General features: G+C 40.1%; 1 protein-coding gene across 2 annotated transcripts; it reads right to left on the minus strand.

The window, feature by feature from the left end:
• Positions 1–543: 543 nt before the first annotated feature.
• Positions 544–47,496, minus strand: TAPT1 (transmembrane anterior posterior transformation 1). Of its 2 annotated transcripts, XM_088131319.1 has the most exons (15): positions 47,115–47,496; positions 40,135–40,265; positions 32,976–33,094; positions 26,010–26,039; positions 22,142–22,304; positions 19,309–19,444; positions 14,859–14,956; positions 14,651–14,720; positions 12,862–12,942; positions 10,934–11,043; positions 8,724–8,783; positions 7,921–7,989; positions 7,476–7,552; positions 4,322–4,482; positions 544–2,308 (listed from the first exon to the last, which is right to left on the minus strand). In XM_088131319.1, the coding sequence occupies exons 1-15, from the start codon at positions 47,494–47,496 to the stop codon at positions 2,079–2,081; spliced, it is 1,917 nt and encodes a 638-aa protein (XP_087987445.1). In that variant the 3' UTR covers positions 544–2,078. The 2 variants fall into 2 exon arrangements, with proteins under 2 accessions (XP_087987445.1, XP_087987446.1); XM_088131320.1 differs by lacking the exon at positions 26,010–26,039.
• Between the last annotated feature and the right edge of the window lie 4,703 nt (positions 47,497–52,199).

Consider the following 52,199-nt stretch of genomic DNA (forward strand, 5'->3'; position numbering starts at 1 on the left):
GTGGTGGTAATGGAACAATCCCAGTGTGATTTAAATACTATCACAAAAAAACCCAGGATATTCTTATGGATTGGGTTTTTTTTATTTTAAAGTTTTTTCCCATTGAAATTATGTCCAGTTCTGCAGTACATTCAGGTCAGTTTTTGCTTTCTTACAGCAAAGGAAGCTCCCATGAAGATGATGAAAACAGCTTATTTTCTTAATGTAGGCTGATGCCGATGGGATTTCAGCAAACGATAAAACCAAGTTTGCTTAAAGAGGGTCCTAGCCAGGATCCCAGCCAACAAAGACAGTGCTTCAGCAACACTTATAGGTCCTCTTCCCAGCCACAGACACATGACCCCACCAAAAGCATCTTCCACACAAACATGGACACCCCACCAATCTCTAGGGCTACTACCAGAAGAGCAATCTCTCCTATGTGTATGTAGAATACTTGAGGACAGATGGATTTGGATCTATTTGGTTCCACATCCTTCAAATTCCTTCTAGCAATAAAGCTGGGCGTCTTGAATGTTGTTGTTTTCTTTTGCAAACAAAGGCTACAAAATTGAGTTTTTATTTTGACACACAAGATGCACTTATAAAATCCATACATAATTATTTTACAAGGAAAAGATCATTCCAAGCTTCCTTTCAGCGACATTTAAATAAAATAAAATTACAACAGATTTATCCAATGGTCTGAATTGAATTTTAATGAATCAAATTTGCCAAAAGCAACACGTCTATGAAATAATCATCTTGTAAACTTCAATGTTAAGTTTTATACTTCTCCCACAACGTTCTCTTAAGTTGAGAGAAGCTGGTCAAAGAAGGTTGGCAGCGTGGGGAGAAAATGACTGGAAACACCTGGCCATCCATACTGCCTTCTTTCTTGAAGCCTGCTTGTCAGGATACCATTCTCACGTATTAATCCTCTCAACTCTGGGGGAATAATAATGTATTCTGGACTTCAAACATTAGCATTTTAAAATAGTTGTTTTGGCCACTCTGCAAGAGCTAAGAAGTAAATTGCCGAAGATCTGCTATTATTCAACACACACAATTCTGCTTTTTGTTTTTTGTTTTAAAAAGACACTCGATATTGCATTGTGTTCCTTAGGCATTGTGGATAGATAAGAATGGAGCACCTTGAATATAGCTTTGCTCTTTTATTATGATGAGCTAAAAAGAACACTTATTCCTGTCTTAATCTTCCTTGCGATCCTCTCCCCAAACTCACACGCACTGAGTGAAGCTGCTTTGTATTTCAAAACCCAAGCATGTCATAAAGCTAGTTTTCAGAAAAACCTATTTCAGTCTGTCATTTTGGCGACATGCAGCTTTCCCAGCAAAGCAAAGAAATACTCTTCACCTGCTTGACACGCAACGCAGAGAGATTCTTGCACAGTGAACGGGCTTGCAGCTGGAACTGAAACACACCAATTTCTGCATGGATGCTTAAAATGCTGAAGAGGAAAGGTAAGTTCCTGACCTCTTGTTCCTTCAAACATTCAACTCTTCTTGTTATGATCAATTTCTGATTTAAAAGCTTAAGATTGATGACAAAAAACAATGTGTGGTAAATCTTTAAGGATGCCACGTTTTGGTTAGCTGAAATGCATTTTGAGCCAAGAATATCCTGATTGTTTATTTTCCTGTAAATCTGGGAAAGAATGGCAAGAGTGGAATTCTTAATTTGGGGGGGCATCTGCTCATGAAAGCAAGTGGAGAGAGGTGCTTCTTGTGAACTTTTCAAAATTCTCCACTGCAGGGCAAAAAAGAATATGTTCAGGAAGCAGGGATTCATACAGGAAAAGGGATTTAAACATAGGTCACACATTCTTCCCAGAAAAGCAACGCTGCAGCTCTGTCCAGCTGTCGGTGGTTTTTTTTTTTTTAACTCATTTCATTTTTTAAAATACCAAGGTTACAAAGCTGAGGCTTGATCAATTTTTCAAGCCAACTTACTCCCTGTAAATAGATTTGCTGTTAATAATTTAAGGTTTAAATAAATATTGGTGTGCCTATTTGGCATCTGTCCGTCACTGACAGCCCTTCCTGTTCCAACTGCTCAGTCTCCCACTCACAGACCTCTAGTCAATTCGATTTCCACAAATGGTAAACCTGTCTATCTCCAACAAATCTTTCTTTGTAGATCTGGATTTGGATTCTGCATTGTCCTGGCATATATCTTTCTCATCTCCGTCAGGAGTTGTCAGAAACTGGTCAGAGGGACTCGTCACTAGTTGGGGGGATACGTTTTCCTTTGGACGCACAGGCTGACTGGCTACTGAAGCAGAGAAGCCTTCCTCCGTAGAAAGTCCTGCGTGAGACAAACACAAAGACATTTTGTTCTTCTGAGATTATTATAGCCACCCACCCCAAAAGACTCTGGTGCCACATCTACCAACAAAATATATTTCAAAGGTGAGGAACGAGGGTTCCAAAGAACAACAAAGGCCTTTATGGCATTTTAAAAGCTAACAAATGAACTGCAGTCCTCTTCATCAGATATAAAAGGTGCCTTCACAGTTTTCACTGGATTTGCTGCAACAGTGTGATATAATACCTTGTCTGGGAGAAAACATAAGACAACTCAAACTACAACATGGTTCTCTGGCTTGTTAATGATAGCGTTCCACACTAAATCTGATGTTTTGGGTTCTTTTTCAGTTATATGGTACCATTTTCACAGAGGCCCTTTCTGCCGATAAATAAGAAAGCTTGAAGGAGTACAGATGCTCATCACGTGAAGTTCTGAAGGGGGAATATCCTTAGCAGTTTGGTTACAGCAGGTAGAACAACTCATTACACAAAAATGTAAGGTGAAGCTTTGTCTTCCATTATCCAACAGGAACTCTTATGATCAATTCAATTAATTGGTAGAGGACAGCATAAAGCACGTCTTCATTCAACGAGAGACCTACAGAACTTATTATAGCATGTAATTATGACCACTAGCTTGGAAAAGCTTTAAAGACCACATTAAAGAATTACTTCTTCTTGAGGCTAGCACCCTTTAATCAAATAGGGAACTCCCTAATCAGAGATGGGGCAGATGGGAGGAAAGGGCTGTTTCTTTTCCCAAAACTAGTTGAGGCACCAGTTTTACCGCAATCTTGGGACAAACGAGATTATTTAAGTAACCCTGTTCTTGCAGCTTGTTTTTTGTTTGCTTCTTAGATACTTTATTTACATTCTTCCAGCAGTGAAAACTGGAAGAGCAAATTAGCAAATCAAATAGCAGGCACAATTCCCATTGACCGGAGCCCCTTGAAGAGAGGAAGGAGAGAGAAATTATGTACAATTACTTATGTTTGAGACAGAACACCTTTTTGGGGTTCAGAAAATGATTGCTGTTTCTTTGGCAGGTAAGCTTTACTCCCATGTTAAATTCGGCCCTACAGGGAAGTTAGAATTCTGGATTGCATCCTCCTGGGTATGCCTGACAGAATCACTGGAGCTTTCAGAACGCTAAAGGCAAAAGCTTTCTCTTTCCCTGAGCTTTGAAAATGCAAAAGTCTGCCTCAGGAACAAACCTTAATGCAACCATCAGCGAAGCGCATTTTATATTGGCTGCTGTTACGCTGTTCATGGGCTGTTTTGAAGAGAATCCATTGCTGCAGCTTGTTTCTTTAGTGGGCTCTGTTCTAGGGCTGATTGTATAAAGCAGGCTGCAAAAAGCAGGCATAGAGTGTGCTTTCATTATTTTTACTATGGGACTTTTGTTTTTTTAATCTTGTCTTCAAAATTTTTTTTTGTTTAGATTTTTTATCCCACCTTTATTATTTTTATATAATTCAAGGCGGCGAACATACCTAATACTCCTTCCTCTTTTTCCTATTTTCCCCACAACTACCACCCTGTGAGGTGAGCTGGACTGAGAGAGAGTGACTGGGCCCAAGTTACCCAGCCAGCTTTCCTGCCTCAGGTGGGACTAGAACTCACCGTCTCCTGCTTTCTAGCCTGGCGCCTTCACCGCTACACCAAATTCCCTTGGCCAATGCAAAGGGATGCAAAGCTTTAGGATACCCCGTTTGTCCTTAAGACCCTCTCAATCCCTGCAACGCATGTGTGTGCACATCCAGGCATAGGCCATAAACATAGGCTCTACCCACTGGAGGGGTGGTCTGAGGACTCTGAGGAAGTAAAAGAGGTGCTGTGGGTTCACATGTGCTTCACACTCCTCTGCAAAATTCTTCCTAAGGGGGAAAAGAATCCAAAGCCTGTTTGTTCAGAACTGAAGATTAAGGGCCTCTTCAAATGCTACCAGACACTTTATACTGAGTCGAATAAGATACCTTTGCTTAATACTGGAGTTAGCAGTTTCACTGACCTTGAGGAGACTTGTATTTGCTCTGTGGTTTGCCAAGAGGTTTTCCTGGGGTGCTGGAAGGAGGTGGGTTGAACAACTTCTCCTCCATGTTCGCTTCTTTGACATAGTGGCAGGACTTTCCCAACAATACAATGCTGTTGAGTACTTTGAGCGATATTAAACTAAAAACAATAATACATAGGATTAGATTTCACGGCCTGAGCAAGATGGCCACCTCTAGGGTTTCAGGCTGTCTGTTAGGACAACAGATATGTACTGTTTTATTCTGATCAGCCCTGCTATGCATCAATTAGAAATAAAGGACAAAAATACTAGGTTCGTGCGAGGCAGCCTGGATTCACTTTGGTAAAGAACTCGGTGCCCCAAGGGATGACTCCCTTTCCTCCAAGAAGGGGCTGCTTTGCCTGCCTTGGCCAGGACTGTGTGACACCTTGCCCAGTTTTTGCAAAGGCTGGCTGAGGCAGATGCGTTGCTCTTAGGAGCGGGGGGGGGGGCAGGATGCTACCAGATCCAACTTCAAGGAGGCTTCCCAAATAACTGTCCTGCAGAATATTACTATCATACTCTAAAACCATGGTGGGTGGCTTTTATCTCTCTAACATCAACACCCGGTGATGCACATTGTGTCAGGGGCAGCAGAGCAGGCTCACACATCTCCCCTTCTTTCCACACCCAGGAAAGGCACTGTTTGGGCCTCCCATGTACAACCAGCTGGACAAGAGTGCACTAGCCAAATGATAAAATATTTTATATTTTATGATTTTCCATTATTACTCAGTATGAAATTTCCTACTGTAATAATTTGCCAGTACCTGGAAATCTGAACTCAATCATGAATTGGGCATTATAGTAAAGTTATAATGCCAAGTGTACTTACTGGAAAATTAACTCAGTTCAAAGTAGCAGGGTTTGCTTCCAAAATAAAGGTTATGGTGGGTAGTAATTTTGTGAAATACACTTTTACCCTCTTCAGAAATTTAACCTTCTGGCAAGAAACATTACATGCATTAACACAATCTGAGACTTATCTCAATCATATGAGAATTGACTTTTGGACAGAGAAAATGAACTTATAATCAAAAGACTTATTGTTCAGCATTGGAAAACAAACATATGGCTCCAATTATTTAGCGGTTTGCGGAATTGATTAATATAGATCAATCATGGATGACTATAATGAATCATAGCATTAATTTATCAATATACAGTACTGTGCAAAAGTTTTAGGCAGATGTGAAAAAATGCTGTAAAGTAAGAATGCTTCAAAAATATATATTGTAATTGTTTATGTTTATCAATTTACAAAATGCAAAGCAAGCGAAAAGAAAAATCTAAATCAAATCGGTATTTGGTGTGACTACCTTTTGGCTTCAAACCAGCATCAATTCTTACACTTGGACATTTTGTACACTTGCACAAAGTCAGGGATCTTGTATGATTAGAGTCAGGTGTATGATTAACCAATTATACCAAGCAGGTGCTAATGATCATCAATTTCATGTGTAGGTTGAAACACGGTCATTAACTGTAACAGAAACAGCTGTGTAGGAGGCTTAAAACTGGGTGAGGAACAGCCAAACTCTGCTGCTAAGGTGAGGCTGTGGAAGACAGTCTCATGTCACAGGTCATACATCATGGCAAGACTGAGCACAGCAACAAGACACAAGGGAGTTATACTGCATCAGCAAGGTCTCTCCCAGGCAAAAATTTCAAAGCAGAGTGGGCTTTCAAGATGTGCTATTCAAGCTTTTTTGAAGAAGCACAAAGAATTGGGCAACGTTGAGGACCGTAGGCGCAGTGGTTGGTCAAGGAAACTTAATGCAGCAGATGAAAGACACATCATGCTTACTTCCCTTTGACATTGGAAGATGTCCAGCAGTGCCATCAGCACAGAACTGGTGGAAACCAGTGGGACCCTGGTATACCCATCTACTGTCTAGAGAAGTCTGGCCAGAAGTGGTCTTCATGTGGCCAAAAAGCCATACATCTGATGTAGAAACAAGGCTAAGCGATTCAACTATGCATGAAAACATAGGAACTGGGGTGCAGAAATATGGCAGCAAGTGCTCTGGACTGATGAGTCAAAACTTGAAATATTTGGCTGTAGCAGGAGGCAGTTTGTTTGGCGAAGGGCTGGAGAGCAGTACAATAATGAGTGTCTGCAGGCAACAGTGAAGCATGGTGGAGGTTCCTTGCAAGTTTGGGGCTGCATTTCTGCAAATGGAGTTGGAGATTTGGTCAGGATCAATGGTGTCCTCAGTGCTGAGAAATACAGGCAGATACTTATCCATCTTGCCATACCATCAGGGAGGCATGTGATTGGCCCCAAATTTATTCTGCAGCAGCACAACAACTCCAAACATACAGCCAATGTCATTAAGAACTATCTTCAGCATAAAGAAGAACAAGGAGTCCTGAAAGTGATGGTTTGGCCCCCACAGAGCCTTGATCTCAACATCATCGAATCTGTCTGGGATTACATGAAGAGACAGAAGGATTTGAGGCAGCCTACATCCACAGGAGATCTGTGGTTAGTTCTCCAAGGTGTTTGGAACAACCTACCTGCTGAGCTCCTTCAAAAACTGTGTGCAAGTGTACCTAGAAGAATTTATGCTGTTTTGAAGGCAAAGGGTGGTCACACCAAATATTGATTTGATTTGGATTTCTCTTCTGTTTGCTCATTTTGCATTTTGTAAATTGATAAACATAAACAATTACAATATATATTTTTGAAAGCATTCTTACTTTACAGCATTTTTTCATACCTGCCTAAAATGTTTGCACAGTACTGTATGTATGTCTGCAAATACACATTTTGTAAGTTTTTGTTTCCTTTTGTTCCTTTTATAATTTTGTGTACTCTTTTTTTCTTCATTTTTTAAAATTTAGTTAATTAAAAATATTTTTTTAAAAAGCTAAATGGAAAAAAAAAATCTGTGGGATTAAGCAGTCACTGTCATGACTAAGAAATGGTCTTTGTTCTTAATATTTTTTTTAGATGCTTTCCATCAGCAGCTATTACCACTTCTGGTGTGCTGATATATTTTTACTAGTAGCAAAATGTGACATTATTATGCGGCTTTTTGCATGTTGATTTTTCGTATTCTGATTTTCCTACAAATAAGCTTTTCACAATGGTTTGATTTGCACTTACCCACAATAGAAAAGAATTACACAGGAATAGGACAAGACCCCTTGGACTTTTACAGAACTTGTAACAACTCTGATGAGCTAGAAAGAGAAATAACAGGATTGAAAAGATTTCTGAAAAGGGAGGAGTGTGTAGTTCTATTATTTAAGTTACTTAAACTATTATGTAATATGTATGATAACCCATGTTAAATTAACTATTTTAACAGATACTGGCTGCATACAATTTTGTTTCAATAACACACACTCCAACCCAGGACAAAAAGTCATCTCAGTTTAACCTGAAAATCTTGTTCATCAACTCCACAACAACAGTACAGAGCTATCCCAATTTTAAAGTAAGAGTTAGTATTATTTTATTTTTATTAATTGACATGCTCAAGAAAATATTATTTCATCCTCTGTTGCAATTTTCACCAGCTATTATGTGAAAAAAAGTTATAACTTACTAAAACAGCCAATGGGAGTGGAATAAAGCCCATTCTCCTGGAAACAGAGTCACTGTAATCTGTATACGCCTGCAGGTAGAGAGCAGAACATGAAAAAAACAACTGGAACCGGCAAAATATTGAAATATTAAGAAGTTTAAGTACGTTTGCATCTTGCAATTGATTTAGCTTAAAATCACGGAGTTTACAAAGGAAATTAAAAGCCAGTTCACAACTGGTCAGCAGACTTTAGTGGTTCACAGGGACAGAACCTAGCTGAAAAAACTAAGCGAATCAGATCTGGTTAGTCCTTAGATGGGAGAGCATCAAGAAATTACCATCCTGCAGGCCATCCTGAGCCTTCCAATACACACTGGAAGAAGGAAAAGGCAAACTATTTCCATAATTGTTGCCACAAAAACAACAGAAACATGTCCATTTTATCACTAGGAGAGTTTATTGTTACTCCTAAATTATCTAACAGAAGGCCCTGGGATCATACAAATAAACAGGTATAGCGATGAATGGTTTTATTCATTGTTCATTATGACATACATAGTGCAAGTGAGAACATTTCCTAGGAATATTGGAAATTAAGTTCTGCACCTGTAGCCATAGGGGTGTTTTTTTTTAGGAAATCCAACTTCACATAGAGATCCAAGTTACATACAGTGATCTCTCCGATTGCAATGCTTTCGAGTTTCTTCTTAATGTAAAATTAAATTGCAAGTAAATCTAATTAAATGTGCACATTTCCCACTGCTTCCTGAATAAAACCAGGGTGTATGAGCTCATATGTATAAAAACTTCATTCTACCGCTTACGTTTTTCTGCCGACTGCTAACAAAGTCGAAGGCAAGGCTGGCTCTGTATTCACTGTATACCTGGGAACAGGATAACATATGCAGATCCCTTTATTAACCATTGGATAGACTAGTAGCAGGCATTTATCATTAGAGAGAAAAGATACGTAAATTTGCACATGAAAAACCCTTTCACTCTGTTTGTTTTTGAGTGTTCATGTAGCCAGGGGACAACATGTGCAGAAATCAAAATCCTAAGACAGATGGCAACAAAACCCATTTGGTTGCTTGTGGGTGGCGTGTGCGTCCTTAAAAGGAGGATACAAGAAGATGAGAAAGTGTGTAGATCATCCATTGAAAGGAACCAAGAGATCTGGAAGAACAAAGTTGGTGGGTTCTGACCAGGGGTCAAAACCTCTTCTTGGGCTTGACATACTCCTAATGACAGCTGAAAGGAACTTTTTTCTGTGGCTGGTATGGGTTTTCTTATTTTCTCTTTCTACATGGAGGACAGTGGGTGACTTGATGAAGAGAGAGTGATAACCATTCTCTCTTCACCTTTCAGTCAGCAGCTAAGAGAGGCCTCTTCCTGCAGCTTCCCAGGTATAGACAGACCCCAACAGTTAGAGGCTTCAACAGACATTATAGCTGGAATTAAAGTATAGAAACCGTATTGTAAGATTATACTAAAATCATTAAAATTTAAAAACTGGATGAAAACTTAGGAAGGCCTATAGTACAAGCTTTTCAATAAGCCTTTAACATAAGACTCTTTTAAAGTGACTAAACCCAATTCAGGTTCAGCATCAAAATCTTGGGGATTTGGAAGAGTAGTACGGCTTTCAAAACTTTTGGGGAAAAAAATTAAGCCATCCACGTTTTAACAAGATGCTTCATGATTCTGATCTCAAAGCAAACCCAGTAAGCAGGAACTATAATTTCTAGTGATAACTGTGCAACTGTGATAACTTTTGCCATTATTAGGTAAACTTATTAAAATGCCTTTAGGGAATTTGCTAGGTACCTTTATTAAATCTTTTAAAGCAACAACAAACTCATCCTCAATGTGAGCCTGCCTTCCACAGGACATAAACACATGATGAAAAAAAATTACAATTTACTTTCCTTCTTGCTTATAACAAGCTACTGCAGTTCAAATATAGTTTTAAAAATAAATATAAGTTGGACTTACTAGAACCTCATCTTATAGTTTAAAGACAGAAGGGCCATGCCCTCCTGCTCTGAAAGTACCGCTGGGAATTCACTGCTGGTCCACTTAATTTGGGAGCATTTTAAAATATATTCCAGTAGGAAAACAACAACAGTACTCTTAAATAAAGGCTCTTTTGCAGAAAGAAACTTTCTGGTCTGTTTTTCATCCTACCTTGCCCCCATAGATGGTATGGGTAAAAAAAAAAGGTAATTTAAAAGATTAGAGGGAAGTCCTGCATCCACAGTTCAGCTTTGGCATATCTGTAATAAAGGCCAAAACTGAGGATTTAATAAATATTACAATATGTGTTGATTGCAGCAAGAATAAACCTAGTGCAACACTGGAAAAGAGACACCTTGCGTATAGTATTACACAGGGAGACTAAAATGGGAGAATAAGCTGCCATGCCAAAACTGACCATACAAGTTTAACTAAATTCAAGCAGGAATGACTCCCTTATATAGAATATATCACAGAGCAAGGCAGATTTAGACATATGGTTTTTAGGACTCAAACAGAAATAACAATTATTGTTTAATGCAAAGTTCAAGTATCTAAACCAGGGTTTTTCAACCTCAGATGCGTGGACTCCAACTCCCAGCATTCCCCAGGCAGAAACACTGATCTAAACTGTGGCTCCTGGTTGGGGGATGCAAGTGGAAGGAAAGAGGTGAACCTCGGGGTGGAAAAGTAATTTTCTTTCTCATTTTCTTTAAAAAATTCAAAAATAGCAGGTGTTTTGGTATCATCTTGCTTTTCTTTTTAACTTCTTTGTACTTCAATATTTGCTTTTTTCTATTTCCTTCGTATTTCAATACTGTAACAATACACATATGGATTTTAAAAAGAAGAGGCTAAATATGAGGACCATCAACCAAAACAGCACTGTACATAAAAATCGGGCGATGGCCTCCTTATGCACGGGTGGGAAAGGCAGGATAACACTTCCCTCATTTCCTCTAGGAAACCTAGAGCGGAGCTGGTCCAATCAATTGGAAATGTTCAGCTATACACTTACATCGGCTGTGATGTCATTGAATTTGGTTATAAAAGCATGTTTCACAATGTCAACGGCAACCTCTGATGCAATCACCATACAGACATCCGGGAACAATACCCACAGATGATCTGTAAAAGAAGGAGGAAATTCACAGAAATAAACTTGGCATGGAACAAAAAGAAGTGACCTAAAAATATATGGAATGTCTATAAAAATCTACATAGGCAGAATACGCCACATCATATTGGCTGCTCTTTTGCATTTCCCCCAACCGCCTAATATATGCAGAGCAGAGTCCTTCACAATATACTTTCAATTCTCGGAAGGAAAATTCTGCAGGTAAAGAGTCATTCAAGGTGTTCAATTTTCTCTTCCCAGACAGCCTCATAAGACCTTGGGCTTTCAGAGTTTTATGAAGATGGTCTCAGCAAGATCAAAGGAGTCACTGATTTCTCAATTAAATAAAAAACTGGCTCTGCAAGTCTCCTTTAGGAAGCCCTCTCTCCTCAACCGGAGAAGATGTTGCCGTTCTTCTAACAAAATGTGCCAAGGAACCTCCAAGCCGTCAATGGCTCCTTGAACAGCATTTTCAGTGAGCATCTTTGAGGCTCCAGGAGTGCAAGGGAAACAAAGCAGACCTTGTTATATCAACTCCACAAAGAGTCATAACAAACTGGAGGTGGAAACAACAAGAGCAAAACCCCAAGGAATGTTTTAAATGATAAGACTAGTGGAAGAGAGCATAATTACCATCCTGATTAATCATATGCAACACAGTTGAAGGCTCCTTTCTTAAGCTGCTAGGCTAAGGCTAGACTGCTTTGTAGAAATCAGAGCCAGGAGATGGTGTTTGTTTCAAAGGTCAGATGCTTTCAAGTCATCATGTAAAAAGTTTTAAGGCTTGTGTTGCCCTTCATCCCACATCATTCCTCTAGCAGGAATAATAGGAAAGAGAAAATGACACAGAGATGCTAGATACATTTCTCATCCATCCAGTCTTTTTCAACTGCGAGTCACTTGAAAGTGTTCTTCCCAAACAGAATGGCGGTATGAAAATCGAATAATGTGATGATTAATAGTTCTTATGACCCTAGGCTTCTCTCCAGCAAGGCATCAGAATAAATCAATATTTGGAGCAACAGAGTATGTAAGCAGCTAACTTTTTTTGGTGAAATAGCTTTGTGCAGATATTTAATCAGCACGCATGGCACAATCAGGGTCTAAAATCTGATCTACACAAGGGTGAAGCTGCATATATCCAAATATACTGAGATGAATTGTGCCCTACTGAAGAAGCATGGAGCACAGCAAAATACAGGGCGCGGTAATTTGTTAATACAGTGGTACCTCGGGTTACGAACGCCTCTGTTAACGGACTTTTCAGGTTACGACCAGCTCTGGCCACAAAAATTTACCTCGGTTTGCGAACTCCGCCTCGGGTTACGAACCAGATCCGCGGCCATTTTCCCTGCTGCCACGCGGTCGCGGCTTCCTGTGGGCGAGATCGCGGTAGCAAGAAGACGTTCGGTGAGGCTTGTGGTGTGTTTTGTGGCGTTTTGGAAGGTTCGGAGGGCGGAACGGATTAACCGTATTTACATTGAACCTTATGGGGAAATTTGCTTCAGGTTGCGACCAATTCGGGTTGCAACCAGAGTCACAGAACGGATTACGTTCGTAACCCAAGGTACCACTGTATGTCACTTAAAGCACTTCAGTAACTTGTAATAGATAGAATTAAAATTGTGCACCAGACAGAACTCAAAATCCAATGGCAATACAAGGACAGGAACTAAAGAATGAAGTGAAAAACAAATACAATAAAATAAATAAAGTGAACAATTTTATTTTATTATAGCCACAGACAGAGAAATAGATGACTGACAATTAATATATATGAACATGTTTAGAATATTTTATTTCAATACTTGTTTCAAAGCAGACATTACCTGGGTTCCATGAAAACTGTTCCATATTTCTTAGGCAAACTATCAGTAACAGCACATAGTTGGTGAATCTCTCTTTGATATCTAAAATAATGATGATAATAACAACAGTGATAATCTCTTAATTCTACAGAAGTTTCCATCTTCCTAAAGCCCTGCTATATTGAAGACCCATGAAGAAGACAAACAGACCACCCAAAATTTCATTTATGTTGGTATTACTAAGAAAAGAGAATAAAATACAGGTAGTTCTCACTTAACAACCATTCATTCAGTGACCAAAGTTTAACAGCACTGAACGAACAGTACTTACGCCTGGTCCTCAAGTTACGGCTGTTGTAGCGTCCCCATGATCATTGTGATCAAAATTTGGGTGCTTGGCAGCCCACCCACATTTACGACTGCAGGGGTGCTTCAACTCCCTCCACCTATCTCCCCATCTCTGCCCTTTTGGCTGCTCTGCGCTCCACTGCCCCTAGCTGACGTTCACTGTCTTATTCCTCTCGCTGCTGAATGGACGTGCCCTGGCCTGGCCCTTTGTGAGGCAGTGGGAGGAAGACGGTGAAGGTCAGCTGGGGGCAGCATGGGCAGCAGAGCACAGGGTGGCTTGTGCGCTCTCCTGTGCCAGCAGCAGTCACCCCCAGTCTGGCTGTGCTCATGTCATGCCACGGCAGCCACTTACCCACCTGCCGGCCTGCTTGTGAGCCGCCCAGGACTCATAATTTCCTGCTGGCTTCTGCACTGACTTCGCTTGTGGGAAGCCAGCAGGAAGTTGCAAGTCAGTCACATGAGGTCCTCGCTTAACAATGGCAATGGGGACTGCAGGGATTGCTGTCAGTAAGCGATGTGGTCACATGACATCACACCTTACGACCGCATTGCTTAGCAATTGAAATTCCAGTCCCAATTACTGTTGCTAACTGAAGACCACGTGTATTTTATTTATTGGCTGGTTTATTAGACTTACTGGGCTGGCTGAGGACCCTGCAGTGCCGTCACTCAGTGATTTAAAATGAAAAGTGCTTGCATGAATGCTCCAACTGAGCCAAATACAAAACAAAGGTAAAACTTTATTAGCCTAAAATTTTATAGAACAATCTCTGTAAGCATAAATCATACATTTAACAGGTGTCTTCCTTCTTGCTTTCCCCAACTTGACCCATTTCTATCTACACATCCAAAATAAGGCCTAGTAATCAAGAACTAGATACAATAAAGGATTGAGAAAGTCCTTAGTCAAATGGAAAAGCACACAAATTCCATTTAGATAGTTCAATGGCCTTCAAAATTTGTGTCACCATGCATGATCTCTAAAATGATAAATGAATTTGCATATTCCAACCTCATGAATAAAACTAGAGCTACCACATTTGGACTACAGAAATTCAAGCTCTCAATTTTGGGCTGCTGTATATGGGTTGTTTGGATTTTGCGGCTGATATGAAAGGTCAAACAAATATAGCTAAATAATAAATGAAACTGTTATGCTTGGCAGATGGTTTTGACAGACAGCTAGATGTGTGGGGTTAGCCATCACTTAGATCTTGCTCCAGCTATTTCCAGATTTTCTTTATAGGAATGAGTTTGAGAGCCTTCTGACTTTGCCTGCACATGCCTTTAAACATTTGTGACCCCTCTCTAAGTTGTTTATGCCCATCTACCCCCAGAACACAGCCCATAATCTGAGAACATGTATGAATCAGTATCACCAAATCCACCACAGATTTCAGACTTTTTACACATAAAAAGTAGCATGAATAAATGAATTGCTATCACATAAAAATATACATACCACTGTTCGACATCTGAAACAAGTTGTTCTTCTCAAATTTCTTGAAAACACTTCCTTTTATTTCCACAAACTGCAATTTAAAGAAAGCAACATTCCCATTTTAGAAAAGTCTGGATTTAAAAGAAAATTTCTACAAAAACAAATTATTACTTCTTAAAAACAGCGATAGTGACAGGTAAGACATATATTAGATCCTTCCAACACTTACATTGTTAGACATCATGATAGTAAGAAGTGATTTATTGTGGGAGTTGAAGGCTACATTGAGTGTTGTTGCTTGAACCATAATAAGGATAGCATGCAAGACTGTAGTCACATACATTAAGGAAAAGAATTTTACAAGAATATATTAGTCTGAACTTCAAGATCTCCCTCAATAATCAGTACAGACTCAGAAATTTCACCAAGCTGAACTAAACAATAATCTCAAAGTTTCCCCTAACTATTGATTCAAGCATGCAGTTGAATTTCCCTTCTTCAATTTCAATTCAATTCAACTTCAAATGGAGTTGCCAAAATAACTATTATTCTTATGCAGCAATTCTAAGGAAGGTGTTGTGTTTGGTAGTGAATATTGGTCACTAAATAGTAATCAAATCCACAACAGACTTCTTTATGTCAGCTGTGGACTTCTCACATTTACACATATTTCCAAACCAGCTTCATTCCTCTTATTTTATCTAATTATGAAGTTTTGTATTTCTCTTCTATTTATCCAAATATTCAAATTTTATACTCTTGAAAAAAAAAATCTGGCTAAAGTATATAAGAATTTGTGTAGTGGGACAGATTAAAAAAACAACAACAACTGGCCTGATAGGCTGTTACTGATTCATGAGCCAATCCAGACCGGGAATGACTACTGTTGGTTGCACAAATATTGATTTCTCCTTTGCATTAGATGATAAAAATACTTGTAAGAAAGCTATGATGATAGCAAATGAAATCAAAGAATCTATGATACTCCTGAAAGCTAACAATACAATAATGTGTGGGGTAGTACTGCCCCCAATAAGACTTCATATTGGTCAAAAGTGTCAAGTAAAAACTTACGTACAGTGCATTTGGAAAGTATTCAGACCGCCTTCACTCAATTGTTCAAATTCATTTTTTTTCTCATTAATCTACACTCAGTACCCCATAATCACAAAGTGAAAACAGAATTTTAGAAATGTCTGTAAATTTATTAAAAAGGAAAAACTGAAATATCACATTGGCATCAGACCCTTTGCAATACCACTTGAAATTTAGCTCAGGTGCCTCTTGATAGTTGCTGAGCTGTTTCTACACCTTGAAGTCCACCTGTGGTAAATTAAATTGATTGGACATGAATTGGAAAGGCACACACCTCTCTATAGAAGGCCTCACAGCTGGCAATGCACACTGTACCAGAGCAAAAGCCATGAGGTCAAGGGAACTGCCTGCAGAGCTCAGAGATAGGATTATTGCAAGGCACAGATCTGGGGAAGGCTACAAAAAAAAGTCTGCTGCACTGAAGGTTCCCAAGAGCACAGTGGCCTCCATAATTCTCAAATGAAAGAAGTTTGGCACAACCAGGACTCTTTCAAGAGCTGGTCACCCGGCCAAACTGAGCAATTGGGGGAGAAGAGCCTTAGTAAGAGAGGTGACCGAGAACCCGATGGTCACTCTGACTGAGCTCCAGAGATCCTGTGTGGAGATGGGACAAAGTTCCAGAAGGACAACCATCACTGCAGCCCTCCACCGATCTGAGCTTCATGGCACAGTGGTCAGACGGAAGCTTCTCCTCAGTACAAAACACATGAAAGCCTGCTTGGAGTTTGCAAAAAAGCACCTGAAGGACTTTCAGCCTGTAAGGAATAAGATTCTCTGGTCTGATGAAACCAAGATTGAACTGTTTGGCCTCAATTCTAAACGTTACGTCTGGAGGAAACCAGGCACCGCTCATCACCTGCCCAATACCATCCCAACAGTGAAGCATGGTGGTGGCAGCATCATGCTGTGGAGGTGTTTTTCAGCAGCAGGGACTGGGAGACCAGTCAGGGTTGAGGGAAAGCTGAATGGAGCAAAGGACAGAGATATCCTCAATGAAAACCTGTTCCACAGCACTCAGGACCTCAGACTGGGCCAAAGATTCACCTTCCGACATGACAACGATCCTAAGCACACAGCCAAGACAACACAGGAATGGCTTAGGGACAACTCTGTGAATGTCCTAGAGTGGCCCAGCCAGAGCCCTGACTTGAACCTTATTGAACATCTCTGGAGAGACCTGAAAATGGCTGTCCACCGATGGTCTCCATCCAACCTGATTGAGAGGATTTGCAAAGAAGAATGGCAGAAAATCCCCCAATCCAGGTGTGCAAAGCTTGTCGTGTCACATCGAAAAAGACTTGAGGCTGTAATTGCTGCCAAAGGTGCTTCAACAAACTACTGAGTAAAGGGTCTGAATATTTATGCCAATGTGATATTTCAGTTTTTCCTTTTTAATAAATTTACAGACGTTTCTAAAATTCTGTTTTCACTTTGTCATTATGGGGTACTGAGTGTAGATTAATGAGAAAAAAAATGAATTTGAATGATTGTAGTATCTGGCTGCAACATAACAAAATTGAAAAAAGTGAAGAGGGTCTGAATACTTTCTGAATGCACTGTATGTATATCCCCTTTTTATCTCCAAATACCCATGTACCATAGAAAAGGCTTAAAAGTTACAATCCTACTGAGCAAGTTACAAGTTTAACAGTACATTTGCTTAAACACAATCAGATTACTAATTCATTCAACACACGAGCAGCTGCAGTCCCTTCCCAGCCACCTACGTCCATACAATTGTGAAGGGCAATAGTGATGTGCAAATCCTTTGAAAGCAACCATGTTTTTTTTTTTAAACTCACACAGCAACTTCTCTATCTGTTCCTGGCTGCATCTGAATATATTGGGCACATCTGGCCACTTTGATTTGCTGGAAAAAGCAAAGCGGCCATGCCTAAACAAATATACCAACGGAGACAGTCAGGAGCAGCTCATGGAGCAACTGCATGAGTCTGGAAAAAGATGCAGCTGTTTTAATGATATCTGTTCATTGTAAAGCATGTCTTTTGAAAGATTTGTGTAGCCCTATCAGATAATTTTACTGTGGCACAAATGTCATGTGAGAGCACTTTTTATCAGCCTTATAATGTATTTTTACAATTTTAATTAAATACAGACGCTGCTTTTCCATAGGGCCCCTCATATGACCTTACAACAAAATAAAATACGATACCAAAGCAAAGGTGCTAATAAAACAATTTAAATAATAAAACAAGTGAAAATGTTACCAACAGAAAAAGGTCAAACAACAAGAATATGCAGCACAATCAAGCCAGCATACCAAAAATACCTCCCCCCCCCAAAAAAAGAGAGAGAAAAGTTGCTAATTTCTTCATGCAAGGGAAGAATGAGAGTACAAGCCAAAGAACTATGCATGCTTATTTTAATATTGCCAAACCTCGGTTTGGGATTACCCATCGTATCAGCTCTGATGATGATGCACATGGCTGAAATGGAGTTGGGTTTGCCTCCTTCAGAAGAAACTGATATATTATACCATAAGTCATTTAATTATTAGGTTGAGTGCCTCTTGATGACATATCACAAAAAGTTTGGAAATTAAGCAAGTAGGGGGTGAAGAAAAGCTTTTATTCATTGGCATTAATCAAGGCAGCATTGAGGAAGAGTCTTTAGTGCTAAATGTTATAATAGCAAGCAACTGATTAGAAGGTCCAAAGACCTGAATCATCACTGAGATGTCTCTAATGCACACCAACATTATTTATCATCCAAGAAAGATCTATAAAATATTTATTTATTTATGTATGGATAAAAGGAGAGCTTTATATAATCTTTAAAGGTCTTATCTTCTAAGAACCAAGTTAAATCAAGAACTGGATTAGCAACATAGATTTAGCCACAGCTGGTGAACAAGCTGGACCTTGAAAAAAGACTTTTAGCCACTGTCAACACGTCTCGGACAGCAATGACACTGGAGGCCCCCAAGTTGAACAGTTAGTCCTTTAAGGGAGTGACAGTTCACCTACATGAGTTTTTCATGCCTGTGCAGGCTTCCCAACACATAGAACCCCTTTATATCTTCAGGGGAAGGTTCAGCTCTCCTTCATAGATCTCAAATCCAGACAACTATTCAACAGTTCCATCAATTCTCTGGGGTCTTTTGATGGAAAAGACAACTGGTAAGTTTTCAAGACTCTCATTCTGAGTTTGAAAGAACAATTCACAGAATCTATTAAAACTAGCTCCTTAAACTTGTGATTACACAGAACCTTCCTTTGTAAAGGTTCAGAATAACTATTCTATTGACTACTGCTGCTCCTTTTAAGGTCATACAGCTACCACATATTTCCAAGGAAAGGAGGATCAGTGATGCCTAGATTTGTTTGTACAGTGGAATGAGGAAATTGCCTCATAAAAGTGCAAATCTGAGGAAAGACAGTACAGAGAAAATAAGCTGCTGTTTAATTTTTTTTTTTTTGCAAACCAAGGTTTTTCAATTTATGACTTTAAAAGAGCTCCTGTTTTCCCTACAAGGAATTTGTTGCCTTCTCTATACAAAATCCAAGATTTTATAGATTCTTGAGACTACATACACACACCCTGAAATGAACACAAAAGGATACAGACATACAGAACTGCCATGAAGAAATGGGGAATGACCCCTATGTGGGCCCTTTTCCTTTCCTTTGGTTCTGTCGCCGTCCAATAGAGAGCATCCAAGATATCTTGTCCAAAAGATGAAAACAAACGGTCGGCTACCTAGAGAGGCATATGCGTGCATTAAAATATATTTTAATTTTGCAGCATGGTTTCTCTTAAGTAAAAGTTATTTGACTTCAGGGCCATAATGCAAATCCATTTGAAAGATAAATTTACAGCAACACTGCATGCAAGAACTTCTGTGTTCAGCATTTTGAATTATTACGTTACTGCATTTTTTACACGTCAGCATTTAAGATAAATGTGCCTAGGATCAGTCAGAACAAAATCAGCACAAAGTTTGTGTCTAGTACCTTAGTACAAAGTTTCTATTGCTTGTGGAAATCCTGTTTTTCATCTTTGATTGTCTTTCTGGCCTAGTTCTGTCATCAAGCTTGCACAATCACTTTCACAACTCATTTCAACTTCGTTATGCTTTGTGTTGATTACAATAATTGTTCCATGAATGTAACTTTAGGAGATGCTCTCTTGTAGTTTTTCTGCTATGTTAGGCTGGATATAATTATACATTAGTTTCTTTCTAGCTTAGAGAAACGTAGCTCTGCTACTTGTTGGCCATAGCATGATGTTCAAAACATAATCCTATTCTTTGGCACTGGTCATAGGTAGCACCAACTAGATCTATTAATCTTAAACAAGTAACCCAGAAAGTATCCTAGAATCCTGTGTGGCTGTGGATTAGAGGGAATATCAGAAGTAGAACAAGCCTGTAATTAACTGGGCAGCCTTAACAGAAACCGTTAATTTAAATCCATATGGAAATATTGGGAGGACACACCTGCTGAAACTGTGTACTGAAGCAAGGGTGTGTGTGTGTGTGTGTGTGTGTGTATGTATGTAAGAAATATTCAAGTCCATCAGTATGACCAGGAGCAGACCAACCAAAAGTTAAAGCAGATCTGGAAAGACAGCCATTCCTGGAACCATTTGCTGGCTGCGCAGTGCTTCGGATATGATTCTATAAAGCTGATTGGAGTGCAACTGTAGCACCTGTCAAAAGAGCCACGCCCTTTCCTAGGATCACACTGGTGTTGTGCGAAAGCTTCTGCTGCAGTCTTGTGATCCTGGAAAAAGGCATGGCACCTTCAATCAGTTGCCAACAGGAGCTGCATTCCTGCTTCAAAGTAACTTTTCAGAATCAAATCCCAAACTCTTTGGGAAATTCTGTTTAGCTCTCTGGTATCCTTCCGTCAGGAAGTTTTTCATAAGCAAAACTGGAAACATGGTGAAATGTTAATTATAATGGTTTAAATGGTTTCATGTTAGCTACCTCAACTGCCACAATCATGGTAGAACAATGGGACAAAATTTTAATAAACAATGTAATGTAAGCAATAAAACCTCTCACCTCTTGTACAAGAGCTCAAGGTAGCATACACAGCACTTCTTCCTCCCATTATTCTCCATAATGACAGCAGTATGTTGGGCAGAGAGAGTACAACTGGTACAAAGTCAGCTACTGAGCTTCCCTGGCTGATGGTGGACTAGAACCCGGGTCTTCCTGGTGCCAGCCCAACACCCACCCTAACCACCACACCATGCTGGCTGTTGCCTTTTTCCTCAATCTGCAGCTCTGCATGATTGTGGTCAAGGATGCATCTAGCTTACAGAGTTGTCCAGAGGTACTACTTTAGCCCTCTCATGCATGTTGAAGCCCCTTTTAACCTTTGACCCTCTGCATAACTCTAAAAAAAGGCATAAAGCAGTATGACCTATTCTTCCTGATTGAAGTAAGAGTAATAATTACTGGCCCCAAGCTGAAGACAGAATTCACTTGTTCACCCAAAGAGTTTGTTTCTCTTGAACATGATTTGGATTAAGATCAAGACTGAGCTCATTTCAACTCACTGTTTGACCCTGAATTGGGTCACTGTCAGAATCATCTATTTCACAAAGGCTCTGTGTTGATAACCCTCTAAATGTTTACAGAAAGGGTAATTATTATTCTTTAATGTATGTAATATTGCTATTACTAATGCCAATAATTCAAATCCTTTGTAAAACTCAAGGAATTAAGAAGCAGTTTGCTATAAGACACCATTCATAGGGAAAAGAAAATCCAGAAACCTGTGGCTAAATGTTTGAGTGCTTCTCAAGTAGTTCTTAAGAACTTATTCACAAGGTTCCTAAATATTGTGCTATGAATTATCTGTTACTCTCTTGATCAATCGATCTGTCTTCAAATAAACTAATTTTTTTTTAAAACAACGTTGTACAGGTAGTCCTTGGTTAATAACCATTTGTTCAGCAACTGAAGTTACAATGGCACTGAACAAAGAGTCTTATGGCTGGTTCTCGAAGTTGCGGCTGTCTCAGCATCCCCACGGTCCCGTGATTGCAATTTGGGCGCTTAGCAACTGGCTTGCAATTATGATGGTCACAGGTCCCGCGGCCATTTGCAATCTTCACTGCCAGGTTTCCACAAACAAAGTCAACGGGAAAGCCAGAAGGAGGTTGCAAATGGCGATCATGTGACCACAGGATGCTGCAACTATGTGGGATTTGCCTAACAATGGCAACCTGGACTGCCAGAACTGCTGTCGTAAGTTGGTGCAATCACATGACCTTGCACTTTACGGCTGTGTTGCTTAGCGAGAAGTTCCCAGTCCCAGTTAGCATTGTTAAGTGAGGACTACCTATATTTCAAACATGGTGGAAAAGCAATTACAACAAGGCTTTGACATGTCAAGAAAGACTTATGTGCTTCCATAATAGTTTTATTCCTCATCTACTTACCTCAAGCATATTATAGATGATGTAGAGTTTAATCACAGACTGCCCTCTTATCAGGTGGTACATCATGGAATAGTCAACGTAGTGCATCATGAAGTAGCAAATTACAAGTATTACCCCTTTGAAAATATCACACACCTGGGCTGGCTGGAGCAGGCGTCTATCGCTGAAATATAAAATTACAGAAATAAAGAGTGCATTTGATACAGATGAAAGCCACCTACTGCTAAACAAATGAGCTTCCTAGGGCCTCCTGAGCAAGATGCTTCTCTCGCTGACTTTTAAAGGTCAGAAATCGAAATATGAAGTTCATTTTACTACAAGGAATTATAGTTTGAAATGTTGTGGCTTTTTTCCTGATGGCTCAGAATCTTTGGTAGTGTTTCCAAGAGCAATTCACTCTACACTCAAGGATACACACGGTGTCCTGGGGCTCTAAGGATATATTAAGAGATTGGCTTAGCTAAGAGAAGAGGTAGACACAACATGGAGCTGCCCCAAATTCCAGGAGAGGAGCGGTTGGGTTTTAACAACAAAATGAATGCAGAAACTTTTCCCCACCTTATCCTGCCATCCCCATCTTATGTGATCTTCAGTATTAGATTTTATTTCAGCTATGCAAAAGTCACAACAGAGATAATGGAAAAGAACAGCAGGCCCTCCTCTTGGTATACTTTTTGTTGTTCTTTTTATGAAATGAGCCTTGCATTTCCTTCTGCTTATTTAAGGTTCAGCCTGTTTTTACACAAACCAGAATTCTGCCATAACATTTGCTGGGCTGCAAGTCTGACCAACCAAAACAAGCTATCCACGCCACAATTAAGGACAGAGGCAATTTGCTGTCAACTGTTGACCTTTACTCTTCCAAACATTTGCTTCTTTAACAAAATTTTAAAATATTATCTATCTAGGTTATATCACATCTGATAAATATAAAAATGCATTCTAGTATTTAACTGTCACAGAATAGATTCCTATGAAAATATGTGTAGAAAAATCTATGGAATTATAGAGCTACTCTGAAATGCACATGAAGATTTTGCCAACACTCACTTCAGGTCATTTCCAACAGCCAAAGCTATCTTAAATAAATTCTACACATAAACTGTGTCAGTTTCAGCTGCTGGTTAAGATTATATCTAGATGCAATGCTGACCGCAAATAAAATTAATATGAGCACAGACATAAATATGTACACGCAGAAATAAATAAAATTCAGCAAGAAAAAAATGTCAAGGTCATGGAACAAGGAGGGTAGCCCCTCCATTTCAACAGATGTTGTGCAGCACCCAAGATCCTGGATGTTCACATCTACCTCCAGCAATGCCACCTCCATCTTGTGAACCTGCTACAAACCATGATTTTTAAAATTTAAACTTTATAGTAAGTTATGGTTTAGAGCAACATCTGAATTCTGCCAAATGAATTAGATCAGGAATGTATTCTACTGAAGAGACTTCTCTGCCAATCTCTTATGTTTCAAAAGCATACTAGAAATTAACTAGAGGTAGTCCTTGTTTAGCAACCACAATTGGGACCGACAACTTGGTTGTTAAGCGAAGTGGTTGCTAAGTAAAACCACAACTGTGCTTATGATCTTACTTCAGCTTTCCTTTGCTTTCTAGACCTGCAAAGGTCGTAAATGCAAGAATTGGTCACAAAGTTACTTTTTCATCACTGTAGTAACTGTGAAATGGTTGCTGTACAAAGCAGTTGCTAAACAAGGACTACCTGTAGTAGCAAAATATAATAATAATAATAAGAATGATACAAAACTGCATGAATTGCACTAGAGCCAATGTAAATCTGAAAATACATCAAAGAAAAAATCCACTTTTATAACTTTTGATTAGACTCCTCTCATTTGCAAGAATGAATATACCTAATACCAACGCAACATTTATTTTAATTTATTAATTTTATGTAATTTAATTTAATCATTTAAGATTAGAACAGTGCAAGTAATGGTATACCCTGTGACGCTCTATAGAAGGAAAAGTTGAACTTTGAAGAAGCAAGGTAGGAAGAACATTAACACTTTTTTAAAAAATAAATTTTATTAAAAGTTTTAAAAAGAATATAAAAACTAACACCAATTAATACAAAATAGAGAGAATGAAGAAAAAAAGACAGGAAGAAAAAAGCAAAAGCACAGTGAGAAAGTATAAAAAGAAATAGAAAGAAGAAGCTTCCGATTTTCTCTGCAGCAAATATAAGTATAATTACAAATTATCTTTTACTCTATGATTAAAAAAAAAGCTCACTTTTTTCTATTATCCATTTTTTTCTTCTAATCATCAAAGCCACAAGTCATAAGTGCATTTTTTCCTCTTTCATGCAAAAAGCCTATAAGGGGTTTCCAGTCAGCCATAAATGTAGCTATTGTCCTTTCTTTCATTAAGGACATCAATTTAACCAACTCCGCAAATTCCATCATTTTCACCAACCAGTCCTCCATTCTGGGTAGTGCTGAGCCTTTCCACTTTTGAGCATATAATAGTCTCGCAAGAGTACTGACGCTTTTGAACTTTGGTGTTGGAGGAGGCTCTTGAGAATACTGTGGGCAGCCAAGAAAACAAACAAATGGATCATTGAACAAATCAATCCAAAGTTCCTGCTCAAGGCACAAATGACCAGGCTCCAATTATCCTACTTAATGATAATGAACACACAGCAGCCTCCACTTGCACACATCCAGTGCACAGGAGACCAGCTCTTCTCTAGCAACTGATTCCACTAAGCACCCTAGCAGACATGATTGATAAGATCAAACCTGCTGCCTTTTTTCTACCTTTAAAACTTTTTTTTAACAATACTGTTAAGAACTGTGAAAGCTTGTGGCTATTTATAAAAGTTTGATTCATCCAATAAAACTATTGCCTGGGAAATTCTGAATTTTCAACAATATTGCAACAGTTTTAAGGTATCAACCAAGAAAGACTGCTCAGGATTTGATTTAAGCCCCATTATGATGACAGCTAGAACTGTTTTTGTACTTGGGATGTGGGACATGAGAAGAAGGAACATAAATTAAAGAAATAAGGTTGCAGAAAATTCTGACATCCATGGTTTCAATCTTGGCTGTAGCTTTACTAACCGACTCTGAAGGGAGAGTAAAGAAAGTTCTGCATATGGTATTTCAACCCACCTCTGAGAGTTTGTGAAATAAGTAAAAAAAAACACTACCCACCTGCATCCCTAACACAGCCTATCTTTAAATGTATGTCCCCCCAGCTTCACCATTTGTACATTCCCATTCCTCCTGCAGCTTAATGAGTTGCACTGTGATTATGCCTAGTTTTTGCAAGTCTTTCTTATTGCAAACACCTAGAAAAATCATCCCGGAAGAATCTGAAAATCTGAAACAAGATAGGTAAACTTATTTCCTCTTGGTGCCTAAGAAAAAGTAGTATGCATTTTGTAGCCTTAGAGAAAACGGAATAACATAATTAGACCTGAATGGGCTTAGGCTCCCACTTTGCTTGAATATGCCAACAAATACAGTGACCTCACAACCAACCTCATCTATAATACTTAGCTGGGATTCACATATCTCATTTTCAGGAGCAATCTAAGATTTTAAGAGCATAGTCTGTTCTCACATTATATGAGATGGTAAAATGTTACACCCAAAAATGTAGTGCATGAATGAAAATACATGCATTGTATTCACAAGAGCTTTATTACAGTACTTATAGCCACTTGATAAATGAAAGCACCACAGGGAAAAGTTTTGGGAAGTTTACGGCATGCATTTTTTATAAGAAACATTTAAATAAGCTAGTAAGTTCCTTTCTCAGTTGCAGCACAACCACCAACATGCGCCCATTCAGCCAAACAACATGCTGAGAAAAAATAAATGCGTACCAACCTCATCCTTAGGCTCATCCTTAGGGGACAGCTGTCTCAAAACAAACAGGGCAAAATGAGACAATGTGGGACAATTAAATCTTAAAACACTTTCCTTTAAAAAATTACCTTAAAAGTAACTGCCAGCTCATAATGACAACAGGTAATGTCACCCCTTATTTAAAACCACAATTATATTTTACCTTATTATGCATAGTGCAAACTGCCTTTATTGTTAGCTTTCTTACAAAGGGAAAATCATGTCTGAGGAAAGAAGAGGAGCAGTGAGGTGACTGTGCCATTAATCTGCAATTAAAAATCAGCTTCCTTGCCAAAAATCATGATTTAAGCCATGTTTCTCATTAAGTCTGATCCAGAAAATTCTGGCTTAATGTTATCAATACAACAAAAAAGCCAAGGTTAAATTGACTTGGCTTGAAAACTGAGATTAAGTCAGGGTTTACAAACAGTAATGGGAGCACTCGGCTTTATGCAAGCCAGAAATGAAATGCCAAAGCTGGCACAAAAGAAGATGAAGGGCTAAATGAAATTTAAAAAATATGAAGGGACAAAAGAAGATTCTTGTTTCCAGTTTTAGAAAAACTTTTTAAAAATGAAGCTAAGGAATACCAGCTAACTCAAAAGACTCTATACAATGTGCTGCAGAATAGAAGCCGAGGTTTGAAAAACAGTTCATCTTTCCTGAACATCTATTTTTACATTTGAGCTCTCTGAATGTAATTCTGAACTATCCTTTCAGGGTTTGTGTGAACAAAGGCAATTCTGATTTAGCAAATTCTCTACAGATTCCCATCTCAAGCCCCATGTCAATTTTGGAGGGCCATCCAATTTTAAGTGTGGTTTTTTTGAAAGCAGAGAAGGCTGCAAAAAAGCAGCCGTATTTAAATGAACATTTCATTATTATTTTGTTACAAGACTACAGTATTCTCAAAACATTATCCACAATTTTTAGTGCCCACTGTTTTAAGTGGCTTGAAAACCAGTAACAACAACAAAACCAGATTTTTCACATTACAGACAACCTTGCAAATTCTCATTTACCTGGCATGGTTAAGAACTCATTCCAGGAGCTTTGACTATTACTACTTCCAGCAAAACCAGAAATTACAAACTTCCCCCAGAAATTGGCAGGACCGCAGAATCTTAAATGAAACATTACAACTATTTCACTAACTTTCTCAATATTTTTCAAAGGAGGTTCTCTGAAGTGCCTTGACCATGTAGGAGCCAGGAAAATGTACAGATGCAGGTGTGTTGCTTGAAATCTGACTTCCTGCATTTCTGACAGCCAACGCTGCACACGTCAAATGCCGACAGAGACCCCGTTCAGCTGTTAGTGTAGGATAAAAGCCAGGTTCTATACTCACCGTGCAGACGCTCTATGTGACATCACATTCCATCCTACAAAGGAAGTGAAAGTGCTCTCCCCACAGTCTGATTTACAAGAAATAAAAGAGAGAGAGAGAGAGAGAGAGAGAAAGTTGTCATGTAGCTACACTACGTATCTCACCCATATGGAAAAGAGGGGAAGTGACTTGGGCCCCTTTGCTTTCCCTTGCGCAGCAGACCGATTGCAACGGGGAAAGAGTCTTTACTCCAGATGAAAGGAAACAATCACTCTGCCTCGGGGAGAATTTGTAATGAACTCCAGCAAAAAAGGAGTAAAATCAAAGTCTGATATGGAATGAACTTAATTGTTGAGGAATACACTACCTACCCCAAAAATGAAATGCCTCCACTTAAGAAAAAAATAATAAGCTTGTTTACAGATATATACAATACTGCTCTAGGTAACAGTATACAGACATCACAAAGAAGGTAAAACTAATCCAAATATTGGAGTATAGTCATTACGGGATTGCAGTAACCTGACCAAACTAATGTTTAATCTTGGCACATACATAAATACCCTTAGTGGAGGAAAACAAAAATATCTCCCCAAAATATAAAATATATAGCGGAGGTAATCCACAATTTTTAATTATCAGTCAGACTTAATTAAAGCAAAGGTTAGTCTAGTATTTACTATAGGGTTCTGGTTTAGGGAAAGTGATAAACCTAACTCTGGCAAAAATGTGGTATGCTACATTAATCCCATTATCCATAGCAGGACATCAAAAAGTCCAATAGTAAATTCTGCTTTGACAAAAATTATGCCTTTTGCAGAGGACAACTTTTCCCCAAAGACTGATTTAAGGCAGCAGTGGGTAGGACTTCTGTTTACATCACAAAAAGTTTATCTTGCTAGACCAAGTCTGTTATCTGAAACAACATCTGACTTGTAGAAGTTGGTGGTGCTGGAGGCCTGATACGCCATTCCTGATTTTTTTGGGACATAGCTATATGTTCTCAGGCATCAAAGCATATCGGAAAGGTTTCCCTAACAAAAACTTCAAATACCAGTGCAAACAGAAGTAACTTTTAGCAAGTAATCATCATTGCTAGCCAAATGATAGTCCTCATTTAGCTACCATAATTGGGACCAGCAACTTGGTCATTAAGCAAAGTGGTCACTAAGTGAAACCGCAACTGTACTTATGATCTTACTTCAGCTTTCCTTTGCTTTATAGACCTGCAAAGGTCATAAATGTGAGGATTCAAAGTTACTTTTTCATCACTGTTGTAACTTCAAACTGTCACTGTACGAGGCAGTCTCTAAACAAAGGCTACCTGTATCTGACTGCCTTAAAAAACTCAGAATCTCATAAATTTGAGCCTATTCTCTCAATAAATTATAAACCAAAGCACACAAATAGATTAATTGAAAAGAACATAAAACAGTCCCACCTATGAATCAGTCTCCCTGTTGATAGATAAGTTCAGGAGACAGAATAAGGATACAGGGAAAATTTACATCCTTCATACTGTTGTAAATAAGGATCAGCATTGAACTAGGAAAGGATATTTAGGTTTTCAGAACATTTTAGAATGAAATAATATATAGCACCTGATTTAAATAACTTACAAGAGGCAAAAATAAATGAAATACAAAGGAAAGAGTTATAGTGCACTTAATCTCTCTGTTGAGATCTTGAAAAAAAATAGAATGAAGGGAGGAGCACTTTTAGTTTCCACATAGAATGGAATATGATGCTGTGTTTAAAGGAATATTTTTCAAGCAGCTCAGCCCAAAGAGAATATCCACACAGACAGGAAGACGATGAGCAACCACCCTCAACAGATTTAGCTACTTTTGCACTTCACTTTTGAAAATGGCAGTTGTTAGACATATCCACCTACATTATGGAATGATACCTTTTCCTATTGTTAAAAACATGGACAGTTCAAGAAAACTAAAAACCACCAAACTTTTATTACTGCAGCAAACAACCACACAGAGGAGTATTCCATAGATGAATTAAGCACTAAATAAGAATACCAAATTTGAAACGTTTATGAAATATTCAGACAATATCAAAAAGGTATTTTGAGCAGAGCCACTAACAGATATGTTGGGTTGCATCCACGTTATTTATCCACTGATGGAACTGCATCCCTCAACAACATAAAGCCTTACTCCATCCCAACCTCTGAAATCTACTCTGGGATGTTGGGGAAATCTTGCAGAATAGGTCTGGAATACAAAATGGGAAGGGAGAGGGGAGCAGAAATCGCTGAACTTTTGCAGTTACTCAAGCAACGACAATGAATCTGATCAGCGCTCAAGGCTTTTGCAGTACCTCGTGTATGTTGATCAGAGATGTTCAACAATTAATTGAATTAAAAAAAAATAAAACTGAGTACCTGTACTGCTGGCGAAAGATAATTCATACATTCCTTTTTTTCCATCAGTCCTGTGATGGGTAATCTATAAAATTGTTGATTTATTTATTTATTTATTTGTTCATTTATATGGCTACCAATTTGCCAGGCGACCCTGGGTGGCTAATAAAGGTTAAACACATCAAATAAATAAAGTGGGCTATATATGAAATATTCTTCCTCCATGCAGATCAATAAGACTGCCAAAATATTGTGCTCAGCAATATTAAATGTTAATATCAAGTGTTGATTAATGTTTAGAAAATCCTGCCCAGAGCTATATACTGCAACCAGTAACACAAAAGTGATTTCTGCTCATAGAATGAGACTTCCTGCCACTTTCTCCCACCAACAACACATTTCAGTGAGATTTGGGGGGGGGGCGGAATGTGTTTATTCTCATTGCAATAAAGGGCCTTATTTAAGTCCTCCGCTTGACCATGGAACTTGGTGTATAACTTTAGACAATTATAAGTTCTCTGGCCAAATTAAATCACTGAACGATAGTTGTGAGAATAAAATACCCCATCCATTTTCAAGGTCATTTGTTCCACCTTGAAGATAGATGGGATAGAAGTATAATAACTAATAATAATAAATATATATATTTAAAAAATCAGCATCTAACTTAGTCTTTATGAAGTAAAAAGAAACTGAAGCTGGAATCAGACAATGTGCAACCTTACCATAAACAAAATGCATGAAACCAGACATATTTAGTAGAGTATTAAAATTGCCCACAGTGTGGATAAAGGATTCTAGCCATTTTTTCACTTGATTAATTGTAAGCTATATCCATCTATGCTCTGCTAGGTAGCAGCACTGGCTGGCCTTGCTTGGATTTAGAAATGAAGCAGGGTCAGACCTGGTTAGTAAATATTTATACAGTATGGGAGATCACTAGGAAATGCTGGGATTGTAGACTACACTGGGAAGTTGACAAAATATTTCTGAAGAAAACAAAGGCAAACCATTTCTAACTTCCTGCCAAGAAAACCATATGGGGGTATCCATGAAGACCCCAGGTGACCAGCACCAACTGAAGGAGAGTTTAAATACTATAGTGTATTTAAGAACAAGGATATATGATAGTCCCTGAAACTAGATTTTTAAACTAGAATAGTAAATAAATGTGTGCTTCCCATCTTTTGGTGGGTTTAAGCACCATCTCCTGAATAGGAGCTCATGATTCTTTTTGGCTTGCCAGCGAGTTTCGTGCGTTGACAGTTATTTCTGCAAATGTATTTACTCACACCATAATCACAACAAGGATATTGCACCAACAGATTCTTAATACTAGAGCCAGGCAAAAAAGGAGCAAGAGCCAGAAGAATAAATACAGGTAGTCCTCACTTAACGACAATTGGGACTGGAATTTAGGTTGCTAAGCAATGTGGTCATTAAGCGAACTATGTGACCACTTCATTTAGTAACTGCAATCCCGGCACTCTCAGCTGCCATTGTTAAGCAAGAATCACGGTTGTTAAGCGGACAGAGTCCTGGGTAAGAAATGCAGGGGTGTCTCGGGGGGTGGGGAGGCCCTGGGAGCTCCAGCGCAGGCCACACACAAGTTGAGGAGTGCTGTACTGCAGCACAAAGCCGCAGCTGCCCCTGGAAACTTCAGCCACCCCAGAAGTGCTTATGACACCCCCACCCTCACATGATCAAAATTGAGGCTTGGCAGCCTGTCCACACTTGTGACTGCAGGGGCACTGCAACTTCCCCCACCTGCCAATCTCCCCCCCCCCATCTGTGCCCTTTTGGCTGCTCTGCACAGCGGCAGTTGTCAGTGGTAGCGTCAGGGCCAGGGCTGAAGTAGAGGTGATTTGGAGAAGGAATGGTGCGCATCCCATACCTTCTGCAAGCCAGCGTCCTATTCTCGTGATCCTTCAGAAGCCTTCTGGTCTTCCCCAGGTCTCACAAGAATGGGATGCTAGCTTTAAGGAAGAAATGAGAGCACTGCTCGGGGAAGGAATGGGATGCTGGCTTGCAGAAGGTATGGGATGTGCAGCTTGGGGAAGGAACAGGATGCTGGCTTTAGGGAAGGAATGAGAGGTGTGGCTTGGGGAATGGCGCAAGGCAACATTTCTCGGTGGCAGCGGCAGCACTGGGGCTGAAGTCAGTGCCTGGGGGTGAGGGCAGCTGGCTGAGACTGCTGAAAGCTTCAAGCCTCCACTTCAGCCTCAGCCCCGGAGCTGCCGATGAGTACTGCTGTGCAGGGCAGCCAAAAGGGCATAGATGGGGGGAAGATAGGCGGGTGGCTGGAATTGCAGTGCCCCTGCAGTTGAAGGTGCAGGCAGATTGCCAAGCCCCAATTCTGATCATGTGACAGCAGGGGCGCTGCAGCGGCCATATCTTCGGACATGGGTCGTAAGTCCATTTCTTCAGCACTATCGTAATTTTGAACAGTCACTGAGCAAATGGTTGTTAAGCAAGGACTACCCGTAGACAGAATTGTTCTCTAGATATTTAACATTTTTTACAATCTTATTCTACAAGATGGTAAAATTTCAGTCACAACTGGTGCTCTAATGCTTCCATCCCAGTAAAAGTGTACTCCAGAATAACCTATATTGTGTACACTATTAAATTAGCCAAACTTTGAGTTGAAAATTATAAGTTCTTAGCCACAGAATCTTGCATTTAACAAATTTTGGTTTGCGGCATTCTTGCTTCAGTACATAGTCGATCTCAGATCATTTCTTTCTTTTGTAAGTCTTCAAGAGAAATATGGTTTTCGTTTTGAAAGCTCTATTCCAGAGTTACAAAAAAGATTCTATGCACCTGTGTTCCCATTAGATATTAGGCCATATCATCAGGAATGCATTATATTAAATACAGTTATTTATTTTAATTTATTTTACTGGACTTATAGGCCACTCCAATAATGTACAATGCATATCGTATGTACCCTGGCTCTTGAAAGAAAAATCAGTAGGCTACAGTGCTAAATGAATTGTAATTTAATGATACGAAACTTGCAGGATAAAGTCCTTATGGAAGTTAATGCTTCATTCACCACTTTTAAAATTCCATAAATGTCCTCAGCTCTTACAAAGAGCCCAGCCAGGTGAAGCACTGAAACAAATGCAACGTGTTCAGCTCTTCAATCCTGAAGAGCCACATATTAAACGAGGCTACTTAAAGACAAATTAAGACCAGACTACATAAGCAGTTATCAAGGCAGAAGAAATAAAAAACTTACCGCAAGCCACTACAAGGCAGTGTGATGAACCTGAACATTGCCAGAAAAACTCTCAATGGGAGGAGGGTGAATACATAAAGGAAAGCATCCAGGCACAAAAAGATTCCAAAAATCATCAACTAGAGAGGAAAGAAAGAGAAAGAGATATAAGGCTTAACCTTTTAAAAATTTCAAAATGCACAGTGATTCTGAGCTTACATAACCACCCTTTAGCTATATGTGAATGGATATGACAGTAACCATAATCATCTTCAATAAAACAAGGCATTTTATGTAAAATTAGGCATAAATGCAAAATACTATTCAAGGCCTGGTAAAACGAGTAGTTTTTCACAATTCCCTACATTTTCATTAGAAGTGGGGAAGGGGCACCTCTCCAGAGAGGATATTCCAAATTTACACCAGAGAAGGGCTGGTGAAGTTCTCATTTAGCAAGGTACTATTTGTTTAGAGCACAGAAGCTGAGCGTAGAAAAGAGGTTGGAACACATTCAGCAAAAGCTAGATTCTTCCTAAGCCACAGGCATTTGAACTTTGCAGACTTTCATGGTTCAATGACCCCAATCTTTACTCAATAGATGAAGTATTCTCAGACACAGTTTCAGATCATCAGCCTTGACCTTCCATACACATTATAGGAGCTATAAATTTTGCAGAACTCACGTCAATTGTAAACATCTTTCCTTCAGGCAATTTTCTTCTTACACAACAGAATAATGCTGTCTATTTAGGAAAGAAAAATCAACATCCAAAGGCAGCTTTCCTATCACAATCACAATTCTTAAGCAATCCCCAGCATTCTTACACAATCTCCCAGTGGCATCAGGCATAGTCTGGATCCTCCAAATCAAGATACTGACTGTGAGATCCAGTTTCCTATGCAAGCTGAATATATACGGTAGCCCTGAAAGGCCAGATTTGATCCTTGGTTGTACATCTTTGGCTGAGAAAATGTTACAAAACTCCCTGCGACATTCAAGGTGTTTTGATAAACAGGTATAGAACATGTTTACTAAAGAAAGAATTTATGAAAACCACTGGATTATGTCCATGTTTGCCTTAAACTGTATAGAATTCCATTATCTTTTACTGACATTTACACTGTGTATTTATAATTTGCTTTTAATATCCAAAGCATTTTTAAAAATGTGAATACTTTATCTGTCATTCAATATAGCTTGACTGTTGCTAAGAAATAAGATGAAGAAAGTTCTATCACAGTTTTACTTAATTAAAAGCATTAAAATATTTTCCACTGGTTAGCTATGTAAGTTTTCTAGCACCTATGGCACACTTCTACAACTCTGTAAGTTTTTCAAATCTCTAACTCAGGTATTATTAGAACTTTCAAAATAAGCAGCACAGGTAAAGATTGTTGAGAAAAAACTGGGACTGTACTTGAGAAAGAAGGCATGCTCCCCTTTCTACATCTTTATAGCAGAAGAAAGTGAACAATCAGAGCAACTGCCGATAATACATCTGACTGCTATTGTTGCTTGCTCTTCTGTTTTCTTTTCCCTCACTTTGCTCCTTTTGCTAAATGAAACTAAATGCTTATTTTGTCCACTATGGCTCTCCAGAGTCATATCAGCACAGGAAATAATGCAGTAAGATTGACAGTCTTGCCTCTTGTTTAATCTCCTTTAAAAGCCTTCTGTGTTGGTGGCCATCATTGTATCTTCTGATACTGAACTGTCATGGTCTCCACAGAAGACACATCTTTGGAAGATGAGGATGAGCCTAGAAAACAATCTGAGGCCAGCACATGCCCAGATCCAGGTCTAACTCATAGGGAAGAGATAGTTTCTGCAGGCCCAGGTCCTATGGCCCCAGATCCTGATCAAGATGCCTCTGAGCCAAATATATGCCCACAGGAGAAATAGCACCATCAAGGGAACAATTAGAAGGTTAAGAGGCAAATAACTGCGTGTGTGCAAGATCTAGTTAGGAAGTTAGTATTACTTCCAAGTAGATACAGGTTCTGGATCAGGCTAATGTAAGCCAGCTGGGTAATTTTACAGCCTTTACAACCCAACTCCTGAACTAACTTTTTTCACCTCTTTTCAAACATTCCCTTACCTTTCTTGCATTTTTTTCTCCACTTCCCCAAGGAGAGACAACTAGGCTGGCACAGATGAAGAAACATATACATACTTATGTACAGAAGGGAAACTGGTATGATGACAAGTGGAACAGGCAGAGTCTTCTTATCCATGTGTCATATGTTAATTCTACTAATTTCAATGAATGCTCCTACACAAGGTGCACAGGATTTCAAAAGGTGGATAGCAACAGAGAATGGTTTCTAGAAGGTGCAGCAAGACTTTTTAAGAAGGGTGGTGATTGGCAGGAAGCAGAGTTGCATTTAATAATGGAGGCACTTCTTAGGCATTTAATAGTGGAGTAAATAAGGAATAAGAATAAGAAATATAGACTTCCCTGCTCAGTAACAAATTTTATTAATTAAACCACATATTATTTTATACTATCATCAATATTTCCAAAAAGCAACTGGACTGAGTTTTTGATAATGCAACCGTTCATTTGAAGTTTATTCAACTGAACATAATTTTACTAATTTTCAGAATCTGAATTCCAGAGTAATTTGAGCTGTTCTGGGCACAGCTTGAGCTTGAAAAAAGAGAATAAGTTATGATTTTTTCACCTTGTCATTTCTAAATATATTGGAAGTTCATTCTACTTGGCCATTAGGTTCTGGTTCAGTCACTTCTACTTTCTGCTGATAAAGTTTTTTTTCCCCATCTCAATTTGTATTTATTTTGAATCTAAAATAAATCTTCTAGAAGAGACCATCTCAAACTGACAGTGGCCACCACAATTATCAAAGGAATCTGGCCAAGCCAGCTAAAAGCTTGTGCTTTTAGTGCTTCTTCTGTGACAGCATACATAATCATTTGCTATGGCATTCCAAGTTCATCCAACAAAATATTGGCTGCAACTATTATTGTAACAGCACCTCTTAAAATATTTTTCTATTATTCTTCAAATCTTGCCAAGTCCCTTGCAAACCTTTGTTACATTTATTATGTAATAAAACCAGAACAAATACATTACATTTTCATCAAGATTCATTGCTCACTTCCTCTTATAGGATCAATTCTATGCAAATCTAACTTGGAAGGACATACTGCTAACTAGTAGAACTTGCTACTATTTAAATATGCAGAGAATCACACGGCACAATACATTTTGCAACAGCCCAGTTATGAAGCTGGATTCAGTATTCTGTCCTTTATCCTCAGGAAACACAGAATTTGTTTGCTGGGCTACGATAACAACATCGCTAAACCCTGATGGCCCTTCTCATGTTTAGTCTTATTGATCTATGACAGGCTGTTTGCATTTTTGTGTTTGTTAAATACAGAAGGTTCAGGAACCTAGCAATGTCCACATTTTGTTGTAAACAGAAACCTGCAGAACAAATGTTAACATGTACCAGACAAAACCCAGCAGCCATTCTCTGACTTGCTGTTTCAACAACAATACTGTCAACTATTCTGTATACATTTCAGAACTTTAAATTATATAACAGCATTTTTAAAAAAGCTCTTTAAGTCTTCAACACTGACAAGCAAACAGATATTAGAAATTCTTAATAGCAAAAGTGTCTCAATATTTAAAAGCAGAGCAGTGCCTCTGTACAAACTTTTCTGTACACGGTTTTTGATTCTGCGTGAACCCCAAGCCAAGCCAGCAAGGCGTCCATCTCTAACGTGCCCTGCTCCTGATTTAAACTTTTCATGGTGCACAGCCTCCAATATTTAGTTTGGAAGTCCCCTGTAATGGAGGTGGTATGCATCTCAAACAGTGTTTTTTCAAGAAAAAAAGATGTATTTTGCTAGGTGCTCATTTAACATCTTAGTGGGAGTATTAGGCAGGGAGTATTGGATTCAAGGATCAGCAAATAAAGTCAGGCTCATCTCAATCACAAATTCTTGGAGGGGAGGAACAGGGGTATCTTCACTCTCTCTGCAATAATAGTGCAACGCTTCCCAGGCTCACTTCAGAGGGAAATGTTTTCTCTTCCAATGGCTAAACTAGTAGTTTCACCACATTCACCACCCTCTTTCTCACTTGACCCCCACTTTATTTACTTATTCAGCTTTTCAGTGCTCTTCTTTTCCCTCCCTTCCACAACATATTCCAGTTTTATTGTGATTTTAAACAACTTGATGTTCAATTACTACTTTATTTTCACTTCCTCTCCCCGTCAATCATATTGACGCCTAGTTTTCTTATAGCATCAATCATATATATTAACATACTGCTGTGGGCGCCTGTCTTCTAACTTTTGTCTTCATAAGCCCCAGTTCCATCTTGCCTTTAGGGTGCCTTGGATCGGTCAAGCGCCAGTCCTAATGCCTGGGGCGGGGGGGGCGGTTACTGAAGAGAAGGCAGAGCTGGGAACAGTGGGGCAGAATCTCATCTGACTCTGATGAGATGGTCACACTTCCTTGCCCTAATATTAAAAGGGTCGTATTCAGCACTGGGAAAACTGCCAGCACTAAACACACACAATTTTGGAAATCCCATATTGTTTGTGTCAAGGATATTGTGCTAGTTTACAAAACATGCTGCAGCATCTCACGGGGTTATAAGCTTCCTCTTTTCCCCCTTCAGAATTTTACCAGAGTTGGAAGTATTTTCCTAGTTTATTTTAAGGAATTTTCAAATGTGCCTAAGCCCAGACCCACGTGGTTAACCTCAAAACAAAATTCAGTGAAACACATGAATTTAAAAAATTCAAGTGAGAAAGAGGGTGGTGAATGTGGTGAAACTACTAGTTATGATTATCCACATTTGCCTATGTTTGAATGACTGAAAAGCTGCTGCTTTGTTTCTTGTGTTCACACTGAAAGGTGGTGGTGGTGGGGAGTCTGCCAGCCACATGCTCTCTCCTGTCACATTAAACCACTGTAGGAATGGCTGTGTCCACGGGCAAAAATGCCACCCCTCCCCAACACCCGCTAGGCTCCATGAGGTTAATTTTTTGTTTAATGACTTAACTTTAAAAAGCAAATGGGACACAGCAATGCTGGAAAGAAATGATGAGCCTCCTGCAACATCTTTAATTCTGACCATCCCTCCCTCCCAGTCCACTTCACATTCTTAAAAAAATAATAAAGGTGGGTGGTTATAGACTAATCTATATACTACTAAAACTCTTGTGTCTGTAGCCTTCAACTCGGCAAAACAGTGCATCTTAGGGTAACAATTTTTGAATCAAGATACCTCAAATGGGCTAACTTACAGAATGCGTCCAAAATCCAGGACCCATTACTCCCATGGGATTGAAATTTGGGAAATGTGTGGCTGCTTCAGCACTGCTGCACTGCCATGGTAAGCCCAGGTCATGTGATTGTCATTGGCGTATCCCTGACCTCTTTCCCACCTCCCTCTGTACCCTGCACCCAATTGGCTGGCGGCAAGGCCCAATGAGTGAGCGGTGATTGGCTCCTTTGAAAACAAGGCAGAAATCTGAAATCTCTTAACAGCAGTGGGCATTGAGGGAAGGATGAGGGAGCGACCTGGATGCCTGCTGGCAAGGTGGAGGTGGCTGAGGGGTGCTGGTGGTTGATGGGTGAGCTCTCTTCCTCCCTCGAAGGAGGGGGCCCTTGGGGACACGCTGGAATGGGGAGCAGGGGTGTAGTTTTCCTCATGGTCTGTGGCTCCCTTTGTTCCACCTACCCCCAGCAAAGTGGAAGGCAGTTCTGCAGGTCAGCCAAGGAGGAAGAAGAGGAGGCTTCACTGGGGCTCTCCTGAGGGTCATGAGGGAAGGACAAATGGTGCAAGCCTATATTATATGTGAATAGGGGAAGGAAGGAAGGAAGGAAGGAAGGAAGGAAGGAAGGAAGGAAGGAAGGAAGGAAGGAAGGAAGGAAGGAAGGAAGGAAGGAAGGAAGGAAGGAAGGAAGGAAGGAAGACTTCTGACACTCCTTGACAGCTTCCCACAAGCAAAGTCAATGGGGAAGCCAGCAGCAAATCATAAGTCACTCCCACTCCCACTGCTTTTTTGCCCTTGGTCATTCTGTTTCTCTGTTTAAGTAAGGAAATATCTCTGAAACACTGACCCAATGGGTCACCGGTTGTCTAGTGTTTTGTCTAAAAGTATGCCTACTTGTCTCCTTTTCTCAAAGCAAATGACTCTGAGCTTAAGAAAGCCTCATGGAGAATTAGAGGAGAAGCTGTATAAGATTGTGCCCTGATTTATGGATGCTTTGTCATAGTAGCCATCTCTATCATGGCAGCTCTTTTGCTCTCAAAATACCAGAGGAATCTACTGAGCCCCACAAGGCAGAGACTTCTCTGAAGGGTTTAGAAGCCCCTCTTCTCACATGAACACACAATAATAATCAGACGAGGTCCCACCATGTGGTTTTCCATCCACAGACAATACTGAATCACTGCAGTTCCTCAGTGATAGAATGCATTGCATCAGAGAACCTCTGCTGATCTCTAAGGCAACAAGTCAAAACAATATTGTTCACACATCATTTTTGCCCTGTGGTTTCATTCCTTTATTGCTGGTACTAAAATAGTTTTACTAGTTCTTATTTTAGCATTTATTTTTCTATGTGCTCTCCACTACTGACGTTTAAACACGTACATTAACATAAAAAATAAGGAAGTTCTGTCATTAGACTCTTTTGCAATTTTTATGCTTACATCTGCCATCCTACAGAGTAATTTTAAGAGATCCCCACTAGCATTTGTCCTAAAGTGGAAAGAGTCTAGAAACAAAGATGAGGGCTAGCTGTTTGCTTGTGTTCTGGTAGCATTTCCCACCAGATCAGCAACTTCTTAAACTTGAACACAACTTTTTTCGTTGGCAGTAGAACTGCTCCTGAGAAAGCAACAAATGAATTTTGGCTGCACATGCTGTTCTCCAGCCGATACATCGTTGAATTGGAACTGGCCCAACGTACTCAATTATGGTGTCATCAAACTTAAGGCAAACCGAATGCCAGACTGACCACCCAAAACATGCTTAAGTTACATAATCTTAAAAAAAAAAAAATCAACAGCCTGGCCTCCAACTGCTTTTATAATTTTTATATTGAAACAAATGCTTCATGGGTTCTACTAAAGGGAGAGTGAGCATTTCTTAGTCACAATAAAATGGTGAGGAATTAACTTACCTTTTCCAATTCTCTGGGTATTCGCATGCACGTATAGACCCTCTCTCTCCGCTCTGTGTACTTGGCTTCATTGTGTTCAAGGAAGTAACCCCTTGTTAGCTCTGCATTGATAAACCTCAGTAGAGAAAGATCTGCATCAAAAGAGAATTTCTTTTTAAAAAACTGAGAATTTTCCAGGCTATTTCTTTTCTCATTTTTTTAAAAAAATCCTCAGCTCCCACAGTGAACTACTTTAAATTGATCTAGGCCAACAAACACAGAAAAAAACCCACAAGTGATGCTATCACTTGAAATCCTATTACCTTTCCTATCAGTGTTTCTTATGTGTCATCAACGTACATCATTGCCCCATCCTCAACTGCACGGTGACATTATCTAGGATGTAGCTCTTTACTAATTGCTGCTGCCTTCCATTCCACCCAATCTTATTCAGTTCCAAGTATCTCCAAACTGAGCCAAACTCTTGGCTGGGATCCCAGAGAGCTGGTGCTACCAGTCCCTCTTGATCCTACTGGACTAAGTGAGTCATGCTGACTTAGGACCTAAGCCAACAAGACTGCTCTTACTAGGGTTACTGTCTAGCACTGCTGATTCCCTCTCTTTATTTAGAGACATATGAGGACCCAAAAGTTTTCAGAAGCAACTAAAAGCCATAAAGAGGTTAGGGACAAACCTCAGTTTGATGCTTTAGATATAACAAATAACAATGGGTCTAAATCAGGAGTATGGGGTGAAGGTGATAGGTAAATTAAAGTATATGAACAGAAGGGAGAAGAAAGGGATAATAAGGAAGGTTGACAGGTAAGAGAAATGAACTCAAAGCAACAGAATGAAATTTCACAGAGACTAGCGCAGAATACTTCATTTAGGAAAGAAAAGTCAGATGCACAAATAAAGAAGTGTATGTGCATGGGGGGAGATGCCTGGCTTAGCTATTGTACTGTACTTCAAGTTATCAGAACTATCGTTGTTCTTTTGTCTTGTGCTGTTTTTGTGTTTTTTCCCCCGTTCGTTGTTTTTAAATGTTTGAACAATTGTAAATGAAAGAGTCACTGGGAGTTGGGCAGCATATAAATTTAGTATATTATTATTAACTACAGTTCACCACAAGCTGAAGATAAATCAACAGAGTGATATGAATGAAGAGAAGAGAAGAGAAGAGAAGAGAAGAGAAGAGAAGAGAAGAGAAGAGAAGAGAAGAGAGTTGTAGGTTGCATCAATTGAAGCAGTTTCCAAGTCATGGAAAATAATAATTTCACTTTATTCTATTTCAGTTAGACATTCTCCTTTGTATTTCAGTTTCTAGGCACCACACTCTTAACAAGGATTCAGACCAACTGAGACAAATTCAAAGAAAGATGAAGAGGATGATTAAGAACTGAAACTATGATAGAGGAAGTGGCTACATTTCTCCTTGAGAAGAAAGACTGAAAGGTTATAAAACCGTTTATTATTCAAAAAAAGAAATTGTTCCAGGGTGCAAGGTATGGAATAATGGGCTGAAGTTAGAGGAAAGCAGGTCCCAACTGAATACCCCCAACAACAACCTTCCTAACAGTGAAAGGAGAGAGATTGTGGTCTTCCCTTCACTGGATGTATTCGAAGAGAGAGGCTGGTCAGGCTCTGTCTTGAATACTTAAATCTGGATGCCTACACTGAGCATCCTATTGCAACTGACTACCACATTTTTGGGTTTTATATGTTTATTTTATTTATGTTTGACTGTTTTTAGATTATGTAGTTTTTAAATTATTATGTTTGTATGCCACCCAGTCATGTTTTTGTGAGGCTATATAAATATGATTGATAGATAAACAAACAAACAAATGAACAAATAAAGCTCAGGGGAAAAAAAATTCCAAAAAGTCATAATTATTACGAGCAAATGTTAAATGATTTGGCTGTTTGCTGTATCTCATCTAGCAAACTTTTCTGGACACAGACCTGCCAGTATGTACATGATATTCAATTCTTATTCAATGAGGAAAATGTGGCTATTCCTTGAAACATCAGGAAGCATCAGGATATCCAGAAACCTCAAAAGCACTCTGGAGCAAATTCAGAGTGACACAACCAAGTATATTTTCCACATTCTCCAATATAAAACATCAGCCTTACCAGCTCCTATTTTATCACTTCTATAAAGCAAAGCACATAAGAGATATTTTAAATACCCTTTAAAATAATGCTCTGGACAAAAATATCGAATTTTGCTCTTATGCTGTAATTTGGTTTTTGATCTATGAGTGCTATTTTGAGGAACAGTTCACTGTGCCCATCAATGCACTGTATTATATACTATCCCATTCTCTTCCCTTCCTTTGGTGCTCAGAACATTAGACTCCTTGCTAACAATCAATTAAAAAAAAATCTATTACTCTTCCAAAGAAATGCCTTTAAATCTTTAATTAGGCTTTTTCTGTGGTAGCCCCCACTCTAGGGAATATCTTTTACCCAGAAGTATGTACAGTACCCACTTTGCTGATGTTTCAGAAACATCTCAGTTCCAGACCTATGAATCTTTGGCCCCAGTTGACTGGGTATGGGTACCAATCTTGAGTTTGTTTTTAGTTTTTGATTTTTTTTATTGTGATGTAGTTTCTTTTTGTTATTTGTTGTTGTACGCTGCTCAGTCCTCCAGAATGGGGACAGGCTCTAAGTACCATTAAATCAAATACTTATGTATTAGGCAAGAATAAGCCAGGAAATCACATGCTGCATCCATGACTATGTCGAAATGGCTTCATGCACTGAGTTACGCCACTCCTTCTCTTTGCATGAGTCGGCAAACAAGCCAGAAACTGTATGTTCCTTTATATTTAATCTGGGAGACTGTGGTTAACAGCTTTGGAACAACTGGGCTACAAAGCCATGGTTTAAAATTAATCATGGGATAAGCTTCATTTTAAAGTTCCAAATCCATGAATTACACTTTCCTAGAAATTAATCTAGTATTTGTCCAAAAAGAAAAATCTGCACATGCAGACACTACAGATTATTAATGGCTGAAGACCAATTTTGTGACTGCGGTTTGTACACTGGAATTATTACAAACAGGTTCAAATATTTGCACAAGTTTGTAAGCTGCAGGTTTATTAACAAAATGTACACAAGCAATGCAATAAATAAGTCTGGCTTCCACCTGTGCCGAGGTGTTTGTGACTCCACAGAATACTGGACAAAAACTGCAGACTGTACAATCTACCTAAGCATAATCAGGAGCATTAGCTCTAAATCAAAAATCAGTACTCGTTTTCTGTTCCTCTAAAACGTGGTTTAATTCAAGGTTTCTTATTAAAACCAAGGGTTATTACTCCTGTACAAACATACTCGTTTTCAATCCTGGTTTAGCTGAATCACAAGATAAAGTCAATTATCATTTATGGTATTTGACCAGTTACATTCCAATTATTTTAAGGAATGTGAAACCAGACAATAAGAAAGTGAGCTGGCAGACAAACTTGGTTCTTTGCTAAATTTCTATCCCATGTTTCCCCAGGAGTCAAGGTACCTTACATGAAAATTCCCCTTCATTTCATCCTGACAATGGCAATCCTGTGAGATAGGTTAGGCTTGCCCAAAGGGTGTCCGTGGATAAGAGTAAATCTGAACCTGGGCCTTCTTATTCATAGTCTCAACATGTAATCACTACACTACATTACAGTATTATACAGGCCAATTCTTATGGGGGGCAATTGCTACATTTTACTTAATAAAGACTATCCTGAGTATTTGGAACCTGACTTTTATTTTTTTTTAGTTTATTTAAAAAAAATTAAATACACACAAACATATAAGCAAATACACTGTTGTATAAAATAGGTACTGGATGTTATATCCAAAAGAGGTTCTAGCACAGCAGGTTCTCACAACAGAAATTGAGGATCAACTATTATTAAATTAAAAGGTAAAAAGTCTCTATCACAGCCATTGGTCACAAAACCCAGCTTGGTAGGCATCATATTTAACATTAAATTTGGTGTGAAACACCGAAAGTGAGAGAAGAAGCCTACCTCGTACCATGTATAGGACCAGGATTTTTATTCAACAAGCACTTTTCAAGGTGTTAACTCTTCTTTTTGAATAAACAAGATAAATGGACCATTTTACTCATGAAGCAACCGAATAATTTAAGAAAAGAAAATGCATAACTTTAGTCCTGGGAAAAATGTCAAAGTACAGTAAGACCCTGACTTAGTGCCAGATCAGGATGTATGATCTTGGAGATTAAGCCATTCCTGAATCAGTCTTTGATCTGAACTAAAAGCCAAAAATGAACTGAGGCCCCAAACTTAAAAACAGACAACTAATGCCTGTGCCAAATGTGCTGCACCTGGCTTTGAAGAAGATCCATCGAGGTACTATCGGGAGGCAGACAGACATTCAGTGGGTTTTGCAGCACGCCACTTATTTCCAAACCCAACTCAAGGTGTTGCTTTAATCCTTAAAATCTTGAATGTCTTGGAAGCCAAATACCACAGCCAACACATCTCTCCCAAACTATCTGATCAAATGAAAGCTCCTCCAATTTTTTTTCTTTTCCAGTACTGATTCTTTGAATTTGAAATGTCTGGATAGCACAGCTGCCAGGATCTGTGCTATCTTGGAAGCAAGGACAGAAAGGAGTGTTCCCAATTTCAGCCACCATTATTTGTTCAACCCCCTTTCTAATATTTTGCTACTTCTTCCAGTTCAACGCTTTGATTCTCTAACCGCACCCAAATGGAAGGCAAACAACCGCTGCAGTAGAAATAAATGCCCAGTTTGTGCTATGTGGATTTTTAGGTGCCAGCAACATCTTTTCACACACTACTGAGGAAAGCAGGTGTTTGAGATGTTCTAGCATGTTCATTGCCATTTTAATGGATGCAAGTAAATTGGCAGAATCTTGGGGTTTATTTCTTTCACTGTGACAAATATAATCTCAATATTAATCCATGCATGATATAGGAATGCCTGAAATGGGATCTTCCTATCCAAGGTTAATTTCTACACCCAATGAAGAGCAGAGGGTCCTTTCAGAAACACAATGTAAAAGTGCTTCATTAAAATAAATCGGTTGAAGCAGTGAAAGCATCAAGTGGGTTACAGCTTTCTTTTGAAGATCACCCTGGAGGCAAACCTTGACATCCTTTTTTCCAAAGTCAGTTACAGAATTTGACTCTCATCTTATTTTTCCTTCACCATATCAAGTATTTTCATTACTAAGCTTATGTCATGTTCCCAACATTTTTGATCAGCTAAATATCTATTGCTGCAAGAATCCAAAGACACCCAACAATGAAGTGACATTTACTGAAGCCAGGAAGACTGTAACACAAATATCACCCTGACTTTACAGTACGTCAAGGACACAATCCTTTATGCACGCCCTGAATCCACCAAATATAGAGAGGCTCACTTCCCGAAAACACATTTAGGATTGTGTGGTGACTCATTAGCTGAAAAAAGCAATATGAGATAATAAAGTCTTAATTCCAAAATAGAAATGTTACCCACTTAAATATCTGTCCAACTGTTTTTCTCTTGTGCAAGAGAAGATCTGGCCAAGGAAACTTTTATATAATTATACTTGTATTCTCTCCATCTTACAAGAACCAAGGGCAGTGTAACCTGGAATCTTAATTATTCCTTAACAAGGATTTGGCTGTGCACTAAGTTTTCTAACTAAAGGGAAAAAAGAGAACAAAAGTACAAAAGAAGCATTTATTGGTTTGACTGCTCAGGGGGAAGACCTGTTCCAGGTAATCCCACAGCACTCAGCATTCTTAACACTGCATATGAAATGAGGCTGTTGTTGGGAGTGGTTGTAATTCCAAAACTTGGCAGGAAGGACACATGTTATGGGTCCACATCATTCTGTCCCCAGGATGAGTCAATTCTCTTTTCAGAATCCTTATAAACACCTTGCCTCAGAAGACCCTAAGAACGTTGACCTGGTAAGAAGGACCATCCCTGACATAGAGATAAGCAAGGGAGAAGGACCTTATCCAGAAGGGGAAACTTTTCTCCAGTGTAACACTTGCATATGATCAATCTCACAGGACCCTGATGAAAGCTGATGCCCTTAATGAAATTTGTTGTTCTGAAAAGGTGCTACCAGATTCCTGATTTTTTGCCACCATAGACTAACACAGCTCTCCTCCTACAATCTCTACAAGAAAAGAGCAGCGGATCTAATATCTACTAGGGTGTACTTTAGTAGCAAAGGTTACTGACTGTAACTCTTAAACTGTACATGCAAGTGCTTACATACTTACCGCTACCCCTTACGCAAGATAATAACCCTGGGCACTCAAATCCAATGCCAAGAACACATTTCATAGCATTAGGTGATTCTTTACCTCTTGTTCTCAGGCAAAAGGAAGGCTAATGTTATACTGATGAGCGCTTATGCAAGCTCCACGTATAAAGCAGGAACCTCTCCCAGAAAGCATATCGAGACAGAGACCCGAGCCTCCGTTTTCAAACTCAGAAGCCTAAAATAGATCCCCCAGAATAACTTAGGGAGCGTCTGTCATAAGCCAAAGGGAGGCGATGCGTCGGGACGGCCAGACTCAGGCGCCCAGACTCCAGCGCACAAACCACAGGGCGTCCTCTTCGGGGCATCAAGAGCATCTTTCCCGGTCTTGGCATTCCTGAGTGCACCCCACCTCCGTGCAAAACGTAATGCACCACAAGCTTGCAAAAGCGAAACCAGGTTTGGAAGAAGCCGGGGGAAGGAGGACGCCCTTCACGGGACTTTGGGGACCCAGAAGAGGAGCTGGGGTGCAATTGGGGCTCCGTCTGCTCTTCCTCCTCCCCAAACTGTTTCCGTTCCCCTCCAAGCTTCCCATGGGGAAGAGCCCAAAGAGGCGCTCTGCACATGCTCAAGCTCCCCCTCCCCAAAGTTTCTCCGTCCTCCCCCCCAGTTTCCCACGCTGCACGGAACTCCAAAGGGACGCTCTGCACATGCTCAGGGGTCCGCGGCGAAGCCTCACCCGAGGGCCCGCGAGGCTGCTGCCGCCGGTGCCGGTCGCTCTCGTAGAAGCCCAGCGTCTCGGTAAGGGGCGGAGGCTGCCCGTCGCCGCCGCTGGCGAAGCTGCTCCGCCGCGGCTGCCCGCCCTCCGCCTGCAGCAGCAGCGGCGAGGGCTCCGGCGGGGCGCCCCGGCGGGGCCCCCCGCCGCCGCCGTCGCCGCCACCCGGGGCCGCCTCGGCCAGGCCCGCCATCTTCGCGCGCGCGACGGCGGCGACGGCGGCGGCTCCCGGCGACGGAGGGAAGCGGCCGCTCCCCCGGAGGACGTCATCGCCGCGCGACACGGAGCGCACCAGCCGGGCCCACCTCTCCCGCGCGCGCGAGCGACGAGCCGCCCGCGCCGCCATCTTAGCTGTGCTGCCCGGCCGGCCGTTGCCCTGGCGACGCCCCGCCCCTCGCCCGGGAAGGAGAGGCCGGAAGTCCGAGGCAGCCCTGCCTGACAGAGGGAGGCGGCTTGGCGAGCGTGGTCCCTCCTGGGGCTTCTCAGCCTCGGCAACCTTAGGAGGGAGGGACCGCGACTTCCAGAATTCCCCAGCCAGCGGACTTTAAGGCGGAGGGACCGCAACTCCCAGAATTCCCTAGCAGCCTGGCTGGGGCATACTGGGAGTTGAAGTTCACTCAAGTTGACAAGATTGAGAAGCAGTGCAGGAGCCCGTTCCCTTGGGCTGCGTCCAGCTCTGCATAATGAAAGTGGCCCCGGTGGTCCAACCGATCGAGCCTTTGCACAGCTTCCCTCGGGATCTGCCTGCAACTTAAAAATCTCTTATTCCGTGTTTTGCATTCTGAAGTCTGGAGTGCCGTGTCAGTGCCTGACTGCACAGGCACCTCCATGGGAGTCTGTCTGTAACCCACAGGGGAAAAGATCTTGGGGTCATAGTGGAGGGCACAAAGACACTTTAGCCTCCGCATCCAGCTGCTGTGGAAAAGGCAAATTTGATAATCGGGACAGGGTTGGAAAATAAAATGGCCCTCGTTGAAATACCCTTGTACAAATCTGTGGGGTGGCTGTCTTTTGAGGACTGGCCATCCCTCGTTTTGATAGATGAGACTCGGTCGCTCAGGGTTGAACTGTGGAGTCCTTGGTGCTCTCTGAGCTTGGTTGTTTGCTTGGAGACATTTCATTAGAATTTTAATTAAAATTTTGTTAGAATTATGGACCTAATTAGACTAGGTAACATCAGCAGTGCTAGAAGGGAGTGGGGTTTGTTCTCTGTTATCTGCAATATAAACTGCATATAACTGCCCTGCCGGGTTTTTTTTTGGCGGGGGGCAGTTTCCTCCTTGGCAGTCCTTTGATTAGAGTATTGTTTTCTGCCTGAACCACCAAGGCGGAAATCACACACACCCCAGCAAAACTGGCAGGGCCAAACAGGCAGTAAACCCCACGCTGCCTTCCTGTGAGGTAGTCCAGACAAGAAGCACACGCAGAAGCACTAGCTCTACTTTATTATACTTTATTACATTAACAGAATCTTGCAAGTCTAAAAGGACATCTCTCCTCCCTCGCTTTACAGCCCAAGAAACTAGGGAGGGCCCCTTCTGAGACGTTTGCCATGCCCACATTCCTTCTGTGGGCTCAGCTGCAGTTTATCAGACTGTTGCCCTGGCTGCAGCTCTTCCCCTTGTCTCCCAAGATCATTCTCACATACCATTATGCTAGGGCCAGAGAAAGCAGAAAAGAAGGCAACCCCTGTTTTCAGGAGGTTTAAATGTTGCCATTGGGAGAAAAGGCTTGGGTGCCTGGGGCTCTTCAACTTGGAAAAAAAGGAGATTGAAAGGTGACATGGTTGAGGTGCATATGGCCATGTGTGGTGTGGAGAAAGTGCACAGGGAGTGCACATGCTCAAAGTTTTAGGGAGGGAGACGCAGCAGATCAAAGGAAGCATTTTTTAATATTTCTTTTATAGTTAACGTGTGGAATTCATTGGTACAAGGTAAACCTGTCCTCCAGGAATGTACCCAATCCCCTTTTAAAGCCATCCATGTTTATCAGTTCTGTTACTCTTGAATTCTCAGTGTTATATCTGTAGAATCAAACGGTTAGAAGGGACCTTGCGGGTCTTCTAGTCCAACTTCTGTCCAGCGCAGGAATCCTCTGACCATCCCAGGCAAACAGCTGTGCAATCTTTTCTTGAAAACTTCCAGTGATGGAACACCCACCACTTCAGGAAGCCAGCTGTTCCATTGCTTAAGAGCTCTCAGTCAGGAAGTTCCTCCTTATTTCAAGTTTGGTTCTCTCATTATAAAGTTTCCACCTGCTGGTTCTTGTCTTTCTCTCAGGTGTTCTGGAGATTAAATCCACCCCTTCTTCTTTTGACACCCCCTCACATATTCGGAGACCGCTCTCATGTCTCTCCTCACCCTTCTCTTTAGGCTGAACACCCCAAGTTCCTTCAATTGATCTTCATAAGGTTTAGCTTGGTTGCTCTTCTCTGCACCCTTTCCAGTTCCTCAACATCTTTCTTGGATTGTGGTCATCCAGGTTGGGGGCACATCTGTCCAAATACCCCTTGGGATTGCTGAAAAATTGGTCCCTGAAAAATACAATGTTAAATTAAGATTGGTCTTGGCCTGATTCAGCAGGGCTGTTCTTCATGTTGCTTCTCTTGATTTGGAAATTATGCTTCTGTTGATGCGGCTTAAAATTTTATTTGCCTTTCTCACAACCACATCAGGCTGCTGACTCATTTTGCCCAAATTATCCAATTCTCCTGGCATAATTTTCCCTAGACTATCATTACAATGCTTTCTAAGATCTGTTGTGCTATCTCTGTTCTTTCTTTCTTTATTAATTTTTGCAAGTTGTGTCATACTAATGATAATATTGCTCATAGGGATGACCGCGACTTTCTATTTATGTTATTACAGCACTGTTTGAAATATATTCCAATTGTGGTAGACCTCAACAATGGTACCAACTTTGCTGGATCTATTTTAGATATATAGCAAGAGACCCAAATAAAAAAAATACTGTCCATATGACCGTCAATTGCATGGCTACCTACGCATCTAAACAGAGGAACAAAAGCATTTATAGAGGCATCACCTCCCACAGCCCCCACCCAAACTCCTCAGTATCATTGCAGAAATATAGCTGCTATAGCCAGGAATGGCTAGCCAAAATCATGCTTTTTAAAATCCTTCAGCCAACTCTTGGTGGAGTTCCAAGGGCCAGGACATCATGTAGACATTGTATAAAACAATACATTTAGCAGAGTGCTTGTCCGTAATTGCAGTCTTTTTTTCTAGTCTAATATACATTGATGGAGTGCAGTCTCAGTTTCAGTGGGTTCCCAAGTGTAGCAAATGAACAAAAAAAATGGCAACACCAACACTGCTGGATGGTGGGATGTTTATTAGCAGAAATAACAGCACGTTTCCTTTCAAATTTTACTTTTTTCCCCTGCAATTAAAGTTCAGTCCTTGAGAGCCTGGCCCAGTGTCGTATTATAAACATAAGACATTGTGCGATATGAAATACTACATACCCAATTTTTGTGATAGCTTGGAAACCCAAGGGTTTTCAGTGAAGGTCCTATCCAACTCACTGAGGAGAGGTCATTGTCCATACAGTCTCCAAACGTTCAGTAGAAAACAGAGTTATGCAGTTCTGTGGAGACTGCGGTTCTCCATCTCTGGAGGTTTATAAGAAGAGGGTGGACAGCCACCTCTCAGGGATGGCTGGATTGGTTTTCCTGCGCATGTCAAGAACTGGATGATCTTTGAGATGCCTTCCAACTCTACACTTCCATGGCTGTAAACTCAAAGCATGCCAAGAACGTATTTTTTATGTTACTAGCCCAATGGGATCAACTGTGTTTTCATCTTTATCTTAGTGTTTTCTTTTTAATGTACCTTTCTTGACTTACCTTTTCTTTCTCCACCTATCAATGTTTTCTCTCTTCTCTGCTCAGCCTCACAGAGCAAACATCTTTCTCTAGTCAAATGTCCTTGGGGAAGGAAACTTAAAAGCATTTTAGGGCAACAGTTCCTTGTGGCATTCTTTCTTTTCCTTGGTCACATTGGAGCTAATATGTCGAGTTGCCATGAATGTCTTCAATTCCTTCTTAAAGGTGAAGGAAGGAAGGACCATCATGTCACCATCAACTCCATTTATGAGTTGTGATGTGTGTGAAATAGTGCTTTCTAGTATACTGTCCAACAATCTCGTTGGGCCATTGCAAAATCTAGTATTTGCTATATCTATTTTCTCCTTATTAGGTATAGCTATATAAATAGTAATCAGTTGTTCTGTAAGTAATATATCGTGTTGTTGCAGTGGCCTGGCAACCTTTCCCTAACTAAAATATTTTTAATTTCTTATTATATGGAAGGTATAGAAGTTATATAGAAGTTGTTCCAGCCACCTTTTTATGCTGGCTGCTTGAGATAATTTTTGAGCTGGGACAGCCCAAATGGTATCCACCACATTGATGTATTGACATATATACATAGCCATCATTTTCTTTCACTGTCTGGAACTGAGGACCAGATACCATTTATGTAGATGAAAAGCTGGGATCTTTTAAAGACTTCTCTTTTTATGAATCTTATTCGTCCAGTTTAAAGACAGAATTTTGGAGTGCTTCACACTCTTGTAGCCTAAGCCCTCTTTTTCCAGCCTCAGAATCACCTCTGGCCCTGAGCTCCTGAATTTCATGTACAGATGCCCAAATTTCACAATTTAATAATTAGATTGGAAATCAGCGATACCTACAAAGGCCATTCAAGCCAAAATGAAGCTGAATTGGTTTTTCAGACATACTATATACAGTTAGGTGTGTGTTCCAACTGTCCAGTATATATAAAAACAATTCACTAATCTTCAAATGTGTGTTATGCTGCATTCCCAGAATTGTTTTATTGCTTTCAACCAAGTTTTATATTTATTTCTCCCCATCCCAAAGGAAAATGCCTCACTAATGCTTCCTAGACTTTGAGGGCAGAATGTAAACACCACCTACAAAATCTCCAAACAGATCATCTCCCCAACTATTGGTTTCATCTTATGTGCTCATTCAGAACTGGTTTTAGTTAGAGGGCAGCCAGT

Source organism: Python bivittatus, unplaced genomic scaffold (assembly GCF_059951505.1).
Source record: "Python bivittatus isolate LINGU-HERP-01145 unplaced genomic scaffold, Pbiv_v1 ctg000960_np1212, whole genome shotgun sequence".
Lineage (NCBI taxonomy): Eukaryota > Metazoa > Chordata > Lepidosauria > Squamata > Pythonidae > Python > Python bivittatus.

Bases quoted from the DNA above. Each gene is read 5' to 3' on its own strand.
- TAPT1 (XM_088131319.1), bottom strand. From the start codon at position 47,496: ATGGCGGCGCGGGCGGCTCGTCGCTCGCGCGCGCGGGAGAGGTGGGCC. The intron at 33,095-40,134 runs GTAAGTTAATTC...TTTCCTCTCTAG, and splicing joins TACCCAGAGAATTGGAAAAG to TTGATGATTTTTGGAATCTT. The intron at 7,990-8,723 runs GTAAGCGGTAGA...CTCTACCTGCAG, and splicing joins TTAGCAGTCGGCAGAAAAAC to GCGTATACAGATTACAGTGA.